Here is a 71,676-nt window from a genome sequence, read left to right as displayed (position 1 = left end):
CATAAGTATTCAGACACTTTACTCCGTACGTTTTTGACACACTTTTGGCAGCGATTACAGCCTTGAGTCTTCTTGGGTATGATGCTATAAGCTTGGCACACCTGTATTCGGGACGTTTCACCATTCTTCTCTGCAGATTCTGTCAAGCTCTGTCAGGTTGGATGGGGAGCGTTACTGCACAGCTATTGTCAGGTCTCTCCAAAGATGTTAGATCGGGTTCAAGTCCGGGGTCTGGCTGGGCCACTTAAAGACATTCAGAGACTTCGCCCCAGTCTGAGGTCCTAAGCACTCCTGAGCATGTTTTCATCAAGGAACTCTCTGTACTTTAATTAATCTTTCCCTCAATCCTGACTAGACTCCCAGTCCCTGTCGCTGAAAAACATCCCCACAGCATAATGCTGCCACCAACATGCTTCACCGTAGGGACGGTGCCAGGTTTCCTCCAGACGTGATGCTTGGCATTCAGGCCCAAGTGTTCAATCTTGGTTTCATCAGACCAGAGAATATTGTTTCTCATGGTCTGAGAGTCCTTTTGGTGCCTTTTGGCAAACTCCAAGAGGGCTGTCATGTGCCTTTTACTGAGAAGTGACTTCCGTCTGGTCACTCTACCATAAAGGCCTTATTGGTGGAGTGCTGCAGAGATGGTTGTCCTTCTGGAAAGTTCTCCCATCTCTACAGAGGAACTCTGGAGCTCTGTCAGAGTGACCATCGGGCTCTTGGTCACCTCCCTGACCAACTCCCTTCTCCCCCAATTGCTCCATTTGGCCATGTGGCCAGCTCTAAGAAGAGTCTTGGTTGTTCCAAACTTCTTCCATTTAAGAATGATGGAGCCCACTGTGTTCTTGGGGACATTCAATGCTGCAGACATTTTTTGGTACCTTTCCCCAGATCTGGGTCTCGTAGCTCTACGGACAATTCCTTCAACCTAATGGCCTGTTCTTTTCTCTAACATGCACTGTCATGTGTGTGACTTTATATAGACAGGTGTGTGCCTTTCCAAATCATGTCCAATTAATCGAATTTACCACAGGTGGACTCCAATCAAAGTGCAGAAAAAAACTAGAAAATAGGATGCACCTGAGCTCAATTTCGAGTCTCATAGCAAAGGGTCTGAATACGTATGTATGTAAATAAGGTTTTTCACTTCATTTAATACATTTGCAAAAATTTCAAAAAACAGTTTTTGCTTTGTCATTATGAGGTACTGTATGGTGTGTAGATTGATGAGGATTTTTTTTCATACATTTTACAATAAGGCTGTAACATAACAAAATGTGGAAAAAGTCAAGGGTTCTGAATTAGAGGTCGACCGATTATGATTTTTCAACGCCGATACCGATACCGATTATTGGAGGACCGAAAAAAGTCGATACCGATTGATCGGACGATTTTTATATATATATATTTTGCAATAATGACTATTACAACAATACTGAATGAACACTTACTTTAACTTAATATAATACGTCAATAAAATCAATTTAGCCTCAAAGAAATTATGAAACATGTTCAATTTGGTTTAAATAATGCAAAAACAAAGTGTTGGAGAAGAAAGTAAAAGTGCAATATGTGCCAAGTAATAAAGCTAACGTTTAAGTTACTTGCTCAGAACATGAGAACACATGAAAGCTGGTGGTTCCTTTTAACATGAGTCTTCAATATTCCTAGGTAAGAAGTTTTAGGTTGTAGTTATTATGACTATTTCTCTCTATATCATTTTCATTTCATATACCTTTTGACTATTGGATGTTCTAATAGGTACTTTAGTATTGACAGCCTAATCTCGGGAGTTGATAGGCTTGAAGTAATGAACAGCGCAATGCTTGAAGCACAGCGAAGAGCTGCTGGCAAATGCAGAAAAGTGCTGTTTGAATGAATGCTTACGAGCCTGCTGCTGCCTACCACCGCTCAGTCTATCAAATCATAGACATAATTATAATATAATAACACACAGAAATACGAGCCTTAGGTTCAAACTCGGAAACTATAATTTCGAAAACAAAACGTTTATTCTTTCAGTGAATTATGGAACCGTTCCGTATTTTATCCAACGGGTGGCATCCATAAGTCTAAATATTGCTGCAGAACCTTCAATGTTATGTCATAATTATGTAAAATTCTGGCAAATTAATTACGGCCTTTGTTAGGAAGAAATGGTCTTGACAAAGTTCGCAACGAGCCAGGCAGCCCAAACTGCTGCATATACCCCGACTCTGCTTGCACAGAACGCAAGAGAAGTTAGTTAAAATAACATTTACATTTACATTTAAGTCATTTAGCAGACGCTCTTATCCAGAGCGACTTACAAATTGGTGAATTCACCTTCTGACATCCAGTGGAACAGCCACTTTACAATAGTGCATCTAAATCATTAAGGGGGGGTGGTGAGAAGGATTACTTATCCTATCCTAGGTATTCCTTGAAGAGGTGGGGTTTCAGGTGTCTCCGGAAGGTGGTGATTGACTCCGCTGTCCTGGCGTCGTGAGGGAGTTTGTTCCACCATTGGGGGGCCAGAGCAGCGAACAGTTTTGACTGGGCTGAGCGGGAACTGTACTTCCTCAATGGTAGGGAGGCGAGCAGGCCAGAGGTGGATGAACGCAGTGCCCTTGCTTGGGTGTAGGGCCTGATCAGAGCCTGGAGGTACTGCGGTGCCGTTCCCCTCACAGCTCCGTAGGCAAGCACCATGGTCTTGTAGCGGATGCGAGCTTCAACTGGAAGCCAGTGGAGAGAGCGGAGGAGCGGGGTGACGTGAGAGAACTTGGGAAGGTTGAACACCAGACGGGCTGCGGCGTTCTGGATGAGTTGTAGGGGTTTAATGGCACAGGCAGGGAGCCCAGCCAACAGCGAGTTGCAGTAATCCAGACGGGAGATGACAAGTGCCTGGATTAGGACCTGCGCCGCTTCCTGTGTGAGGCAGGGTCGTACTCTGCGGATGTTGTAGAGCATGAACCTACAGGAACGGGCCACCGCCATGATGTTGGTTGAGAACGACAGGGTGTTGTCCAGGATCACGCCAAGGTTCTTAGCGCTCTGGGAGGAGGACACAATGGAGTTGTCAACCGTGATGGCGAGATCATGGAACGGGCAGTCCTTCCCCGGGAGGAAGAGCAGCTCCGTCTTGCCGAGGTTCAGCTTGAGGTGGTGATCCGTCATCCACACTGATATGTCTGCCAGACATGCAGAGATGCGATTCCCCACCTGGTCATCAGAAGGGGGAAAGGAGAAGATTAATTGTGTGTCGTCTGCATAGCAATGATAGGAGAGACCATGTGAGGTTATGACAGAGCCAAGTGACTTGGTGTATAGCGAGAATAGGAGAGGGCCTAGAACAGAGCCCTGGGGGACACCAGTGGTGAGAGCGCGTGGCGAGGAGACAGATTCTCGCCACGCCACCTGGTAGGAGCGACCTGTCAGGTAGGACGCAATCCAAGCGTGGGCCGCGCCGGAGATGCCCAACTCGGAGAGGGTGGAGAGGAGGATCTGATGGTTCACAGTATCGAAGGCAGCCGATAGGTCTAGAAGGATGAGAGCAGAGGAGAGAGAGTTAGCTTTAGCAGTGCGGAGCGCCTCCGTGATACAGAGAAGAGCAGTCTCAGTTGAATGACTAGTCTTGAAACCTGACTGATTTGGATCAAGAAGGTCATTCTGAGAGAGATAGCGGGAGAGCTGGCCAAGGACGGCACGTTCAAGAGTTTTGGAGAGAAAAGAAAGAAGGGATACTGGTCTGTAGTTGTTGACATCGGAGGGATCGAGTGTAGGTTTTTTCAGAAGGGGTGCAACTCTCGCTCTCTTGAAGACGGAAGGGACGTAGCCAGCGGTCAGGGATGAGTTGATGAGCGAGGTGAGGTAAGGGAGAAGGTCCCCGGAAATGGTCTGGAGAAGAGAGGAGGGGATAGGGTCAAGCGGGCAGGTTGTTGGGCGGCCGGCCGTCACAAGAAGCGAGATTTCATCTGGAGAGAGAGGGAGAAAGAGGTCAGAGCACAGGGTAGGGCAGTGTGAGCAGAACCAGCGGTGTCGTTTGACTTAGCAAACGAGGATCGGATGTCGTCGACCTTCTTTTCAAAATGGTTGACGAAGTCATCTGCAGAGAGGGAGGAGGGGGAGGGGGAGGAGGATTCAGGAGGGAGGAGAAGGTGGCAAAGAGCTTCCTAGGGTTAGAGGCAGATGCTTGGAATTTAGAGTGGTAGAAAGTGGCTTTAGCAGCAGAGACAGAGGAGGAAAATGTAGAGAGGAGGGAGTGAAAGGATGCCAGGTCCGCAGGGAGGCGAGTTTTCCTCCATTTCCGCTCGGCTGCCCGGAGCTCTGTTCTGTGAGCTCGCAATGAGTCATCGAGCCACGGAGCGGGAGGGGAGGACCGAGCCGGCCTGGAGGATAGGGGACATAGAGAGTCAAAGGATGCAGAAAGGGAAGAGAGGAGGGTTGAGGAGGCAGACTCAGGAGAAAGGTTGGAGAAGGTATGAGCAGAGGGAAGAGATGATAGGATGGAAGAGGAGAGAGTAGCGGGGGAGAGAGAGCGAAGGTTGGGACGGCGCGATACCATCCGAGTAGGGGCAGTGTGGGAAGTGTTGGATGAGAGCGAGAGGGAAAAGGATACAAGGTAGTGGTCGGAGACTTGGAGGGGAGTTGCAATGAGGTTAGTGGAAGAACAGCATCTAGTAAAGATGAGGTCGAGCGTATTGCCTGCCTTGTGAGTAGGGGGAAGGTGAGAGGGTGAGGTCAAAAGAGGAGAGGAGTGGAAAGAAGGAGGCAGAGAGGAATGAGTCAAAGGTAGACGTGGGGAGGTTAAAGTCGCCCAGGACTGTGAGAGGTGAGCCGTCCTCAGGAAAGGAGCTTATCAAGGCATCAAGCTCATTGATGAACTCTCCGAGGAACCTGGAGGGCGATAAATGATAAGGATGTTAAGCTTGAAAGGGCTGGTAACTGTGACAGCATGGAATTCAAAGGAGGCGATAGATAGATGGGTAAGGGGAGAGAGAGAGAATGACCACTTGGGAGAGATGAGGTTCCCGGTGCCACCACCCCGCTGACCAGAAGCTCTCGGGGTGTGCGAGAACACGTGGGCGGACGAAGAGAGAGCAGTAGGAGTAGCAGTGTTATCTGTGGTGATCCATGTTTCCGTCAGTGCCAGGAAGTCGAGGGACTGGAGGGAGGCATAGGCTGAGATGAACTCTGCCTTGTTGGCCGCAGATCGGCAGTTCCAGAGGCTACCGGAGACCAGGAACTCCACGTGGGTCGTGCGCACTGGGACCACCAGATTAGGGTGGCCGCGGCCACGCGGTGTGGAGCGTTTGTATGGTCTGTGCAGAGAGGAGAGAACAGGGATAGATAGACACATAGTTGACAGGGTACAGAAGAGGCTACGCTAATGCAAAGGAGATTGGAATGACAAGTGGACTACACGTCTCGAATGTTCAGAAAGTTAAGCTTACGTAGCAGGAATCTTATTGACTAAAATGATTGAAATGATACAGTACTGCTGGAGTAGGCTAGCTGGTAGTGGCTGCGATGTAGCTAACCTAGAAAATCGCTCTAGGCTAAACAATTGTCTTAGATACAAAGACGGCTATGTAGCTAGCTAGCTACGATCAAACAAAACAAACCGTTGTACTGTAATAGTTACTACAGTGCTGCTATTCGGGGCTAGCTGGCTAGCTACGTTAATAGAACTACAATAGCTGGCCAGCTAACCTAGAAAATCGCTCTAGGCTACACAATTGTCTTAGATACAAAGACGGCTATGTAGCTGGCTAGCTACGATCAAACAAATCAAACCGTTGTACTGTAATGAAGTGAAATGAAAAATGTGATACTACCTGTGGAGCGACGCGGAATGTTGACCGGGTAGTTGGAGTTCAATTCGGTAGAGGTTGGCTAGCTGTTGGCTAGCTAGCTAGCAGCATTTCCTACGTTAAGGACGACAAATAGCTGGCTAGCTAACCTCGGTAAATTAAGATAATCACTCTAAGTCTACACACTCTAAACTGCACAATTATCTTGGATACGAAGACAGCGAAGACAACTATGTAGCTATCTGACACTACGCTAATCGAGTCGTTCAGTTGAGTGTAATAGTTTCTATAAATTCATGTTAGCAGGCAATATTAACTAAATATGCAGGTTTAAAAATATATACTTGTGTATTGATTTTAAGAAAGGCATTGATGTTTATGTTTAGGTACACATAGGTGCAACAACAATGCTTTTTTCGCGAATGCGCTTGTTAAGTCACCCATTTGGCGAAGAAGGCTGTGATTCAATGATAAATTAACAGGCTCCGCATCGATTATGTGCAATGCAGGACAAGCTAGATAAACTAGTAGTATCATCAACCATGTGTAGTTAACTAGTGATTATGTTAAGATTGATTGTTTTTAATGAGATAAGTTTAATGCAAGCTAGCACCTTACCTTGGCTACTTGCTGCACTCGCATAACAGCTAGTCAGCCTGCCACGCAGTCTCCTTGTGGGGTGCAATGCAATCGGCCATAATCGGTGTCCAAAAATGCCGATTACCGATTGTTATGAAAACTTGAAATCGACCCTAATTAATCAGCCATTCCGATTATCGGTCGACCTCTAGTCTGAATACTTTCCCAATGCACTGTATATCCAACCTCTCTCTGTTCTATCGTTCATTGGGTAATCTATTAGACCTTGACCTCTTGAACTGACCATTGATATTGCCTACTCTGCTGTCACAAACTCCCCTCAAGAACTGACATAAAAAACATTTAACAAGAACTTTTCCCACTAGCACTGACTTTGCTGATAAATACTTTGGTGGGGGAAAATGTACTTGATACGATTGTGTTGTGATCTCTTTCCAAGCTATTTTAAGATGAATGCACTAATTGTATGTCGCTCTGGATATATGACTAAAACGTAAATAGAAACACTTGAAAACAATGCTTGGTATTAGTATTAATGTAGAGGAGCTGAATAATAAGGCCAAGTTTCCAGCAATAATCATACTCCTCTACCTTCCTACTGCTTTGACCTTTCCAGCAATAATCCTACTCCTCAGCCTTCCTGTTGCATCTACCTTTCAGACAATAATCCTACTCCTCAACCTTCCTGTTGCATCTACCTTTAAGAGAATAATCCTACTCAACCTTCCTGTTACATCTACCTTTCAGACAATAATCCTACTCCTCAGCCTTCCTGTTGCATCTACCTTTCAGACAATAATCCTACTCCTCAACCTTCCTGGTGCATCTACCTTTCAGACAATAATCCTACTCCTCAACCTTCCTGTTGCATCTACCTTTCAGACAATAATCCTACTCCTCAACCTTCCTGGTGCATCTACCTTTCAGACAATAATCCTACTCCTCAACCTTCCTGTTGCATCTACCTTTAAGAGAATAATCCTACTCCTCTACCTTCCTGGTGCATCTACCTTTCAGACAATAATCCTACTCCTCAACCTTCCTGTTGCATCTACCTTTAAGAGAATAATCCTACTCCTCTACCTTCCTGTTGCATCTATCTCTCCAATGCCCATCTCCAAGTTCTACAACTGATGTGTCGACTCAATCCAAACATTAGCTATCTCTCAACATTATTAGCATTTTGATGATTTCAGGATTTGGTGTGGTCGGAGAATAGTATCTTATAAAATGTACAGATCCGGCCACGCAATCCTTGTCATGCATTATTGCTGTATTCATCCAATCTGAACATATATTCTAGATTAAACTAATACCTTGAAACAAATGGTTTCAAAGATTAAACTAATAGTTTCACCAGAATAACCATAATTTGGAATAAATGATAACAATAAGTGACAACTGGTAATTCTATTCACATCTGATACCTTTTCAATTAGATTAGTTATTAGTACACAACACACTGACTGGACAATTATATGTAGCTACTGTGCTGTTATGTAATTGCATTACCCACCACCAACAAAACAATAACAACATCATCGCAAATCACAGACTTTGCTTTATTAGATTCAGATGCTCATTGATTGGAGAACAAGAAAATTACATATAAATACTTTACTATATAAAAAAGAGCATAAAGTATGAGACACCCATAGGGCAATGGGTGTCTCAGGGGAGGTAGGAGCTCTGGGGTTTATTCAGTAAAACTTTCCAAATGTTGCAGATATAAATAGAATGAATAGAGGTGACACAATTCCCTATTTTATCTGACAGACAATCATATATGTTACATCCTCCTGAACAGGCCCGAGTCGTAGGGGACCCCGGAGGTTGAGCTGAGTGTTATGAGGGTTGGGGGTATGGTTACTTTGCGGGTGTGGTCAATGGGCGTGGCTTAGGCTGAGGTATCAAAAAGCCTCTCGATCATCTCCTCTACCTGCTCTGGACGATACTTGTGGTATTTCTCAGGATTTTTGGTGAACGAAATGTTGGCGTATCTGTGAAGGAATTCAACATTCATGAGTAACAATGTTTCGTGTAAACTTACAGCCGTCTTTCTTAACTGAGCTGCGGAGAGAAAGGAAACCCTTTTAGCGGGGTTCTGACTAACAGAAGACGAACCCAGAAAATAAATACAATTCCCTACAAGTTACAATGGTTACCATCCTTTACAATATGTGAGATAGAGGAGGAATAACACAGATGTCACAGTAGTGGTGGTGCTTAAGACTCACCTCTGTAGGAAGGCCCTGTAGGCCTCGGATACCACTCTCCTCTGGGCGTGGCGGATGGCGTCTCTCTGCTCCTTGTCTGGGATGGCCCACACCTTCTGGATCTTACACAGCTCCTCCAGACCGTCGTTGAATCCCTACAGGGAGCAAGGGATCAGTCCATAAGGATACGTTTAAACCATACGTTCATGGAGCTTGAGATTAAATTGAAGGCATTTTAACTGATATGTTGGCACATTTAAAAAGTATCCAATTCATCACTCTTGAATCCTCAGTATATCCTTGGTAGAGATTGAATGTGTTTTGTGTAACCTGTATGCTGTTGGTTATCTTACCTTAAACTTGTCTTTGATCACCTGACGCTCTTTGTCTTTCAGCTGGTGAGAGGGAACATATGAAAGGCCATTTACTTCACATGTACAGATAAAATAGCAAATGTGCACAGCAAGCTAAGCATCGCAAACAAGGCTGTAGGCTTTGTATATACACCGAGTGTACATCCTTCCTTGCATTGAGTTGTCTTCAAAACAGCCTCAATTCGTCGGGGCATGGATTCTACAAGGTGTTGAAAGCATTCCACAGGAATGCTGGCCCATGTTGACTCTAATGCTTCCCAGAGATGTGTCAAGTTGGCTGGATGTCCTTTGGGTGGTGGACCATTCTTGATACACATGAGAAACTGTTGAGCGTGGAAAAACCCAGCAGAGTTGCAGTTCTTGAAACAAACCGGTGTGCCTGGCAGCTACTACCATACCCCTCTGACTGGCACACATACACAATCCATGTCTCAATTGTTTTAAGGCTTATAAATCCTTCTTTAACCTCTATCCTCCCCTTCATCTACACTGATCGAAGTGGATTTAACAAGTGACATCAATAAGAGCAATCATAGCTTTCACCTGGATTCAATCTATCATGGAAAGAGCAGCTGTTCATGTTTTGTACACTCAGTGTACATACGCATATCAAGTAAACATCACACCTTGGTTCCTGGTTGGAAGGCAGGCATGTTCCGGTCCGTAATATGCTCTGTGACCTTGTACCAGCTAAAGGAAAGCAAGACAAACAACAGAATAGTATGTTATGTAAGATCACAGGAGATAGTTTACATAGTGCAGGTACTAGCTAGTGATTCAGGAACATGCTGTAGCTCCATCTAAATGAGAGTGTACCCAGATGCCCTTCAGCCCATTATGTATTTACCTGCGCTGGTATATCTGTTTCTGCTGTTCTATCAACTCTCTGTATGAACTCTCAGCCTTCTTCTGAGTCACTGTCACTAACTGGATCAGCTCAGACCTGAGGGAGGGACCGACACACGGACACACACAGGGTAATATGGTTAAAATAACATGTGACTTTGACTAAGTATATTCTTGCTTTATGGTATATCAATTCTCTGCCTGAGCATCTGTATTATAAAAGGTGTTTGGCTCCGTGGCAATGCGTTTGTTGATTAGTGTTTACTGTAGGCATATATATATATATATATATGTTTGAGTAGCTGATATCAATAGGGTTACTAGTAGTTTCGAAAGATATCAATGGAAATGGTTTGTGTGTGAGGTCGTGCAGGCACGTTGGTGGGATAATAAGGGGATATCGGGGCCTACTTCTCCAGGGACTTGAGGATGTAGTTGTAGTTGTTGTGGAGGAAGATGGCACTCAGAGCACAGTCCTCGTACACCTTGGATTTACTGAGAAGATTCAGCTGCAAGTTCCCCAACACTTTACCTGAGAGAGAGAAGCAAACCAGATTCAGAATCAGAGCCAAGGACATTCGTAAACTGTGCTTGGTTGGTTCCAACTGTATGCACATTTGAATCATCTAGTTATATAAAATATATAGGATCAACTTTATTGTCATTGAGGGGACGTTTGTGTTGGAGAAAAGTTATATAATGTGACCAAAACAATTCAAAGGTCTGTCCTTTATATAGCTACTGTACAAATGGATTACATACTGCGTGTATCTTTACTTAAAGGTAGACTCAGCGAGATGACGTAGATGCAATGTAAACAGCAGGAATTCATTTCTGCAACAACTAAGAGCGTTGAAGGGTGAAGGTTAAACTTCTCCCCTGTTTTGGTCCTGTACCAACCACCCTGAAACAGCGTGAAGCGAACCTTTGCACATGCGCAGATACTCTGTGTGACAGCAAAATCTTGCATTGCGTTAATCGCAATATCAGCAGTGCTGCTCGTGGCAACATTAAAACGCCAAGTCTACCTTTAATTAAGCTCTTGATTTTCTTTATAGCATGCAACGTTTTAACATACACATCTTCACTTCCTAAACTTACATATGTAGGTGCTGAGAAGTCTCCTACTGAACTCAGAGCTGCTGGCTGACGAACTGGTCTCTGCAGATTGTAAAACAGTGTTAACATATCTATAACCGCTGAGTTACATAATCCACTGTGTCACTGCTAATCCCTCAACTGGGATATAATATCATATCATCTTTCTGTTAATCTCCCATGATCTCTTTTGGGATTTGAATTATGGTCATTTTTATTCCTGTTCGAATAGCTTAATTAATTAGAGGCGAAAGCTTATTTACAATTTAAATGTAAAATATATGGGAGACTGTGACTGGCTGGAAAAACGCAATTTCCATAATACTGTAAGCACCTCAGTAGCATGATCCATGTTCCACAGTCTTTACAATCATATAAGGATGCAATACTACTACCCATACATACTATCGATGTATTTCTGTTAATGGGTTTTGTGTAACATTACTCATCCATTAACTAAATCCTAAACAACGTGTTGATAAAAACTTGAGACCATTCATAAAGTCAAACGTATTAATGGCTCTGTCCTTCCCTACTCCTCTGGTAGTGAAGCACCTGTCTTGTGTTGGCTTACCTCGGGGGTCTAAAGGGATATTGTACGTGTCCCCCAGTACTTTAGGGCAGAGGCAAGGCAAAAAAGAGAGAGACAGAAAAGATGAGAGAAGCAAAGTGCAAAAGGTTAGAAAAGATATGTTAGTGCAGAGTAAGCAAAGTACTGTTAACAGCCAGACAGCGATAGGTAGAGAGTGTGGTGGTTTATGGGTAAGGGGCATGGGGTGAGTGTATAGGGTCACGGTACTGGGATGCAGGAGGGACTAACCCGAACAGTGGGACCCCCTTTTCATCCTTATTGCTAGTATGATTGGTCTTGTTATGACGGTCCATATCTAACCCTCTCAAAGGGTTCAAATGCTGATATGTGTGGTCATTGATGTTAGAAATGGTCACCCAGATAGTCCCTAAAAAGGGAACAGCCTGTCCATAGTACAGTATATGGAGTGTCTAGGGGCTCTCTCTAGAGGCAGAGAAAGGCAGTGCAGCAGCGATGGTGAGGAAGAGGTGAAGAAGAGACGAGTTCAAGTCAGCAACACATTAGAGGAAGTTATAGACACAGACAGAGGAAGAAGGGCCAGAAAGAACTCTGGAGGAGAGAAATGCTGATGTGACGTAACTGGAGATAAGGAGGACGTTTAGTTTCTATTACAAACATCAGTTGGTGGATACATGGGACTTCTCAGACAAAGATGGGATGGTCTTCTACTACCGTTTCAGAACAGACAAACAATGGACAGATAAAAGCTGGTGGACACTAACAGCAGACCCGGAGTCCGTCCCAAATGGCACCCTATTCCCTATATAGTGCGCTACTTTTGAACAGAGCCACATGGGCCCTGGTCAAAAGCAGTGGACCTTATAGGGAATAGGATGCCTGGACAGGACAGTCCACTCAGCCCTCCCTACCTTGAGAGGCCAGCATAGCTCCGGCTGTCTCCTGGAAGTCCAGCAGCTGCTGAAGGAACAGGATGGCCTGGGGAAGAGAGAGAGAGAGACCAGGTTGAGGAATAATGTAAGGGATGACGGTATGTGAGATGGAGAGGCTAACAGCAACATATGCCACTATATAAACTCCAGACTATGTCAAGAGGGAGGGTGCTGGTTTACATTGCTGGTGAGCTCATGGACAGTTCCATCCTTAGGCATGTTGTACTCCTTGTCAGGGTCATTCTGTCATAGAAAAGAGAGACACAAATCTGTCTTCAATATTTTTTCTCTCTTACAAGAACACTAGGAGATGCTGGTCCTAATAAAATGTCCATACATATTATACTGTAAATAGTTTAGGAATAGTTTGTTAATGGGTTCAAGCTGTGTATAGCATGGTTGAAAGAGCTAAGGAGTGATCAGTTGAGGGTAGTTGCTCTTACCTTGATGCTGTCTGCAAACTCCTCCAGAGCTTTGGCTCCGATAGTCTCCATGGACGTGATGAGGGTAGGCAGCTTGTTCTTGGTACTGGCAGCTGTGCCCTGTAGATACATACCATGAAGGGAAAAGGGAAATTAGATCATAATACAATTTAATTCAAAAAGCTTTTTGTTGTCCAACGTAAAATTAGCTTTGGCATTACATTTCAGATTGTTTATTGTTAATTCATACATCTGCTTATGTGTGGCTTGTAGGTTACATTACCTGGAGCGTGGAGTCAAAGTCTGGCTTGGTCTGTTTAAGGTGCCTGAGGATGGGGAAGATGGTGAGGACAGCAGAGTAGTCGTGTCTCATGATGGCCCGCCGTGCTGCCGCCACTATGTTGTCTCCCTCCAGCATCAGGTTGTCCAGGGCTTCCTAAGACAAAGGAGATCAGACAGAGAAACAGGAGGAGTCAGCTTCACTGTAAATTATATCAGAGAGCCAATATCAGAGCCGGTACTTCACGCCTCTGTCAACATTCCTATGTTACTACTTTTTATTACTTATTTTTTTACTATTTTGATAACATGTATTGTACTGTTGAGGGGAGCGTGCAAGTAAGTATTTCACCGTTCCATTTACACCCTGTATCCTGTGCATAAGGCCAATAAACGTTGATTTGACAACATTCTCTTTGAAAACAATCCTGTTATTTGCACAGACACAGTAAACTCAGGAGACCATAGATCATGTTATATTAGTCTTCTTCTGGGTAAGAAATGCCTACTGTTCGCCTGTCTTTGGTTGAGACCTGACCATACAATGAGCTATGATATTACTGTCCTCATCTGACATGAAAAAAAGAGGCAACCAAAACGATAAAGGCCTGTGGCTTGCCTGTCTAAGGCCTGACCTGTATAAGGGAGTCTTAAAGGCCTGTGGCTTGCCTGTCTAAGGCCTGACCTGTATGAGGGAGTCATAAAGGCCTGTGGCTTGCCTGTCTAAGGCCTGACCTGTATGAGGGAGTCATAAAGGCCTGTGGCTTGCCTGTCTAAGGCCTGACCTGTATGAGGGAGTCATAAAGGCCTGATCTGTATGAGGGAGTCATAAAGGCCTGATCTGTATGAGGGAGTCATAAAGGCCTGTGGCTTGCATGTCTAAGGCCTGACCTGTATGAGGGAGTCATAAAGGCCTGTGGCTTGCCTGTCTAAGGCCTGACCTATATGAGGGAGTCATAAAGGCCTGTGGCTTGCCTGTCTGAGGCCTAACCTGTATGAGGGAGTCATAAAGGCCTGTGGCTTGCCTGTCTAAGGCCTGACCTGTATGAGGGAGTCATAAAGGCCTGTGGCTTGCCTGTCTAAGGCCTGACCTGTATGAGGGAGTCATAAAGGCCTGTTGCTTGCCTGTCTATGGCCTGACCTGTATGAGGGAGTCATAAAGGCCTGACCTGTATGAGGGAGTCATAAAGGCCTGTGGCTTGCCTGTCTAAGGCCTGACCTGTATGAGGGAGTCATAAAGGCCTGTGGCTTGCCTGTCTAAGGCCTGACCTGTATGAGGGAGTCATAAAGGCCTGTGGCTTGCCTGTCTATGGCCTGACCTGTATGAGGGAGTCATAAAGGCCTGACCTGTATGAGGGAGTCATAAAGGTCTGTTGCTTGCCTGTCTGAGGCCTGACCTGTATGAGGGAGTCATAAAGGCCTGTTGCTTGCCTGTCTAAGGCCTGACCTGTATGAGGGCGTCATAAAGGCCTGTTGCTTGCCTGTCTGAGGCTTGACCTGTATGAGGGAGTCATAAAGGCCTGTGGCTTGCCTGTCTAAGGCCTGACCTGTATGAGGGAGTCATAAAGGCCTGTGGCTTGCCTGTCTGAGGCCTGACCAATATGAGGGAGTCATAAAGGTCTGTGGCTTGCCTGTCTAAGGCCTGACCTGTATGAGGGAGTCATAAAGGCCTGTGGCTTGCCTGTGAGGCCTGACCTGTATGAGGGAGTCATAAAGGCCTGTTGCTTGCCTGTCTAAGGCCTGACCTGTATGAGGGAGTCATAAAGGCCTGACCTGTATGAGGGAGTCATAAAGGCCTGACCTGTATGAGGGAGTCATAAAGGCCTGTGGCTTGCCTGTCTAAGGCCTGACCTGTATGAGGGAGTCATAAAGGCCTGTTGCTTGCCTGTCTAAGGCCTGACCTGTATGAGGGAGTCATAAAGGCCTGACCTGTATGAGGGAGTCATAAAGGTCTGTTGCTTGCCTGTCTAAGGCCTGACCTGTATGAGGGCGTCATAAAGGCCTGTTGCTTGCCTGTCTGAGGCTTGACCTGTATGAGGGAGTCATAAAGGCCTGTGGCTTGCCTGTCTAAGGCCTGACCTGTATGAGGGAGTCATAAAGGCCTGTGGCTTGCCTGTGAGGCCTGACCTGTATGAGGGAGTCATAAAGGCCTGTTGCTTGCCTGTCTAAGGCCTGACCTGTATGAGGGAGTCATAAAGGCCTGACCTGTATGAGGGAGTCATAAAGGCCTGTGGCTTGCCTGTCTAAGGCCTGACCTGTATGAGGGAGTCATAAAGGCCTGACCTGTATGAGGGAGTCATAAAGGCCTGTTGCTTGCCTGTCTAAGGCCTGACCTGTATGAGGGAGTCATAAAGGCCTGACCTGTATGAGGGAGTCATAAAGGTCTGTTGCTTGCCTGTCTGAGGCCTGACCTGTATGAGGGAGTCATAAAGGCCTGTTGCTTGCCTGTCTAAGGCCTGACCTGTATGAGGGCGTCATAAAGGCCTGTTGCTTGCCTGTGAGGCCTGACCTGTATGAGGGAGTCATAAAGGCATGTTGCTTGCCTGTCTAAGGCCTGACCTGTATGAGGGAGTCATAAAGGCCTGACCTGTATGAGGGAGTCATAAAGGCCTGTGGCTTGCCTGTCTAAGGCCTGACCTGTATGAGGGAGTCATAAAGGCCTGACCTGTATGAGGGAGTCATAAAGGCCTGTTGCTTGCCTGTCTAAGGCCTGACCTGTATGAGGGAGTCATAAAGGCCTGACCTGTATGAGGGAGTCATAAAGGTCTGTTGCTTGCCTGTCTGAGGCCTGACCTGTATGAGGGAGTCATAAAGGCCTGTTGCTTGCCTGTCTAAGGCCTGACCTGTATGAGGGCGTCATAAAGGCCTGTTGCTTGCCTGTCTGAGGCCTGACCTGTATGAGGGAGTCATAAAGGCCTGTGGCTTGCCTGTCTAAGGCCTGACCTGTATGAGGGAGTCATAAAGGCCTGTGGCTTGCCTGTCTGAGGCCTGACCTATATGAGGGAGTCATAAAGGTCTGTGGCTTGCCTGTCTAAGGCCTGACCTGTATGAGGGAGTCATAAAGGCCTGTGGCTTGCCTGTCTAAGGCCTGACCTATATGAGGGAGTCATAAAGGCCTGTGGCTTGCCTGTCTGAGGCCTGACCTGTATGAGGGAGTCATAAAGGCCTGTGGTTTGCCTGTCTGAGGCCTGACCTGTATGAGAGAGTCATAAAGGCCTGTGGTTTGGCTGACTGAGGCCTGACCTGTATGAGGGAGTCAAAGGTCTTCTTCTGGTGGTGTTCAGGGATGATCTCTGTGAGCAGGACGTATTCACTCTGGGCCAGCTTCACAAAGGCACTGATGCAGTGGATGTAAGAGTCAATCTCTATGTCCAGGACATCATCCTTCCCTGAGGGGCACATGGTGAGGTCAGTTAGGGGACAGGATGGAGATGAGGCTTGGTGGACCAGAGGCATTGGGCAGGTTGCAATAATACCAACAATCCTGACTGAGAATTAAGACTGTTTAGATATGTGTATTTACAGCATGCTTACTTGATGTGCTACTTCCATGAATGGTGTTTTTTCCCCCAAGGGAGATAAATATTGGGCATGTATTTGTTCAAAATTATATTCATTGTATTTCAAAAGCAAAATGGAGAATGCCAGTAGGGGAGAATTTACTTCACATTGATATAATGACATTACCTGACCAGTATATAAGCTGAAAGGAACCACTGACTACTATTTGAAGAGGTTTTTTAAATAATATAGCTAACTTTTTAACTGTCAGCACATATCCACTGGCTTCCATAGCTGTCAATGCATGTGTGCTGAACCTGGTATCACATCCCATGGGCTTGAATACTGGTGGGTGTCTTGTTCCCCATATGGACATTTTGGAGCAAACTTCCCCCTTACTCACCTGCTGCTGCCCCATGCTTGTCGGTCAGGGCGTCTGACTGGTGTTTGACCCGCTGGTCATGATCGTGACCTGATGGGTGGGGGAGGGGGGGTATAGTCATGGAACCAGGCTCACTCCTGGGGCCTATAGGCCAAGTGGTAAGCCTGGGACTCGCCTAGAAACATATACTGACCACCAAGCACCCAGCGGGGAAAGCAGAGAACACCCTTGTTGGGGGGCAGGGGGAGGTCAGGGGGACCAGTGGGTTTGTGAGTTTGTTTGACCTGTGTCTGAGATAGTTAGTGGATGTTATAGCTTTTACAGGAACCAGATTTACATGACTTTGAAAGCCAGAAGTCACACCAGTTTAGACCTGCTGCAGTTCTAACACGTGTTGCAAGTAAACTTCTATTACCAAATACTACATTTCAATGTGGTATATTTCAGGCTAGCTAAAAAGGAGTTATAACATTCACCTTACACTGAAGATGAAACATTTGAATTACAACTATATTTTGTATTCATTAAACAACATAGCTTTTAAATTATTTGCAGTGTCTAACAGCCAGTGACTCTGTAGAGGTTCCTGTGTGTCTGTTGTTTAACAAAAACAACAAGTTAACCTGGACAAGAGCAACAGACCAGTAACCCCAGTACACTGGCATAGTGATAGAAAGAGAAAGACACCGAAGAGAAGACAACAAAGCCAGGGTGCGTTACCTTCCAAAGGAGTGAGGTTAGAGCCCCCCTTTTTCCCATCCAGACCATGCTGAGAGTACTGTTTGAGAAGGTTCTGAGCCTTGCGAATGGTCCCTGCTCCCACAGAGTGACACACAGACACAATCCAGGGGTCCACAGAGAAGAAAAGAAGATAGAGAAACGAAGTAGGAACGGGGAAGAGAGATGAGAGGAAGAGAGCTAGGAAGTGTGATGAAGATACACCAACACCACATCCCTTCACCACCACCAATCATGAGTGAGAAGAGATGGGGGGCAATGGGAACCGTGGCCTAGCACCGCTACTACACAACACAGAAATACAACTACAAGGTAGAACTACAGCACAGCTAGATAAACACACTATGACGGGGTGCGCCGAAGCACACTCCACCAGCAAGGTAACAAAAAGAAAATGTAAAGGTTAGGTTCATTATACAAACACAAAGAAAACAGCCATCAGAATTAACAATACATTCATTTCAGCATTGTTATTATGGACATTCACTCACACTACTACTGTTATAACATTAACGTAGCATTGGTAGGTAAAATTGTTACATGGTTATATGTTTTACATCTTATAGACGTATAGATTCATACAAAAGCCTGAGTTAATGCAAACAAATAGAGAGCAAGTAAAACAGTAAACGATTACGACTTGGGTTTGTGTGTTAGTAAGCAATTGATGCATTATTAGTAATATCAATGAAGTGGGAGACAGAATAGAAATAATGATGCAGAAATAGATCTACGTAGAAATGTCTGAAACAATCCTTATTCCTCAACCTATGAGTTGCCTATGATGTTTTCAATTCTAGCAACGTAAGCTATTACTGAGCAATTTTTTTGACCAATTATACTAGAATTGAATATAAGCCATGAACCAAATGCATTGTTATAGCATAGGAGCATTTAGTTATCGGATGTTGCAGGGCATGTGGTTAAATTACTTCGAAATCAAGCGGTATAAATATGTTCATGTTCTGCAATTGGCTGATTTTGATGGAGAAAATGTTAGCTTTCAGGTCAGTCAATATAAACCATCTATAAACTACCTTAAAGTACTTTATAACTTTTTATATTGGTTGCAGAGCAGTCACAATACAGACAAAACCCCAAACACTCCTGGCAAACACCAAAGAAACCACAAAACTGGGAGGTCAAAATAAAGACATGCAAGATGCTTCTGTCAAGTCTGCCTCTTCCTCCTGTATCCAACTACATCAAGAAACCCCACTGGAGGTGACCAACTAACCTAAGTGACAAAAGCAACAAACTATCAATCACGCTGAATAGGGGAGTGATAGCATAACTGTTTCCACGTCAGATGGCATGATTCTACTTCACGGTGTTCTGGTCACTGACTACAGCACCCTCGTTTGTGGTGAAAAGTGGCGTCCAGTTAACAGAAGCAAGAGATGGTAACGAGACGATAGAGACACACTAAAGCTTTTCTCTTTACCTGGGATGTAGACTGTCATCACCATCATCACAATACACATGAGGATTATAAAACAAGAGGAAAGCAGAGGGGTTAGTCGGGGTCATGACAAGGAGAGAGAAGGCAAAATCACAGGAACATATAGTCTACGTCCCAAATGGCACCCTATTCCTTACATACAGTAGCGCACTACTTTTGACCAGGGACCTATGGACCCTGGTCAAAAGTAGTGTACTAAATAGGGAATAGGGTTCCATTTGGGATGTAATCATAGAAGGGGTGGTGAGGCACACTGTCGTCCATTAATAAGGCTGATGATGCTCGAGCTCGGTAGTCGTGACAACAACGATGAATCATGCTCTCAGTGATTTGGAGGACACTTGAAACAGAATAGAATTACGCAAGAGGGGGAACTACAACCAATCATCTGATTCAGAATGTTCAGACCAGAGGGACATTCTTAAGTGTGTGAGCTGTCTGAAATTGTATTACAGTGTATAATAAGATTATTTTGATATCTACACTGAGTGTACAAACATTAGGAACACATTCCTAATATTGAGTTGCACCTTCTTTTGCCCTCAGAAGAGCCTCAATTCGTTGTGGCATGGACTCTACAATGTGTCAAAACCGTTCCACAGGGATGCACAGGGATGTTGACTCCAATGCTTCCCACAGTTGTGTCAAGTTGGGTAGATGACCTTTGGTTGGTAGACCATTCTTTATATACACGGGAAACTGTTAAAGAAGAGAAAAACCCAGCAATGCTGCAGTTCTTGACACACTCAAACCGGTGTGCCTGGAACCTACTTCCATACACTGTTCAAAAGGCACTTTAATCTTTTGTCTTGCCCATTCACCCTCTGAATGGCACACACACATTCCATGTCTCAATTGTCTCAAGGTTTAAAACTCCTTATTTCACCTGTCTCCCCTCCCCCATCTACACTTACTACGATGGACGTAACTTCTTCGATATAGGGGGCGCTCTTTTCATTTTTGAATAAAAAAACGTTCCCGTTTTAAACAAGATATTTTGGCACGAAAAGATGCTCGACTATGCATATAATTGACAGCTTTGGAAAGAAAACACTCTTGACGTTTCCAAAACTGCAAAGATATTGTCTGTGAGTGCCACAGAACTAATGCTACAAGCGAAACCAAGATGAAATTTCATACAGGAAGTGCCCCAGATTTTGAATGCGCTGTGTTCCAATGTCTCCTTATATGGCTGTGAATGCGCCAGGAATGAGCCTACACTTTCTGTCGTTTCCCCAAGGTGTCTGCAGCATTGTGACGTATTTGTAGGCATATCATTGGAAGATTGACCATAAGAGACTACATTTACCAGGTGTCCTCTTTGTGTCCTCCATCTAAATTATTGCGCAATCTCCAGCTGCGTGCACTTTTCCATTTGGTTCAGAGGAGAAAGGCAACTGCCACGAATGATTTATCATCAAATAGATATGTGAAAACACCTTGAGGATTGATTCTAAACAACGTTTGCCATGTTTCTGTCGATATTATGGAGTTAATTTGGAAAAAAATTTGGCGTTGTAATGACTGAATTTTCAGGGGGTTTTCTTAGCCAAACGTGATGAAAAAAACGGAGCGATTTCTCCTACACAAATAATCTTTTTGGAAAAACTGAACATTTTCTATCTAACTGAGAGTCTCCTCATTGAAAACATCCGAAGTTCTTCAAAGGTAAATGATTTTATTTGAATGCTTTTCTTGTTTTTGTGAAAATGTTGCCTGCTGAATGCTAGGCTAATGCTATGCTAGCTATCAATACCTCTTACACAAATGCTTGTGTAGCGATGGTTGAAAAGCATATTTTGAAAATCTGAGATGACAGTGTTGATAACAAAAGGCTAAGCTTGTGAGTGAATATATTTCTTTCATTTCATTTGCGATTTTCATGAATAGTTAACGTTGCATTATGCTAATGAGCTTGAGGCTATGATTACGCTCCCGGATACGGGATTGCTCGACGCTAGAGGTTAACAGGTGACATCAATAAGGGACAATAGCTTTCACCTGGATTCACCTGGTCAGTCTGTCATGGAAAGAGCAGTTGTTCATAATGTTTTGTACACTCAGAGTGTATATTCCTGTTTGTGGTGACTGTGATGAAGTAATGCATTCTGTGAACTTGTGGTAGATATGAACCTGTTTGTGGTGGGTATGATTTTAGCATACGGATGAGAGTGATAGTGACACTATAGCTATAGTTGAATCATCATGGAGGCACAGCAGAGTGTAATGTTACCGGGCCGCAGCAGGGCACTGACCTGGTCTCTTGGGTGCCTTCTTAGTGGGAGTGTCCTTGCGTTTGGTCTGAACGGCTGGTGAGTAGAGGATGCCAGAAGAGGCAGAACTCTTCCGGAAGTGGTCTTTCAAACCCTTGATGGAGCGGTCCAACTGATTGGAGCGGATCTGGAAGTAAACGTTCATAAAGTCTGCAGAGCAGAGAGGAGATGTGGTCAAGAGGAGAGGACAACTATCATACATAAATATGGTTATGAAATCTACATCTGTGTTAAGAGCAGGTTTTGAGTACAACTGTTGAACATAATCATGAAGTCTGCAGAGGTAGAGAAGAAGTGGTCAAAACTGGACGATAACCACCATAAAACCCAAAATTATGGAATTGACAAGGGTGTGGTAGGTTCTGAGTACACCAAAGCAAGGAAAAGGTTTTCAACTTATCATGTAGTGTGCTGAACGGGATCCTTGGGACGTCCTAACTCTGACCTCACCCAATTGAAGTTGAAAACGGTTAGGGTTAAGTTAGCGGTATGGTTAGGTTTATGGTAGGGATGTCCCAAGGATCCCGGATAGCACTAACCATGAGAGAAGGGGCAGCTAGTTTGTTTCTGCCACTTACGGTTCCTGAGGGTGAGATGGGTTGATGCTGTTAGGGATCTCATCTGACCCTATCCACCGTCCTGCTACTGCTCTTCCTGCTGGCTGACTGAATCCTCATCCTCCTCATTGACACTGGCTTCATCTGAGTGACCTGTACTGCAATCTCCTATTGCCCTGTTATGTCTCCTCAACACGTAATCCACATAACATCTATATAATAGTATTAAGTCTGCACGTAATGGAGCAGGTTGAGAGTTTCAAGTTCCTTGGTCTCCACATCACCAACAAACTGACATTGTGCAAGCACACCAAGACAGCCCTGAAGAGGGCACGACAAAACCTATTCCCACTCAGGAGACTGAAAAGATTTTTCATGGGTCCCCAGATCCTCAAAAGGATTTATACAGCTGCACCATTGAGAGGATCCTGATTGGTTGCATCACTGCCTGGTATGGCAAATGCTCAGCCTCCGACCGCAAGGCACTACAGAGCATAAGGCCCAGTACATCACTGGGGCCAAGCTTCCTGCCACCCAGGACCTCTATACCAGGCGGTGTCAGAGGAAGGCCCTAGAAATTGTCAAAGACTCCAGCCACCCTAGTCATAGCCTGTTCTCTCTGCTACTGCACGGCAAGCGGTAACGGAGCACCAAGTCTTGGTCCAAGAGGCTTCTAAACAGCTTCTACCCCAAAGCCAGAAGACTCCTGAATAATCAAATGGCTACCCAGACTATTTACACCCCCCCCCCCCCCCCCCACATGTACACATCTGGTACACATCTGTACCGGTACCCCCTGTATATAGCCTCACTATTGTTATTTTACTGCTGCTCTTTAATTATTTGTTACTTTAATTTATTTTTTTTATTTTTTTATTTTTCTTAAAACTGCATTACGGGTTTAGGGCTTGTAAGTAAGCATTTCACTGTAAGGTCACCAGTTGTATTCGGCGCATGTGGCCAATAACATTTTATTTGATTTATGTACTATAAAATAGAATCAGCATCCTTTGAAAAGAAACCAATGACACCTTCAAACATGAAATGGACATCAATGGAAGAGTGAGTGCATTTCATGTACAGTACAAGTACCCTGGTTGAGTCCATACTCCAAGGGACTATGCTAAAGGAGAAATGACTGGGGACAGAGATCAGTGACAATGTATAAAGTGTGGGTGATCTACCCTGGTTGCGTCCGTACTCCACCAGCCAGCCAGAGATACAGATGATATCCTGTAGCACGGCCTCAGGGAGGTGTTCTAGAGTCACCTCCTCCTGAACCTCCAGCTCCTCATCTACAGTGATGGCATCCAGGATCAATATGGGAGGAACAGGCTTACTGTAGCGGGTCAGCAGACCACGGAACTCAGCCTCCAGGAGCTCCTTACCCTTCTCAAATCGTGCTTTCTGTAGATAGCAAAAAGTACAGCGAAGTAAGTATTTAATGTTGAGAATGTATTGTTATTGATAACAGGATGTGAGGAATGAGATTAGAGGGAGTGAGAGAGAGAGCGACAGACAAGGGATGAGAGAGAGGGGGGAATGAAAGAGAGAAAGAGGGAGAGCAAGAAAACAAGAGCGGGTGAGAGAGACCGATATTTGAGTACTGTACCACTGTATTGAGCTCAGGGCTATCTGGGTTGTTGTCCTGAAAGTACTCAACAGCTTTCTGGATCTTGGCAATGCAGGCCAGGTACTCATCTAGTCTACCCGTTGGCCTGGAACATAGAAACATAGTACCAGGTATCAGCTTTGGTCTGTTATCCCAAGCTAAGACATTTTGCCTGGACTGTTAGCTAGTAGTTAAAAGCTAGTAGTTAACAGCACTGCTTACAGTACTCTCTACTGTAAGCAATAGGACAGTGCTGAATAAAATATGATGACTGTCATATCATGGAAGATTAAATCCAAGGATAACAGGATAATAGTTAAGTAGAGCGCGATAATGCAAAAATAGCCTTACGCCGACTTTTGGGTCAAAACGTTACACTCAATAAAACTGCGTGAACATTTTATTTATTTTAATTAACAGCGTGCAGCTGTCTATCTAAATAGATGCCAGTCTCTCTGTCTGTCTTCCCTGTCTGACTCTCACCCCTCTCTGATGATCTTGTCGGTGTCCTTGGCTACATGGTAATAACTGATGACATGGTCCATGCAGGACAGGGTCTTATCCACATTCTCCTGAAGCCTCTGTAGGTTCTCTGTCTGCTTGTGTACTGGGATGATGGAGTTCTCCAGCTGCATCAGACGACTCTCAAACGATGACAAGATGGACACCTGCATGGGAGCAGTGGTGGGTTGCAGAAAGAGTCAGCAGTAAAATAACAGTTTATGTGGAATTACTAGGCCCAGGTTTCAAGTGTACAGTACAGATTATGAGAATGTCAAAAAATAGTTGTCTGGAAAGGAACCATTGACTTTTGTATTCACCAACTATATGAAATATATTTCTATGAGTATTGAGTGGGAAAAGAGTGTCAACCTGCAACATACCATCCCTTTAGTCAGCTGATCACTCTTCTCCATATTCTCTCGGATGAAGGACAAGGTTTCCTGTTCCTGTTACTCATAGAGGGAATGAACGAATTATGACAACAGCGGCACGAGATGCAGGATAGTGACAGGGATGTCTACAATACAGCCTAGCTTGGTTCTGTTGGAACATCTGCTTATCAACCATTCCTTGTATAACGTTAAAGGTCTGAGAACGCTGATCAAGGAAAAACTCCTCTGTGTGGCTGTGTTACGACAGGTCAAGTCGGGTATGACTGTGCAGTGTGCACTTGTAAACCCATTTGAACAAATTACACGTATAACATGCATAGAGAGGACAACATGTAGTAGCCAAAGTCAAATATCGCTTTGCTAGTAAATAATGCTAGCTATCTAACGTTAGCTAGCTAGAGATTTCTCCCATTTCCTTCCCTTCCCATTTCCTGAAACGGACCTGCTTTAGTTTCTCCTCTATCTCCCTCTTCCTCGCGGACGCATCCTCGGTCGGAATCATCCTGGGTGTTTTTGGCAAACGTAGATACAGAAGAAAGGCCACCAATATTGAAAATATAATAGCAAAAGCTATTCAACAAAATAATAACAATGACCCCCAAATTCTCATCAGCTGGGGCGGGGCAATCAAAACGAGTTCGCTTCCGTATCCGTCTTCTTCAAATCAGTCATGAACAGTGGCCATCTTTGTTGTGGCAGAAAACGTCGCAATAATGTTCCACAAGGTGACGCTGTCGATCCTAATATTTATTGCGCACTGAATCTAACATGACCAACGCACCACTGACGTAAGTAGGCCTATGCGTTACTTTAAAATACTGATTCAATTATGCCACATCATTTAATTGAATGAAAATACCTTCCCATCAAGTTCCCATGAGTAAAACTATGAAACAGAGGGGTGTAATCAAATCAAATTTTATTTATCATGTCCGCCGAATACAACAGGTGTAAACCTTACCCATGAAATGTTTACTTACAAGCCCTTAACCAACAATGCAGTTAAGAAAAATAGTCGAGAAAATATTTACTAAATAAAATAAAATAAATAAAAAATTAAATAATAAGTAACACAATAAAATAACAATAATACAGGTGGTACCGAGTCAATGTGCAGGGCACAAGTTAGTCGAGGTCATTTGAATTTGTAGCTAGGGGTAGTAAGTGACTATACATATATAATAAACATTGAGTAGCATCAGTGTAAAAACAAAGGGTTCCTGTGTGTACTCTTTGACCACACACATCAAATTAAAATGAAAGATTGTAGATTCCTAAAAGTTTAGTAATGCACAAAAACTCAAAAACAACCGCAAAAATATGCCTCACTTTTTTTTTACATAAATATACTATTTACACATGAATGTGATCTTCTATATTGCTTTACAACCATCAGTTATATACAGGCAACATGTTTGTATAATACAAGTCAGAAACAACATTTCACTGTATTGTATAAAGTCTAGGGATAATATGCAAAACAACAAATAAAAACAGATAAGGCTTTGAGTCAGTATAGCTACAGTAGAAAAGCACAGACTTATCTAGAAATGATCATTTTTCTCACTTTAAATGGTATCATAATGTGAAAACTCTTCAAAGGTAAGCAATGTCACAAAATGTTTCTATTTTGCATTAGTTTCTAGTAAAACTCTAGGTATGCTGTAGCATTCAAAATAATGCAAACATAAGTAAAAATATGAGAGCAGTCACCCTTCTCTATGACTCTTCTTGTTTAGTCATTGCCTGTCAGAGAGAAAACACACAAAACAAAAACACAACATTAGATACGTACACAAAATCCTGATTTAAATAAATACAGACAGTTCTTGTCCATTTCAGTAAGGCCGACACGTTGCATCCCAATTCTCCAACCGTCTCCCGAAGTATGTCAGGGAGCCTTCAAGTGCACAGTTCTGGAAATGGATGGAGAATCAGGACTTTTATTTATTTATTTATTTTATTTCACCTTTATATAACCAGGTAAGCTAGTTGAGAACAAGTTCTCATTTGCAACTATGACCTGGCCAAGATAAAGGAAAGCAGTTCGACACATTCAACAACACAGAGTTACACATGGAATAAACAAACATACAATCAATAATACCGTAGAAAAATATATATACAGCATGTGCAAATGAGGTAGGAGAAGTGAGGTAAGGCAATAAGTAGGCCATGGTGGCGAAGTAATTACAATATAGCAATTAAACACTGGAATGGTAGGATGTGCAGAAGATGAATGTGCAAGTAGAGATACTGGGGTGCAAAGGAGCAAGATAAATAAATAAATACTGTATGGGGATGAGGTAGATTGGATGGGCTAATTTACAGATGAGCTATGTACAGCTGCAGTGATCTGTGAGCTGCTCTAACAGCTGGTGGTTAAAGCTAGTGAGGGAGGTAAGAGTCTCCAGCTTTAGGGATTTTTGCAGTTTGTTTCAGTCATTGGCAGCAGAGAACTGTAAGGAGAGGAGGTAGCCAAAGGAAGAATTGGCTTTGGGGGTGACCACCTGCTGGAGCGCGTGCTACGGGTGGGTGATGCTATGGTGACCAGTGAGCTGAGATAAGGCGGGGCTTTACCTAGCAGAGACTTGTAGATGACCTGGAGCCAGTGGGTTTGACAACGAGTATGAAGCGAGGGCCAGCCAATGAGAGCGTACAGGTCACAGTTGTGGGTAGTATATGGGGCCTTGGTGACAAAACCAATGCCCCATATACTATTTGTTGAGTAGAGTGTTGGAGGCTGTTTTGTAAATGACATCGCCAAAGTCGAGGATCGGTAGGATGGTCAGTTTTACGAGGGTATGTTTGGCAGCATGAGTGAAGGATGCTTTGTTGTGAAATAGGAAGACGATTCTAGATTTAATTTTGGATTGGAGATGTTTAATGTGAGTCTGGAAGGAGAGTTTACAGTCTAACCAGACACCTAGGTATTTGTAGTTGGCCACATATTCTAAGTCAGAACTGTCCAGAGTAGTCATGCTGGACGGGCGGGCAGGTGCGGGCAGTGATCGGTAGAAGAACATGCATTTAGTTTTACTTGCATTTAAGAGCAGTTGGAGGCCACAGAAGGAGCGTTGTATGGCATTGAAGCTCATCTGGAGGTTAGTTAACACAGTGTCCAAAGAAGGGCCAGAGATATACAAAATGTTGTCGTCTGCGTAGAGGTGAATCAAAGAATCACCAGCAGCAAGAACAACATCATTGATGTATACAGAGAAGAGAGTCGGCCCTAGAATTGAACCCTGTGGCACCCCCATAGAGACTGCCAGAGGTCCGGACAACAGGTCCTCCGATTTGACATACTAAACTCTATCAGAGAAGTAGTTGGTGAACCGGGCAAGGCAGTCATTTCAGAAACCAAGGCTGTTGAGTCTGCCAATAAGAATGTTGTGATTCGAGAGTCGAAAGCCTTAGCCAGGTCGATGAATACGGGTGCAGTAATGTCTCTTATCGATGTCGGTTATGATATCGTTTAGGACCTTGAACGTGGCTCAGGTGCACCCATGACCAGCTCTGAAACCAGATTGCATCGCGGAGAAGGTTCCGAAATGGTCGGATATCTGTTTGTTAACTTGGCTTTCGAAGACCTTAGAAAGGCAGGGTAGAATAGATATAGGTCTGTAGCAGTTTGGGTCTAGAGTGTCTCCCCCTTGAAGAGGGGGATGACCCTGGTAGCTTTCCAATCTATGGGAATCTCAGATGATACGAAAAAGAGTTTGAACAGGCTAGTAATAGGGGTTGCAACAATTTCGGCAGATATTTTTATAATTTCTGCTTGAAAAAGCTAGCCTTAGCTTTCCTAACTGCCTGTGTATATTTGTTCCTAACTCCCCTGAAAAGTTGCATATCACGGGGGCTGTTCGATGATAATGCAGAACACCACAGGATGTTTTTGTGCTGGTCAAGGGCAGTCAGGTCTGGAGAGAACCCAGGACTATATCTGTTCCTGGTTCTCCATTTTTGGAATGGAGCACGTTTATTTAAGATGGTGAGGAAGGCACTTTTAAAGAACAACCAGGCATCTTCTACTGACGGGATGAGGTCAATATCCTTCCAGGATACCCGGGCCAGGTCGATTAGAAAGACCTGCTCGCTGAAGTGTTTTAGGGAGCGTTTGACAGTGATGAGGGGTGGTCGTTTGGCCGCAGACCCATTACGGATGCAGGCAATGAGGCAGTGATCGCTGAGATCTTGGTTGAAAACAGCAGAGGTGTATTTGGAGGGCAAGTTCGTAAGGATGATATCTATGAGGGTGCCCCATGTTAACGGATTTTGGGTTGTACCTGGTGGATTCATTGATAATTTGTGTGAGATCAAGCTTAGATTGTAGGATGGCCAGGGTGTTAAGCATGTCACAGTTGTCAGACTATGCATTCAAAAAGTTACCCGTCCAAAATAGTTAGTAGCCATGTTCTTCAAACTGGTCCTACCACCCACTTTACAGCGAACATATCCGTACAGGTTAGCCCCCTGTAGCACCACGCCAATGATGACCATGGCCTGGGTGGAGGAGAGAGGTGCGAGATTATAAGAACTGGTCATTTATGGCTGACATCAGAGCAATATCCTCATAGTGAGAGAACACTGGCAAGGCTAAAAAATAACTAGCCCACTTCATTTTGAAAGAGACGATAGTGCTGATGAGTAATGTGAGCAGTATGTCTGACAATGAAGCAATCTCCACAAATTGAAAGAGCACTGGCAAAGCTAAGAACTAACACTTAACTCAGCTGTGTTGACACCCATGTGATAATCACTTTAAAATATAATGGACTAGATTTGACTAACCAGCCATTTGATCTTGAAGGAGAAGAGTGTGCTGAAGACAAAGTAGACCCAGATGACTGGACACATGACCAGGCCCAACCAGAAGATCCTCGACTTGGATCTGACACCAGTTGCTTCGAATTCCCCCAAGGACATTCTCACATCTGTGGATGCCAACTAGCTTGTTGACCAAGTAAGTATTTGGCAATACAAAGTGCTGGTTAAATTCTAGGATTGAGGGTTATAATGCTTTGAGTGTATCCAAAGAAAGTACACCTCAGGATTGGGGGAGACCACATGTATATACAGTAATAGGCTTTGTTATGACATCACAATCCAGAGTCGATACAGGTTCTATGGAACTAGGTTTTACCCCTACAGAAGAAGGTAATTCAGTGGAGGGCAGTTAGTTACAATCTGCCCCTGAAAAGATTGGGATGTGTGTGACCTACCTTTCTGGACTCAAACAACCCAGTGGCTTTTTCTATCGTCCATCCACCTTGTTCCACCACCTCAGGCCCACTATCAACCACCCAGTGATGTTCTGAAATATGGTAGAGGAGTCAATACATCATTAGGCTACTTAGTTAAACAAAAGAGACAGAGGGTTGACAATATTTACACATGTTATATTGATATTTTATTGGTCTTCTATTGCAGTTCTATTGGAGTTATATTACTATTCTATTCTATTAGTATTCTATTACTATTCTATTGCTGTTTTGTTCTACAGTATTACTGTTTAGGGCCTACCTTAACGGTCCAGAAGTCAGCTGACAGGAAGAGGATGACGGTGACCATGCAGACAATGAAGCTACTGCTGAGGAGCTCACAGAGTAGGTACATCAAGATAGCACTCTGAGCACCCTGAGGAACAGGTGGAAGGAGGAGGCCATTGGATGCCTGTAAAATATGATATGAATGGGACTGTGGCTTGGATTCAGGGCTGAAAGCCATTGTGTTATACTGTTTTCTGGCTGAGCCACTGAGTGCAATGCTGAATCAAATTTCTTGATTATAGTCGTCTTTGATTACCCTACTCTGCATCAAACAGGGAGACGTCATCATCATCATCGTTGTCATCCTACAAACATAGGGAAGAAAACATTAATGGAAACATTCAGAAAACATGTAATGCATGTACATGTACTTACCTAGAGAGCCTGTGCTGTTACTAATTACTACAGGTGATCATCTGTACTTGCACTTGACCCATCCAACTTTTGTAAAAAAAAAGAAGAAAAAGTTTACTTTTTCTCCCCAATTGGTAGTTACATTCCTGTCCCATTGCTGCAACTCCCATACAGACTCAGGGGAGGCAAAGGTCAAGAGCCATGCATCCCCTGAAACACAACCCAGCCAAGCCACACTGCTTCTTGACACAACGCCCACTCAACCCAGAAGCCAGTCACACCAATGTGTCAGAGGAAACAACAGACACCTGGCGACTGTCTCAGCGTGCATTGTGTCCGGCACGCCACAGGAGTCACCAGTGCACAATGAAACTGGAACGTCCCTGCCGGTCAAACCCTCCCCTAACCGATGCTGGGACAATTGTGGACGATGCTGGGACAAAAGTGTGCGCTACCCCATGGATCTCCCAGGCACGGCCAGCTGCAACAGAGACTGGACTTGAACAAGATTCTCTAGTGGCACAGCAATACAGTGCCTTAGACCACTGTGCCATTCGGGAGGCTAGACATCCAACTTACCTAGCTACCTACCAGTGTGCCTAGCCACTAACCTCTTTAGCTAGATATTTATGTTTTAGTGTTAATGATTTGTTAGATGACTATTGGCATAAAATAACACGTTTGTTAAATAGGCCTAACATCTAAACAAAACCTTCTTCTTTAAGTTTTATTGGTGAATCACAACCAACTGACAGGTGCATACACAGCCACAAACTCTACTGGAGTGTGAGGCAGGTCACGACCTATGGTACCAGTCAACGATTTGTACACACCTTCTCATTCAAGGGTTTTTCTTTGTAAATAACACATATGGAATAATGTAGTAACCAAAAAAATGTTAAACAAATCCAAATATATTTTATATTTTAGAATCTTCAAAGTAGCCACTGTTTGCCTTGAAGACAGCTTTGCAAACTCTTGGCATTCTCTCCACCAGCTTCACCTGGAATGCTTTTCCAACAGATTTTCAGCATGCTGACAGGGAAGGACATTCAGCAAGCACAACACTTACACAAATGACTGATGATTGGCAAAGATAAATTAATGATAAAAAGATTGTGGGGGCTGTTGTGTTAGACTTCATTGTGGATTTTTTATTTTATTTTATTTATTTTTTTAATGAATTTTACCCCCTTTACTCCCCAATTTCGTGGTATCCAATTGTTTGTAGTTACTATCTTGTCTCATCGCTACAACTCCCGTACGGGCTCGGGAGAGACGAAGGACGAAAGCCATGCGTCCTCCGAAACACAACCCAACCAAGCCACACTGCTTCTTAACACAGCGCGCATCCAACCCGGAAGCTAGCCACACTAATGTGTCGGAGGAAACATAGTGCAACGACCTGGTTAGCGCACACTGCGCCCGGCACGCCATGGGAGTTGCTAGTGTGCGATGAGACAAGGATATCCCTACCGGCCAAACGCTCCCTAACCCGGACGACGCTAGGCCAATTGTGCGTCGCCCCATTGACCTCCCGGTCGCGGCCGGCTGCGACAGAGCCTGGGCGCGAACCCAGAGTCTCTGGTGGCACAGCTACTCATTGTGGATTTTGACATTATCAATCATAGTCTGTTGCTGGAAAAATGTCTGTTGCTGGAAAAATGTATGTGCTTTACACCCCCTGCTATATTGTGGGTAAAGAGCAAACTGTGGACCCTGTGCAACTGGGTCCTGGACTTCCTGACGGACTGCCCCCAGGTGGTGAAGGTAGGAAACAACACCTCCACTTTGCTGATCCCCAAGACAGGGGCCCCACAAGAGTGCGTTCTCAGCACCCTCCTGTGCTCCCTGTTCACTAATGACTGTGTGGCCACACACGCCTCCAACTCAATCATCAAGTTTGCAGACGACACAACAATAGTAGGACTGATTACCAACAATGACGAGACAGCCTACAGGGAGGAAGTGAAGGCCCTGGGAGTGTGGTGCCAGAGAAATAACCTCTCATTCAACATCAACAAAACAAAGGAGTTGATTGCGGACTTCAGAAAACAGCAGCGGGAGCAACCCCCTATCCACATCGATGGGGCCGCAGTGGAGAAGGTTGAAAGCTTCAAGTTCCTCGGTGTACACATCACTGACAAACTGAAATGTCCACCCACACAGACAGAGTGGTGAAGAATGTACACCAGTACCTCTTCAACCTCAGGAAGCTGAAGAAATTTGGATTGGCACCTACAAACTTTTGCAGATGCACAATTGAGAGCATCCTGTCGAGCTGTATCACTGCCTGGTATGGCAACTGCACCGCCCGCAACCACAGGGCTCTCCAGAGGGTGGTGCGGTCTGCCCAACACATCACTGGGGGCAAACTACCTGCCCTCACGGACACCTACAGCCCCAGATGTCACAGGAAGGCCAAAAGATCATCAAGGACAACAACCACCCAAGCCACTGCCTGTTCACCCTGCTATCATCCAGAAGAAGGTGAGGTAAGTACAGGTGCATCAAAGCTGGGACCAAGAGTCTGAAAAACAGCTTCTATCTCAAGGCCACCAGACTGTTAAATAGCCATCACTAGCACCTTAAAGGCTGCTACCCTATATACATACCCCTGCAATCACTGGACACTTTAATAATGTTACATATATTTCACTACTCTTCTGATATGTATATACTGTATTCTATTATATTCTACTGTATCTTAGTCTATGCTGCTCTGATATTGCTCATCCATATATTTATATATTCTAAATTCCATTCTTTTACTTAGATTTGTGTCTATTATGAAATTGTATGATATAACGTGTTAGATATTACTGCACTGTTGGAGCAAGAAACACAAGCATTTCGCTACACCCGCAATAACATCTGCTACAGTGGCTTGCGAAATTGTTCACCCGCTTGGCATTTTTCCTATTTTCTTGCACTTCAACCTGGAATCAAAATGCTTTGGGGGGGTTTGTATCGTTTAACTTACACAACCTACCACTTTGAAAAAGCAAAATATTTTTTTATTGTGAAACAAACAATAAATGAGACAAAAAAAATGAAAACTTGAGCATGCATAACTACTCCCCCCCCAAAAAAAGTCTATACTTTGTAGGGCCTCCTTTTGTCTCTTGGGGTATATCTCCATAAGCTTGGCACATCTAGCCACTGGTGGTGTACAGCAAACTTTAAGTCATACCACAGATTCTCAATTGGATTGAGGTCTGGGCTTTGACTAGGCCATTCCAAGACATTTAAATATTCCCCCTTAAACCATCCGAGTGTTGCTTTAGCAGTATGCTTAAGGTCATTGTCCTGCTGGAAGGTGAACCTCTGTCCCAGTCTCAAATCTCTGGAAGACTGAAACAGGTTTCCCTCAAGAATTTCCCTGTATTTTGCGCCATCCATCATTCCTTCAATTCTGACCAGTGATGAGAGGTGTTGGGTTTGCGCTAGACATGGTGTTTTCCTTGATGGTTAAAAAGTTCAATTTTAGTCTCATCTGACCACAATACCTTCTTTCATATGTTTTGGGAGTCTCCCACATGCCTTATGGTGAACAACAAACATGTTTTTATCTTTAAGCGATGGGTTTTGTCTGGCCACTCTTCTGTAAAGCCCAGCTCTGTGGAGTGTATGGCTTAAAGTGGTACTATGGACAGATACTCCAATCTCCGCTGTGGAGATTTGCAGCACATTCAGGGTTATCTTTGGTCTCTTTGTTGCCTCTCTGATTAATGCCCTTCTTGCCTGGTCCGTGAGTTTTGGTGGGCGACCCTCTCTTGGCAGCTTTGTTGTGGTGCCATATTCTTTCCATTTGTTAATAATGGATTTAATGGTGCTCTGTGGGCTGTTAAAAGTTTCTGATATTTTTTTATAACCCAACCTTGATCTGTACTTCTCCCCAACTTTGTCCCTGACCTGTTTGAAGAGCTCCTTGGTTTTCGGGGTGCCGCTTGCTTGGTGGTGTCCCTTGCTTAGTGGTGTTGCAGACTCTGGGGCCTTTCAGAACAAGTGTACAGTTGAAGTCGGAAGTTTACATACACCTTAGCCAAATATATTTAAACTCAGTTTTTCACAATTCCTGTCATTTAATCCCAGTAAAAATTCCCTGTTGTAGGACAGTTAGGATCACCACTTTATTTTAAGAATGTGAAATGTTAGTAGAGAGAATTACTTATTTCAGCATTTATTTATTTCATCACATTCCCAGTGGGTCAGAAGTGTACATACACTCAATTAGTATTTGGTAGCATTGCCTTTAAATTGTTTAACTTGGGTCAAACATTTAAGGTAGCCTTCCACAAGCTTCCCACAATAAGTTGGGTGAATTATGGCCCATTCCTCCTGACAGGGCTGGTGTAACTGAGTCAGGTTTGTAGGCCTTCTTGCTCACACACTTTTTCAGTACTGCCCACAGATTTTCTATAGGATTGAGGTCAGGGCTTTGTGATGGCCACTCCAATACCTTGATTTTATTGTCCTTAAGCCACTTTGCCACAACCTTGGAAGTATGCTTGGGGTCATTGTCCATTTGGAAGACCCATTTGCAACTAAGCTTTGCAACTAAGACTGATGTCTTGAGATGTTGCTTCAATATATCCACATAATTTTCCTTCCTCATGATGCCATCGATTTTGTGAAGTGCACCAATCCCTCCTGCAGCAAAGCATCCCCACACCATGAGGCTGCCACCCCCTTGCTTCAACGTTGGGATGGTGTTCTTCGACTTGCAAGCATCCCTATTTGTGCTTTAAACATAATGATGGTCATTATGGCCAAACAGTTCTATTTTTGTTTCATCAGACTAGAGGACATTTCTCCAAAAAGTACGATCTTTGTCCCCATGTGCAGTTGTAAAATGTAGCCTGGCTTTTTTATGGCGGTATTGGAGCAGTGGCAGGTTATGTCGCTATAGGACCTTTGTCCCCATGTGCAGTTGTAAAATGTAGTCTGGCTTTTTTATGGCGGTATTGGAGCAGTGGCAGGTTATGTCGCTATAGGACTTGTTTAACTGTGGATATAGATACTTTTGTACATGTTTCCTCCAGCATCTTCACAAGGTCCTTTGCTGTTGTTCTGGGAGTGATTTGCACTTTTCGCACCAAAGTAAGGTCATTTCCAGGAGACAGAACGCGTCTCCTTCCTGAGCGGTATGACGACTGCGTAGTCCCATGGTGTGTATACTTGTCTAATATTGTTTGTACAGATGAACTTGGTACCTCCAAGCATTTGGAAATTCCTCCCAAGGATGAACCAGACTTGTGGAGGCCTACAATATTTTTTCTGACGTCTTGGCTGATTTCTTTTGATTTTCCCGTGATGTCAAGCAAAGAGGCACTGATTTTGAAGGTAGGGCTTGAAATACATCCACAGGTACACCTCCAAATGACTCAAATTACGTCAATTAGCCTATCAAAAGCTTTTAAAGCCTTGACATCATTTTCGGGAATTTCCCAAGCTGTTTTAAAAGCCACAGTCAACTTAGTTTATGTAAACGTCTGACCCACTGACATTGTGATATTGTGAATTATATGTGAAATAATCTGCCTGTAAACAATTGTTGTAAAAAATGTCTTGTGTTTTGCACAAAGTAGATGTCCTAACCGACTTGCCAAAACTATAGTTTTTAACAAGACATTTGTGGAGTGGTTGAAAAACGAGTTTCAATGACTCCAACCTAAGTGTATGTAAACCTCCGACTTCAACTGTATAAATACTGAGATCATGTGACAGATCATGTGACACTTAGATTGCACACAGGTGGACTTTATTTAACTAATTATTTGACTTCTGAAGGTAATCGGTTGCACCATATCTTAGGGTGAATAGCAAAGGGGTGAATACATATGCACGCAGCACTTTTTCTTTTTTTCTTTTTAATACATTTTTTTTAAGTTATTTTTTTATTTTACTCTACCAATTTTGACTATTTTGTGTATGTTCATTATATAAAACCCAAATAAAAATGAATTTAAATTACAGGGTGTAATGCAACAAAATAGGAAAAACACCAAGGGGAATGAATTATTAGATTATTTTGCAAGGCACTGTAAACATGTGTATGTGACCAACAACATTTGATTTGATTTGAAGACACCTTTTATTTGTATACAGTGGTATCTGTCAAACACAGTACATTGCAAAGTCACATTACATAGTGAACAGCAAAAGCAGTCCCAAAGTTTACCAAAAAAGTCCACCATTTAAACAGAGTCATGGTATCACAACTCCTTAGCATTATATTTAAACAAAAAAATAAAAAGTCACTCATATTAGAAGTAACCTACACATTGCCAATATTTTCAAGATTACCCATGCATAATAACACAGCAAGAATAAGAAAAAACAATATATATATATATAAAGTGGGGTCCAAAATTGACACCCTTGATAAAGATGAGCAAGAATGACTATAAAATAAATAATTCAAATACTGAACTATACTGTATGCTCCCCCCCAAAATCATACCCTCAAGACATAACCTCTGTTATTCTTAGTGGTGAGAGGTTAGCATGTCTTGGTGGTACAATCTTTGGACCTCTGTAACTTTCTCACTCATCATTATTCACAATTCATTCAGGAATATCCATAATCATGGTAGCATCCACATGTTTAATTCTTATTTATAAGAAAAGTGACAAAATAATGGGCACAAAATAATCTGAAACACAATCCAAATGAACTGCAAATGCATCCAACAAGTTTGTAGAGTCACAAGCTTGATGTAGTTTGTCATTGTGTGATAGGAATATGGCATGAAATACTCTACTTTTGACAACTTTATTTCTGAGAATCTTTAAGGGTGTCAATTTTTTTGAGAGGAGAATATATTACTTGTTAAACAAAATCTCATTCTCTAACCAATTGAATTAGTAGAAAATTATACAATTCCCCCAAAAATGTAGCGTACAATATAGCTCAGTATTTGAATAAATTAATTTATAGAGTAATTATTGCTCATCTTTATCAAGGGTGTCAATAATTTCAGACCACACTGTGTGTATATATATATATATATATATATACACAGTACCAGTCAAAAATTCAGACACACCTACTCATTCAAGTGTTTTTCTTTATTTGACTATTTTCTACATTGTCTTGAAGGAGTTCCTGCATATGCTGAGCGCTCGTTCACTACTTTTCCTTCACTCTGCCGTCCAACTCACCCCAAACCCTCTCAGTTGGGTTGAGGTTGGGTGATTGTGGGGGCCAGGTCATCCGATGCAGCACTCCTTCACTCTCCACTTGGTCAAATAGCCCTTACACAGCCTGGAAGTGTGTTGGATCATTGTCCTGTTGAAAAACAAATGATAGTCCCACTAAGTGCAAACCAGATGGTGTGACGTATCGCTGCAGAATGCTGTGGAGGCCCTGCTGGTTAAGTGTGCCTTGAATTCTAAATGAATCACTGACAGTGTCACCAGCAAAGCACCCCCACACCACCAGTCCAACATTTGGACACACCTTGTTATGAACTTGAGTGAAGACCCAAAAGCGGTTTTAACAGAAAACAGAGTTCTTTAATGAAAATACAGGAATGGCATAAATCCTTTTCCAACGTTGTCAGCAGAACAAAAAGAACGTTAGTATAGTGCAGGATGCTCCTGCCAGGCAGACTCCGACAGGACAGGACAAGGTGGAAGCAAACGAGACGACAGCTTGCTTCTGGCATCAAAAAACACAAACAAGAATCAGACACTGAAAGTAGCAGGAACAGAGAAAGAAATAGAGACCTAATCAGAGGGGGAAGAGAGAACAGGTGGGGAAAGAGAGAATGAGCTAGTTAGGGGAAATGTAGAACAGCTGAGGAATGAGAGACAGAGAAGGTAACCTAAAAAGACCAGCAGAGAGAGAGAATGAAGAGAAAGGACAGGAACAGACATAACAAGACATGACAGTACCCCCCACTCACCGAGCGCCTCCTGGCGCACTCGAGGAGGAAACCTGGCGGCAACGGAGGAAATCATCGATCAGCGAACGGTCCAGCACGTCCCGAGAGGGAACCCAACTCCTCTCCTCAGGACCGTACCCCTCCCAATCCACTAGGTACTGATGACCACGGCCCCGAGGGCGCATGTCCAAAATCTTACGAACCCTGTAGATGGGTGCGCCCTCGACAAGGATGGGGGGGGAGGGACGAACGGGGGCGCGAAGAACGGGCTTAACACAGGAGACATGGAAGACCGGGTGAACGCGACGAAGATAGCGCGGAGAAGAAGTCGCACTGCGACAGGATTAATGACCTGGGAAATACGGAACGGACCAATGAACCGCGGGGCCAACTTGCGAGAAGCTGTCTTAAGGGGAAGGTTCTGAGTGGAGAGCCATACTCTCTGACCGCAACAATATCTAGGACTCTTGGTCCTACGCTATTAGCGGCCCTCACAGTCTGCGCCCTATTACGGCAAAGTGCCGACCTGACCCCCTTCCAGGTGCGCTCGCAACGCTGGACAAAAGCCTGAGCGGAGGGGACGCAGGACTCGGCGAGCTGAGATGAGAACAGCGGAGGCTGGTACCCGAGGCTACACTGAAAAGGGGATAGACCGGTAGCAGACGAGGGAAGCGAGTTGTGGGCGTACTCTGCCCAGGGGAGCTGTTCTGACCAAGACGCAGGGTTACGAAAAGAAAGACTGCGTAAAATGCGACCAACAGTCTGATTGGCCCGTTCGGCTTGACCGTTAGACTGGGGATGAAAGCCGGACGAGAGACTGACGGAAGCCCCAATCAAACGGCAAAACTCCCTCCAAAATTGAGACGTGAACTGCGGACCTCTGTCGGAAACGACGTCAGACGGAAGGCCATGAATTCGGAAAACATTCTCGATAATGATCTGAGCCGTCTCCTTAGCAGAAGGGAGCTTATCGAGAGGAATGAAATGAGCCGCCTTAGAGAATCTATCGACAACCGTAAGAATAACTGTCTTCCCCGCTGATGAAGGCAGTCCGGTGATAAAATCTAAAGCGATGTGAGACCACGGTCGAGAGGGAATGGGAAGCGGTCTGAGACGGCCGGCAGGAGGAGAGTTCCCAGATTTAGTCTGCGCGCAGACCGAACAAGCGGCGACAAATCGACGCGTCACGTTCCCGAGTGGGCCACCAGAAACGCTGGCGAATGGAAGCGAGCGTACCCCGAACGCCGGGGTGGCCGGCTAACTTGGCAGAGTGGGCCCACTGAAGAACGGCCGGACGAGTAGGAACGGGAACGAACAGAAGGTTCCTAGGACAAGCTCGCGGCGACGGAGTGTGAGCGAGTGCTTGCTTTACCTGCCTCTCAATTCCCCAGACAGTCAACCCGACAACACGCCCGTCAGGGAGAATCCCCTCGGGGTCGGTGGAGACCTCAGAAGAACTGAAGAGACGAGATAAAGCATCAGGCTTGGTGTTTTTGAGCCCGGACGATAAGAAATAACAAACTCGAAACGAGCGAAAAACAGAGCCCAACGAGCCTGACGCGCATTAAGTCGTTTGGCTGAACGGATGTACTCAAGGTTCCTATGGTCAGTCCAAACGACAAAAGGAACGGTCGCCCCCTCCAACCACTGTCGCCATTCGCCTAGGGCTAAGCGGATGGCGAGCAGTTCGCGATTACCAACATCATAGTTACGTTCTGACGGCGATAAGCGATGAGAGAAAAACGCGCAAGGATGGACCTTGCCGTCAGAGAGAGAGCGCTGAGAAAGTATGGCTCCCACGCCCACCTCTGACGCGTCAACCTCAACAACAAACTGTCTAGAGATGTCAGGTGTAACAAGAATAGTTGCGGATGTAAAACGATTCTTAAGAAGATCAAAAGCTCCCTGGGCGGAAACGGACCACTTAAAGCACGTCTTAACAGAAGTAAGGGCTGTGAGAGGAGCTGCCACCTGACCGAAATTACGGATGAAACGACGGTAGAAATTAGCGAAGCCCAGAAAGCGCTGCAGCTCGACGCGTGACTTAGGAACGGGCCAATCAATGACAGCCTGGACCTTAGCGGGATCCATCTTAATGCCCTCAGCGGAAATAACGGAACCGAGAAAAGGGACAGAGGCGGCATGAAAAGTGCACTTCTCAGCCTTCACATAAAGACAGTTCTCCAAAAGGCGCTGGAGGACGCGTCGCACGTGCTGAACATGAATCGAGAGAGACGGTGAAAAAATCAGGATATCGTCCATGTAAACGAAAACAAAAATGTTCAGCATGTCTCTCAGGACGTCGTTAACTAGTGCCTGAAAGACAGCTGGAGCGTTAACGAGGCCGAAAGGAAGAACCCGGTATTCAAAGTGCCCTAACGGAGTGTTAAACGCCGTCTTCCACTCGTCCCCCTCCCTGATGCGCACGAGATGGTAGGCGTTACGAAGGTCCAATTTGGTGAAAAACCTGGCTCCCTGCAGGATCTCGAAGGCTGAAGACATAAGAGGAAGCGGATAACGATTCTTAACTGTTATGTCATTCAGCCCTCGATAATCCACGCATGGGCGCAGGGACCCGTCCTTCTTCTGAACAAAAAAAAACCCCGCTCCGGCGGGGGAGGAGGAGGAGACTATGGTACCGGCGTCGAGCGAAACCGACAAATAATCCTCGAGAGCCTTATGTTCGGGAGCCGACAGAGAGTATAATCTACCCCGGGGGGAGTAGTTCCCGGAAGGAGATCAATACTACAGTCATACGACCGGTGTGGAGGGAGAGAAGTGGCCTTGGAACGACTGAACACCGTGCGCAGATCGTGATACTCCTCCGGCACCCCTGTCAAATCGCCAGGCTCCTCCTGTGAAGAAGAGACAGAGGAAACAGGAGGGATAGCAGACATTAAACAGGTTACATGACAAGAAACATTCCAGGATAGGATAGTATTACTAGACCAATTAATAGAAGGGTTATGGCGCACTAGCCAGGGATGACCCAAAACAACAGGTGTAAAAGGTGAACGAAAAATTAAAAAAGAAATGGTTTCGCTATGATTACCAGAGACAGTGAGGGTTAAAGGCAGCGTCTCACGCTGAATCTTGGGGAGAGAACTACCATCTAAAGCGAACAAGGCCCTGGGCTCCCCTAACTGTCTGAGAGGAATGTCATGTTCCCGAGCCCAGGTCTCGTCCATAAAACAGCCCTCCGCCCCAGAGTCTATCAAGGCACTGCAGGAAGCAGATGAACCGGGCCAGCGGAGATGGACCGGAAAGGTAGTGCGTGATCCAGAAGGAGAGGCCTGAGTAGTTGCGCTCACCAGTAGCCCTCCTCTTACTGATGAGCTCTGGCTTTTACTGGACATGAGGTGACAAAATGACCAGCGGAGCCGCAGTAGAGACAGAGGCGATTGGTGATTCTCCGTTCCCTCTCCTTGGCCGAGATGCGAATACCCCCAGCTGCATAGGCTCAGCATCCGAGCCGGCGGAGGAGGGTGGCAGTGATGCGGCAGGTGGCAGTGATGTGGAGAGGGGAGCAACGGAGAACGTGAGCTCCTTTCCACGAGCTCGGCGACGAAGATCAAACCGTCGCTCTATGCGAATAGCGAGAGCTATTAAGGAGTCCAGACTGGAAGGAACCTCCCGGGAGAGGATCTCATCCTTAACCTCGACGTGGAGACCCTCCAGAAAACGAGCGAGCAAAGCCGGCTCGTTCCAGTCACTAGAGGCAGCGAGAGTGCGAAACTCAATAGAATAATCCGTTATGGATCTATTCCCCTGACATAGGGAAGACAGGGCCCTGGAAGCCTCCTCGCCAAAAACAGAACGGTCAAAAACCCGTATCATCTCCTCCTTAAAGTCCTGATACTGGTTAATACACTCAGCCCTCGCCTCCCAGACTGCCGTGCCCCACTCACGCGCCCGTCCGGTAAGGAGAGAAATGACGTAGGCGATGCGGGCTGCGCTCCTGGAGTAAGTGTTGGGCTGGAGAGAGAACACCACATCACACTGAGTGAGGAATGAGCGGCACTCAGTGGGCTCCCCAGAGTAACACGGCGGGTTGTTGATCCTGGGCTCCGGAGACTCGGAAACCCTGGAAGTGGGCGGTGGATCGAGGTGGAGTTGGTGAACCCGTCTTGTGAGGTCGGAGACTTGGACGGCCAGGGTCTCAACGGCATGTTGAGCAGCAGACAATTCCTCCTCGTGTCTGCCTAGCATCGCTCCCTGGATCTCGACGGCGGAGTGAAAAGGGTCCGGAGCCGCTGGGTCCATTCTTGGTCTGATTCTTCTGTTATGAACTTGAGTGAAGACCCAAAAGCGGTTTTAACAGAAAACAGAGTTCTTTAATGAAAATACAGGAATGGCATAAATCCTTTTCCAACGTTGTCAGCGGAACAAAAAGAACGTTAGTATAGTGCAGGATGCTCCTGCCAGGCAGACTCCGACAGGACAGGACAAGGTGGAAGCAAACGAGACGACAGCTTGCTTCTGGCATCAAAAAACACAAACAAGAATCAGACACTGAAAGTAGCAGGAACAGAGAAAGAAATAGAGACCTAATCAGAGGGGGAAGAGAGAACAGGTGGGGAAAGAGAGAATGAGCTAGTTAGGGGAAATGTAGAACAGCTGAGGAATGAGAGACAGAGAAGGTAACCTAAAAAGACCAGCAGAGAGAGAGAATGAAGAGAAAGGACAGGAACAGACATAACAAGACATGACACACCTACTCATTCCACAGTTGACAGTGCATGTCAGAACAAAACCAAGCAATGAGGTCAAAGGAATTGTCTGTAGAGATTCGAGACAGGATTGTGTCAAGGCACATATCTGGGGAAGGGTACCAAAACATTTCTGCAGCATTGAAGGTCCCCAAGAACACAGTGGCCTCCACCATTCTTAAATGAAAGAACATTTGAACCACCAAGACTCTTCCCAGAGCTGGCTGCCCGGCCAAACTAAGCAAATGGAGGAGAAGGGTCTTGGTCAGGGAGAAGAGGAGAGCAAGAACCCAATGGTCACTCTGTAAGAGCTCCAGAGTTCCTCTTTGGAAATGGGAGGAACTTCCAGAAGGACAACCATCTCTGCAGCACTCCACCAATCAGGTCTTTATGGTAGAGTGGCCAGACGGAAGCCACTCCTCAGTAAAAGGCACATGACAGCCCACTTGGAGTTTGCTAAAAGGCACCTAAAGGAATCTGACCATAAGAAACAAGATTCTCTGGTCTGATGAAACCAAGATTGAACTTGTTGACCTGAATGTCAAGCGTCATGTCTGGAAAAAAACTAGCACCATTCTTATAGTGAAACATGGGGGTGGCAGCAACATCCTGTGGGGATGTTTTTCAGCGGCATGGACTGGGAGAATAGTCAGGATCGAGGGAAAGATGGACGGAACAAAGTACAGAGAGATCCTTGATGAAAACCTGCTCCAGAGCGCTCAGGACATCAGACTGAGGCGACAGTCCACCTTCCAACAGTACAATGACCTTAAGCATACAACCAAGACAAAGCAGAAGTGGCTCGTGGCAATTCTCTGAATATCCTTGAGTGGCCCAGCTAGAGCCCAGACTTGAACCCAATCAAACATCTCTAGAGAGACCTGAAAATAGCTGTGATACGATGCTTCCCATCCAACCTGACAGAGCTTGAGAGGATCTGCACAGAAGAATGGGAGAAACTCCCCAAATACAGGTATGCCAAGCTTGTAGCGTCATACCCAGGAAGACTTGAGGCTGTAATTGCTGCCAAAGGTGCTTCAACAAAGTACAGAGTAAAGAATCTCAATATTTTTATAAATGTGATATTTCTGTTTTAAATGTTTAATGCATTTGCAAAAATGTGTAAAAACGTGTTCTTGCTTTATCATTGTAGGGTATTGTGTGTACTTTCCAAATGCACTGTGTATATACAGTTGAAGTCGGACGTTTACATACACTTGGGTTGGAGTCAGTAAAACTCGTTTTCAACCACTCCACAAATTTCTTGTTTACAAACTATAGTTTTGGTAAGTCGTTTAGGACATCTACTTTGTGCATGACACAAGTCATTTTTCCAACAATTGTTTACAGACAGATTATTTCACATATAATTCACTGTATCACAAATCCAGTGGGTAAGAGGTTTACGTACGTTAAGTTGACTGTGCCTTTAAACAGCTTGGAAAATTCCAGAAAATGATGGCATGACTTTAGAACCTTTTGATAGGCTAATTGACATCATTTGAGTTAATTGGAGGTGTACCTGTGGATGTATTTCAGTGCCTCTTTGCTTGACATCATAGGAATATCAAAAGAGATCAGCCAATACCTCAGAAAAAAAATTCTGACATCCACAAGTCTGGTTCATCCTCAGGAGGAATTTCCCAACGCCTGAAGGTACCACATTCATCTGTACAAACAATAGTACGCAAGTATAAACACCATGGGAACATGCAGCCCTCATACCACTCAGGAAGGAGACGCATTCTGTCTCCTAGAGATGAACGTACTTTGGCGCAAAAAGTGCAAATCAATCCTAGAACAACAGCAAAGGACCTTGTGAAGATGCTGGAGGAAACAGATACAAAAGTATCTATATCCACAGTAAAACGAGTCCTATATCGACATAACCTGAAAGGCCGTCCAACAAGGAAGAAGCCACTGCTCCAAAACCGCCATAAAAAAAGCCAGACTAGAGTTTGCAACTGCACATGGGGACAAAGATCATAGTTTTCGGAGAAATGTCCTCTGGTCTGATGAAACAAAAATAGAACTGTTTGGCCATAATGATCATCATTATGTTTGGAGGAAAAAGGGGGAGGCTTGCAAGTCGAAGAACACCATCCCAATCGTGATGCACGGGGGTGGCAGCATCATGTTGTGTGGGTGCTTTGCTGCAGGAGGGACTGGTGCACTTCACAAAATAGATGGCATCATGAGGGAGGACAATGATGGAGATATATTGAAGCAATATCTCAAGACATCAGTCAGGAAGTTAAAGCTTGGAGTGGCCATCACAAAGTCCTGACCTCAATTCTATAGAACATTTGTGGGCAGAACTGAATGAAACGTGTGCAAGCAAGGGGGTCTACATACCTGACTCAGTTACACCAGCTCTGTCAGGGGTAATGGGCCAGAATTCATCCAACATATTGTGGGAATTTCGTGGAAGGCTATCCTGAAACGTTTGACCCAAGTTAAACAATTTAAAGGCAATGCTACCAAATACTAATGGAATGCATGTAAACTTCTGACCCACTGGGAATGTGATGATTTTGTATTTTCTACATTGTATAATAATAGTGAGGACATCAAAACTAAATAACACATATGGAATCATGTAGTAACCAAAGAAGTTTTAAACAAATAAAAATATATTTCATATTTTATATTCTTCAATGTAGCCACCCCTTGCCTTTGACAACTCTGCATGCTCTTGGCATTCTCTCAACCAGCTTCACTTGGAATGTTTTTACAACAGTCTTCAAGGAGTTCCCACATATGCTGAGCACTTTGTTGTTCATGTGCCTTGAATTCTAAATGAATTACTGACAGTGTCACAAGCAAATTACCCACAAACCATCACACCTCCTCCGCCATGCTTCGTGGTGGGAACCACACATGCTGAGATCATCCGTTCACCTACTCTGCATCTCACAAAGACACAGCGGTTGGAACTAAAAATAAAAAATGTGTACTCCTCAGACCAAAAGACAGATTTTCATAGGTTTAAAGTCCATTGCTCATGTTTTTTGGCCCAAGCAATTCTCTTTTTCTTATTGGTGACCTTAAGTAGTTGTTTCTTTGCAGTAATTTGACCATGAATGCCTGATTCACGCAGTCTCCTCTGAACAGTTGATGTTGCGATGCGTCTGTTACTTTAACTCTGTGAAGCATTTATTTGGGCTACAATTTCTGAGGCTGGTAACTTTAATGAACTCATCCTCTGCAGCAGAGGTAACTCTGGGTCTTCCTTTCCTGTGGCGGTCCTCATGAGAGCCAGTTTCATCATAGTACTTGATGGTTTTTGCGATTGCACTTGAAGAAACACTCAAAAGTTCATGAAATGTTCTATATTGACTGACCTTCATGTCTTAAAGTATTGATGGACTGTTGTTTCTCTTTGCTTATTTGAGCTGTTCTTGCCATAATATGGACTTGGTCTTTTACCAAATAGGGCTATCTTCTGTATACCACCTCTACCTTGTCACAACACAACTGACTGGCTCAAACGTATTAAGAAGGAAAGCAATTCCACAAATGAATTTATAAAAAGGCACACCTATTAATTTAAATGCATTCCAGGTGACTACCTCATGAAGCTGGTTGAGAGAATGCCAAGAGTGTGCAAAGCTGTCATCAAGGCAGTCACGACTTCCGCCGAAGTCGGCTCCTCTCCTTGTTCTGGCGGCGTTCGGCGATCGACATCACCGGCTTTCTAGCCATCACCACTCCATTTTTCATATATCCATTTGTCTTGTCTTGTTTCCATACACACCTGGTTTTCATTTCCCCAATCAGTCTACTTGTATTTAACCCTCTGTTTCCCCATCATGTTTTGTGTGTAATTGTTTCATGTTATGTGGTGTTAGTTTAAGCGCTTTACTTTTATGTCCTGTTTTTTTGAGCGTGTTTGATTTATGTAGTGCTCTCGTTTTTGGAACTTTAATAAAAGTGCGCCTGTTAATTATACTCTGCTCTCCTGCACCTGACTTTGACTCCAATACACCATTGACAAAGGCAAATGGTATTTAGAAAATCATTTACAAATCTAGTGAGGTTTATTGTCACCTTATTGGGATATACAGTGCATTCGGAAAGTATTCAGACCCCTTAACTTTTTCCACATTTTGTAACGTTACAGCCTTATTCTGAAATGGATTAAATACAAAATTCCCCTCATCAATCTACACACAATACCCCATAATGACAAAGTGGAAAACAGGTTTTGGAAATCTTTGCAAATATATTAAAAATAAAAACAGAAATATTTACATAAGTATATGTACAAGTATGGGGCCGGCTGATGCGCTTCCTTTTCCATTTCTTCTTGCATTCTGAAGCTTTTTAGGGTTGACAGGGGAAATTTACCAGTGACAAATTAATCATTGATCAACAACAGAAGATACTGTGAAACGGCTGGGGGGTGCAACATCAGTGTTTTGGGGTGAGTTAGGAGGAGAGGGGCTTTTCAGTGTGAGCGACTCCCCAGGTCCAACAAGCTCTATCACGTTCTCCTTCTTCGACAGCCAGAAGGCTGGGTAGAGAGGCTCCAGAAAGTCAGCCTTGTATTTGTGAATGATGGTCATGCCGACAGCATTATCCACCCCATAGAAGGCCAGTAGGCCACAGCTGAATTCCACATAAACCAGGGAACGTGTGAACTTCTCCACTTTCAGAGGCGTCTCCACATCACTGTGCCAGGCAGAGAAGCTGCGGCCGTTCCATTGTAGACACCATGAGAAGTCATTCCCGGTAATGCAGCTGTTTTTCTTTGGGCCCTTGCGATCGATGCTCTTGTAGGTGAGTCCGACGTACGTGCCCTCACCGCTCACGTCCACCTCGAAGTAGTGTCGACCATTATAGAAGCTCTCTGTGGCCAGTACCTGGCGCCAGTTCTCAAAGCGCTCAGGGACATCGGGGTACGGGTGTTGCCAGGGTGTGGTGTTGGTCACCTTCCTGTTTTCCTCAGTCAGACGCAGGAACTTATGGGCCGTGTCTGCGTCAAATCTCACAGGCGCGGCATCTGCACAGCGTGAGATAGAATAACAACAACATAACAGTAATGAGAAAGAATAGCAAAACAGGATCAACAACTTAGGCAAGGCTAACTTCACACATCCAAAACAACAATACTGCAATAATACATGAGCGTTCAAGTGATTTGAAGGACTGTTTTGCTTCTGTAAGGACCTGAATGGTGTAGAAGAGACTTACACTTTAGGAAGTCATCCCGCGTCTTTGGGTCTGGCACAGTCATGTTCTGTTTGGCTGCGATTGTTTCATGGACTGTGGTTTTTATCCCCATCTTGTCTGAGGTGTAGAGAGAGAGAAAAATAACATGTTTTAATGTAAAAAATCACATGGCCAACTTCACTTTTTAACTCCCAGGCATGAATTTTCCATTTGAATGTAGCTATTTTTTCTGCAAGGACAAATATGACATTGTGCATGAAAGAACACATAGTCACTGTAATACTAATCTCCTTCAGGCAACATGTTTTGTCCTTGATGTTTCAAATGTGGTGACTCACACAGCTCACAGCTGGGCTTCACTCTAGTGATAGACAGTCCAAGATTAGACGCTCTCAACTGTTTTTATCTTTCTGAGACTTCAGTCAACCTGTTGTTACCAGAACACTACACCTACTGTATGACACACTGTCTGAAGGATTGATCAGGTCTGTAGAGAAGTATGAACACATATGATCTCCCTGGCTATCTGGAGCACAAAGCTGAAGTGTTATTCTTTCTCTTGTAACGCTGTCACTTCCTGTTTACTTACTCCTTTCTGTATGACCAGGGTGAGGGATGCCGTGGTGTGTTGACCACAGGAGGTTTGTGGTACCTTAATTGGGGAGAACGTGCTCGTAGTAATGACTGGTGCAGAATCAGTGGAATAGTAGCAAATACATCAAACACATGGTTTCCAGGTTTTTGATGCCATTCCATTCACTCAGTTCTGGACATTATTATGAGCCGTTCTCCCCTCAGCAGCCTCATGTGGTGCTGACCCTTCCCAGCAAATAAACATAGATCGGGACTTGCTGAGGCTTGCCGCTAGCAGCTATGGCAGTTTTTTCCTTCGCTCGCTAAACGGTGACTGCACTCACTATTTTTGCAGGTCTCTTTGAGTGTCTCTATGTAATTGGACAGCAGCTTCTCACACAGCTCCTGTGTGGAGGTAACAATTACTCTGCTGAAGGAGTTGAGCCGGTCCATAAGGCCGATGTAGAACCCAGGTAGGGTAATGTCAGGGCTGTCCTTCTTCCACTTAGAGTACTCCTGTAAAACACACAACACAGCTTCGTTCACTATTTTGGACCTCGTTGGCAAATAACGATGAACTGTCATTAATGTCGCCATGTCCATACTTGTACATCAAGCTGCCTTGCACTACAGAAACAGGAGATAGGCGCATGCCCCTATGGGCCATTCTGGGTTGTCCAAAGCTTACTTATTTACTTAACGTTAATGGCAGCCTTGAAAAAAGAATGATGAAGCCCGGCTTGGGTCCAACTTTAGGTTAGTTCTACCTTAGTCATGATTCATGATAAAGCTAATACGTAAGATAGCAGCGCTTAAGCAGCACATACAGTGGGGCAAAAAAGTATGTAGTCAGCCACCAATTGTGCAAGTTCTCCCACTTAAAAAGATGAGAGAGGCCTGTAATTTTCATCATAGGTACGCTTCAACTATGACAGACAAAATGAGGAATAAAATCCAGAAAATCACATTGTAGGATTTTTAATGAATTTATTTGAAAATTATGGGGGAAAATAAGTATTTGGTCAATAACAAAAGGTTCTCAATACTTTGTTATATACCCTTTGTTGGCAATGACAGAGGTCAAATGTTTTCTGTAAGTCTTCACAAGGTTTTCACATACTGTTGCTGGTATTTTGGTCCATTCCTCCATGCAGATCTCCTCTAGAGCAGTGATGTTTTGGGGCTGTTGCTGGGCAACACGGACTTTCAACTACCTCCAAAGATCTTCTATGAGGTTGAGATCTGGAGACTGGCTAGGCCACTCCAGGACCTTGAAATGCTTCTTACGAAGCCACTCCTTCATTGCCCAGGCGGTGTGTTTGGGATCATTGTCATGCTGAAAGACCCAGCCACGTTTCATCTTCAATGCCCTTGCTGATGGAAGGAGGTTTTCACTCAAAATCTCACAATACAAGGCCCCATTCATTCTTTCCTTTACACGGATCAGTCGTCCTGGTCCCTTTGCAGAAAAACAGCCCCAAAGCACCCCCATGCTTCACAGTAGGTATGGTGTTCTTTGGATGCAACTCAGAATTCTTTGTCCTCCAAACACGACGAGTTGAGTTTTTACCAAAAAGTTATATTTTGGTTTCATCTGACCATATGACATTCTCCCAATCTTCTTCTGGATCATCCAAATGCTCTCTAGCAAACTTCAGACGGGCCTGGGCATGTACTGGCTTAAGCAGGGGGACACGTCTGGCACTGCAGGATTTGAGTCCCTGGTTGCGTAGTGTGTTACTGATGGTAGGCTTTGTTACTTTGGTCCCAGCTCTCTGCAGGTCATTCACTAGGTCCCCCCGTGTGGTTCTGGGATTTTTGCTCACCGTTCTTGTGATCATTTTGACCCCACGGGGTGAGATCTTGCATGGAGCCCCAGATCAAGGGTGATTATCAGTGTTCTTGTATGTCTTCCATTTCCATTGCTCCCACAGTTGATTTCTTCAAACCAAGCTGCTTACCTATTGCAGATTCAGTATTCCCAGCCTGGTGCAGGTCTGCAATTGTGTTTCTGGTGGCCTTTGACAGCTCTTTGGTCTTGACCATAGTGGAGTTTGGAGTGTGACTGTTTGAGGTTGTGGACAGATGTCTTTTATACTGATAACAAGTTCAAACAGGTGCCATTAATACAGGTAACAAGTCGGGGACAGAGGAGCCTCTTAAAGAAGAAGTTACAGGTTTGTGAGAGCCAGAAATCTTGCTTGTTTGTAGGTGACCAAATACTTATTTTCCACAATAATTTGCAAATAAATTCATAAAAAAAATCCTACAATGTGATTTTCTGGATATTTTTTCTCATTTTGTCTGTCATAGTTGAAGTGTACCTATGATGCAAATTACAGGCCTCTCTCATCTTTTTAAGTGGGAGAACTTGCACAATTGGTGGCTGACTAAATACTTTTTTGCCCACTGTACGACAGTTCAAGTTTGTGAATGACTACTGAGTCATTTGGCATTGTCAACACAACAATCTCAGAATCCACCAGACCAGAGAAAACCACCTTACCTGTAGGAAGTCCACCTGAGTCATGTTTCATGATTAAAGTGAATACGTATGATAGCAGCGCTGTGGCTTGAGTTAAGGTTCATGAATAACACTGCTGAGTCACAGCACTCCATTACCACAACCTTCTCAGTGTTCATGATTAACCCCCAAAGAGCTCTTGGCCCCTGCAAGTAATTGTATGTGCAGCCACTACTTCAAAGCTAACCACCATGAGAACCATGAATGAGTGAATAACACTACCGACTCCCTTGGCACTACCTCTATGTCAGTCTCCACCATAAACCATCATAAATCACCAGGCCATGTGAGAACCACCTTACTTGTAGGAAGTCCACGTCGTTCTTGTTCTTCGAGAGCTTTTTCAACTGCTCTTGTGTCTTCTTCAGCTCAGTGCACTTCTGCTCCAGGTGTACCTTGATCCCCTCAGTCTGTCTGAGAGCCTGCTTGTCCTCTCCTTCCAGGATCTCTGTCACCTTTAAGTTTAGGTTCAGGTTTAGGTTTATTTGAAAATCTTGTTTCATATAAAAAAACATACATAAAATATGATGTCATACTAAAAAGCAGGTAAAAAGAATAGATCAGCCTACATATATGCACATTGCATACAACATAGACATATCACTTAATCAATATACAGGGTTACCTCTCTCTTGGCCCGCTCCACCGCAGCCTGCAGCTCCATAAACTGGCTGTCAATCACCTCACGGACCTCCGTCACTGAATTCTAGATGGGGATATGCCGAAGGTGTTTTTGGGTCAGTTTCACAATTGTGTATGTATTATCAGGTAATTGGACATAGGGGATAAGGTGATGGCTGATTAGTGTTAGATACGTAGATAGAGATAATAGATTCAATCATAGCCATGGGAAGTACGGGCACCCCCTGAAAAATCTGAATAATATATATATGTATATATTGTACCAATCAAAAGTTTGGACACACCTATTCCTTCAAGGGTTTTTCTTTATTTTTATTACTTTTCTGTGTTGTAGAATTTCTGTGCTGTTTCACCCTCTTGCCAAGAGTGGTGGTGTTGGTCCATGACAAGTCCTCAGTGATGTGGACACAGAGGAACTGTGACTCGCTCTACTGCAGTCCCATTGATGGGGTTCGGGGCATGTTCCCTCCTCTGCTTCCTGAAGTCAACAATCAACTCCTTTGTTTAACTGATGTTGAGGGAGAGGTTGATGTCATGACACCACAATGCCAGTTCACTTACCTCCTCCCTATACAGTAGTCTGACTCGTCATTGTTGGTTATCAGGCCTACAACCATGGTGTCATCAGCAAACTTGATGATGGAGTTGGTGTCGTGCAAAGCCATGCAGTCATGGGTGAACAGAGAATACAGCAGAGAACTGAGAACACACCCCTGGGGGGCCCTGTGTTAAGATTCAGTGTGGAGGAGGTGTTCTTGCCAATCCTTACAGCCTGTGGTCTTCCCGTCAGGAAGTCCAGGAACTGGTTGCAGAGGGTGGTGTCCAGACTCAGAGCTCTATGCTTGGTGTCGAGGTTAGAGGGCACAGTGTTGAATTCTGAACTGTAGTCAAGGACCAGTATTCTCACATAGGTATTCCTCTTGTCCAGATGTGTTATGGTCGTGTGAATAGCGATGGAATTGGCATCGTCCGTGAATCTGTTGGAGTGGTATGCAAATTGGAGTGGGTCCAGTGTACCTAGCTTGCTGGCCTTGATGTGGGCCACACAAACCAGTAGATTCCATTTACTACACATGGGTAAACTTGTTGGGGTGGGTGGATCCTATAACTGGGGACTTATAGATCAGAGGTTTCAATAGTGTTTACTGCCTGTGAAGACAGCCTGTGAGAAATTGTGACATGCCTCTGTTTTTGTGTCACTGATTGTGTGGGGGTTACCTGGAATCTGCAAACACGTTGATAAAGCAATGCTACATAGCACTTTGTTGACAAGACAACAGTCAAATCTATCAGCAGGATTGTCAGGGGTCGTCATAGTCTTAGCCTTTGACATCATCCTTTAAACAGGTAACAAGGACACTGCAGCATAGTGTACCTCAAAGGAAACCGTGTTGAGTTGGAGTTGGTTGATGGCATTCTCTGCTGCCGCCACTGTCTTCACCATCTCTGTTTGTTTATCTCGTAATTCCCTCTGGCAGGAAAAGGGAGAGGAAGACAAAGATAGGAAAATTCAGTGACTGCACACATAGCCACAGCAGTGTTATCACCCTGCAAATATGTCCAATTGTTACGTGACTCTTATCAGCACCTCACAATCCTTTCAAGTTGCACCCACCACTCGCCATTATACAATCTATTTGTCATGTTATGTAAATAAGTGGCAAGAGAAATTATGAAGAACGACAACAGCTTTTAATTTCATCTGTTTTCTTTATTTACTTTCAACATCAGAAAACATTCCAAAATGTGTCATTCAAGAGTCTTTACTCATTAGAAGAAGAAAAAATGTAAAACATGGTGAAATATACTTTGTGATGATACTGAAGATTGTACCATGGGCCTCAGACTCGGAGGCCTAACACAGCTTAATATTACTTACTGTGTTTGACCTCTGAGACGCAGAGGCCTATAGTCTGCCCTGTAGATAATCTTGGTATTTTGCAATGAATAAACTACAGACAGGGTCTAGGCTAGGATCATCCAACAAGCAAACAGGCTGTTCTGGTCTTGCATCTTCTGGTGACCTACTGCCTCTTCTAGTGACCTATTGAAAACAGTACAATAATGATATACCAAATTAAGATGTGTGATGTATGCCTTTTGTTTTGATGACAAAACAAAAGTAACCTACACACCTGTGGAAGTTTGTTGCTTTCAGGGTCCAGCCCCAACTGACAGGTTGAATACCATGTGCCTTTGTTGTTGTTTTTTTTAAGGGATAAGGGGCTGAGCTCTAGATGATTCTAACAGGCAATCAGGGCTGTATGTAAATATATAAACGTTTCCACGCCCACACAGTCGGACTGAGAATTTCAGTGGCTCAAGATGGCTCAGGGAAATAAATGATTTTTACAAAAATATAGTGATTTATTAGACATAAAGTGATGATTTTAAAATGAAATTAAAAAGACTGCATTGGAGGCAGTTAAAAAAAATATATATTAAAAAGTTGAATGAAAAAAGTTGAATAGCTTTGTTGCTCTATTTGTGCTAGTAGTTATTGTACTGTGTAGTCTATTCATTACCTCTGTTTCTGTCCATTACAGAACCACCACCATTCTACATCCCCATGCATCCGTTCATGTGTGAATAAAGATTCCCTGACCAACAAAACACGTCAAGCCGGGTCTCTCTCTTTCATGGTTGTTCGAGCTGGATTTGTGACTTTTCTGACACCACTACACTATGGCGGCCCACAGAGACCACACAGGATACTTGCCACACAGCCCATCTGCGGTCCAATGGAGTAAGGCTCTGGGGTATGCAGTGGACTACCACCATTTGGATTATGCCCCCAACCTGGGACGTGTGGGAGCCCCACACCTGACGACAGGATTTATATGGCCCCTCTCCTTTTTATGGCCCCTCTCCAGATTGCAGGACTCAGACGTCGATCGTCTGTTGCAGGAGTTGGGGGCATATGGTGCTTCTTCTCCAAACCGTGGAGACGGGAAGCCATGATGCATTTTCCACCTGCCGTACTCTTGCAGGAGTTCCTGCTACACTACCACCCTGAATTGTTGGACTTGTCACCGTCCCGGAGACACAAGTGGGCGGCCTCAATGTTGGGGGAGCTGGTGACAGCCCGCAAAGAGACTTGCAGCCACCCAGGTTCTGCATTGCAGAGCAGCATGCTCTTCCACCCCTCCCAGCTCTAGAGGTGACCCTGCAGTTCTCCTGCCAGCTTGTAGTCCAGTGGTCACCTGTGCAGGAGCAAGCTCAGCCAGCACCAGTACCAGCTCCTCTACCATGGCCGCTGTTGGCAGCACTTAGGCCAGTCCAGCGACCCCCAGGACTACAGAAAGTTCAGACGCCTGGGCTGGATCATCGGCCCCCGGGACTATAGCCATTCCTTTCGTTCTTGGTGCTTCAGCCAATACTGCAGCCGACGAGAGATATTGCACTCCAACCGCTGCCACAACAAGAAACCTAGCCTGTCCCTGATCTAGGAGCCATCCAGCAGCACCTGACTTGCCTGCTGCAACCTACGATGACCAGCCACACCACTGTCACCAGCTACTGACAGCAAAGCCCCACCAGACCCAGCCACAGCTCTGGGTCCCATTGGGATGTCCAGGATACCCCTGCCCAGCATGCACCACCTGACCCAGTTCCAGTCCTGGTCAGACCGCCGCTTGTCTTTCTGGACGTACCACCACTGAGTCCTCACCCAGCCTTAACCTTGGGTCTACCACCAGGGCCTGCTCCAGACCATCCTTCAGTTCCTGCACCTCCACCGTGCCTGGGTGTGTAACTTCTATGAGGCTGTCTTATAACCAGGGTGGTGTCAGTGGGTCACTGATCAGGAAAACATGCAGAACAGGTCGCTCTCTTTCACCAATCTTAATAATTCAGTTCAATTGATTTATTTGACCAATTTATCGAAACATTTACTATGCTGCTGCGTCACATAAAGAATGTGCTTCCCTCTCTGTTTCTCTACAATCAGATTATGTTATTTTTGAAAGAAATTAAGCTTTTAGACATTAACAAACATGTACCTACAATTGCTTACAGCCATGAGAAGTATTGTGAGCTTTCTAGACAACTTACAGAGGCAATTATTAGGCCATTATGTAACGCCCTGACCTTAGAGAGCCATTTTATTTCTCTATTTGGTTAGGTCAGGGTGTGATGTGGTGGGCATTCTATGTTTTGTTTTCTATGTTTCTTTATTTCTATGTTTTGGCCGGGTATGGTTCTCAATCAGGGACAGCTGTCTATCGTTGTCTCTGATTGGGAATCATACTTAGGTAGCTCTATTTCACTACTTTCAGCGTGGGTAGTTAGCCCTGATAAGCTTCACGGTTGTTTTGTTATTTCTTGTTTTGTTGGTGACATTTTATATAAATAAAAGAAAATGTACGCTCACCACGCTGCACCTTGGTCTCCTTCCAACAACGCCCATAACAGAACTACCCACCACCAAGGGACCAAACAGTGTGGCCAGGAAGAGCAGGGATCCTGAGCCCGGGAGAAGAGAGAATGGAGGACATCTTGGACATGGGAGGAGGTTATGGCAGGGGACAAGACCCTGCCATGGAAACAGGCTGAAGTAGAGAGGGAGGAACGGCAATGGAGCAGGCATGAGAGGCAGCCCTCAAACCAATTTTTTGGGGGGGGACACGGGGAGTTTGGCTGAGTCAGGTTGGAGACCTGAGCCAACTCCCCGCGCTTACCGTGGCGAGCGTCGTACTGGTCAGGCACCGTGTTATGCGGTGGAGCGCACGGTATCTCCAGTGCGCGTTCACTGCCCGGTGCGCTACCGTCCAGCTCCCCTAATCGGCCGGGCTAGAGTGGGCATCCAGCCAGGTCAGGGGGTGCCGGCTCAGCGCATTTGGCCGCCAGTACGTCTCTACGGCCCAGGATATCCTGCGCCGGCTCTGCGCACTGTGTCTCCGGTGTGTCTGCACAGCCCAGTGCGTCCTGTGCCTGTGCCCCGCACGTGCCAAAGTAACCATCCAGCCAGGACGGGTTGTGCAGGCTCTACGCTTGAGACCTCCAGTGCGCCTCCACAGCCCAGTGTATCCTGTGCCCACTCCCAGAACCAAGCCTCCTGTATGTCTTCCCACCCTGGTGAGTACTGTGCCTGCTCCCAGAGCCAGGCCTCCTATGTGTCTCTAAAGCCCAGTGATGATCCATGGCAAGAAGCCTCCAGTGATGATCCATGGCAAGAAGCCTCCAGTGATGATCCATGGCAAGAAGCCTCCAGTGATCATCCATGGCAAGAAGCCTCCAGTGATGATCCATGGCAAGAAGCCTCCAGTGATGATCCATGGCAAGAAGCCTCCAGTGATGATCCATGGCACAAAGCCTCCAAATCCAAATCAAATCCAATTTTATTTGTCACATACACATGGTTAGCAGATGTTAATGCGAGTGTAGCGAAATGCTTGTGCTTCTAGTTCCGACAATGCAGTAATAACCAACAAGTAATCTAACTAACAATTCCTAAACTACTGTCTTATACACAGTGTAAGGGGATAAAGAATATGTACATAAGGATATATGAATGAGTGATGGTACAGAGCAGCATAGGCAAGATACAGTAGATGGTATCGAGTACAGTATATACATATGAGATGAGTATGTAAACAAAGTGGCATAGTTAAAGTGGCTAGTGATACATGTATTACATAAGGATGCAGTCGATGATATAGAGTACAGTATATACGTATGCATATGAGATGAATAATGTAGGGTAAGTAACATTATATAAGGTAGCATTGTTTAAAGTGGCTAGTGATATTGTGGCTAGTGATATATTTACATCATTTCCCATCAATTCCCATTATTAAAGTGGCTGGAGTTGAGTCAGTGTCAGTGTGTTGGCAGCAGCCACTCAATGTTAGTGGTGGCTGTTTAACAGTCTGATGGCCTTGAGATAGAAGCTGTTTTTCAGTCTCTCGGTCCCAGCTTTGAAGCACCTGTACTGACCTCGCTTTCTGGATGATAGCGGGGTGAACAGGCAGTGGCTCGGGTGGTTGATGTCCTTGATGATCTTTATGGCCTTCCTGTAACATCGGGTGGTGTAGGTGTCCTGGAGGGCAGGTAGTTTGCCCCCGGTGATGCGTTGTGCAGACTTCACTACCCTCTGGAGAGCCTTACGGTTGAGGGCGGAGCAGTTGCCGTACCAGGCGGTGATACAGCCCGCCAGGATGCTCTCGATTGTGCATCTGTAGAAGTTTGTGAGTGCTTTTGGTGACAAGCCGAATTTCTTCAGCCTCCTGAGGTTGAAGAGGCGCTGCGGCTCCTTCTTCACGATGCTGTCTGTGTGAGTGGACCAATTCAGTTTGTCTGTGATGTGTATGCCGAGGAACTTAAAACTTGCCACTCTCTCCACTACTGTTCCATCGATGTGGATAGGGGGGTGTTCCCTCTGCTGTTTCCTGAAGTCCACAATCATCTCCTTAGTTTTGTTGACGTTGAGTGTGAGGTTATTTTCCTGACACCACACTCCGAGGGCCCTCACCTCCTCCCTGTAGGCCGCCTCGTCGTTGTTGGTAATCAAGCCTACCACTGTTGTGTCGTCCGCAAACTTGATGATTGAGTTGGAGGCGTGCGTGGCCACGCAGTCGTGGGTGAACAGGGAGTACAGGAGAGGGCTCAGAACGCACCCTTGTGGGGCCCCAGTGTTGAGGATCAGCGGGGAGGAGATGTTGTTACCTACCCTCACCACCTGGGGGCGGCCCGTCAGGAAGTCCAGTACCCAGTTGCACAGGGCGGGGTCGAGACCAAGGGTCTCGAGCTTGATGACGAGCTTGGAGGGTACTATGGTGTTGAATGCCGAGCTGTAGTCGATGAACAGCATTCTCACATAGGTATTCCTCTTGTCCAGATGGGTTAGGGCAGTGTGCAGTGTGGTTGAGATTGCATCGTCTGTGGACCTATTTGGGCGGTAAGCAAATTGGAGTGGGTCTAGGGTGTCAGGTAGGGTGGAGGTGATATGGTCCTTGACTAGTCTCTCAAAGCACTTCATGATGACGGAAGTGAGTGCTACAGGGCGGTAGTCGTTTAGCTCAGTTACCTTAGCTTTCTTGGGAACAGGAACAATGTTGGCCCTCTTGAAGCATGTGGGAACAGCAGACTGGTATAGGGATGGATTGAATATGTCCGTAAACACACCAGCCAGCTGGTCTGCGCATGCACTGAGGGCGCGGCTGGGGATGCCGTCTGGGCCTGCAGCCTTGCGAGGGTTAACACGTTTAAATGTTTTTCTCACCTCGGCTGCAGTGAAGGAGAGACCGCATGTTTCCGTTGCAGGCCGTGTCAGTGGCACTGTATTGTCCTCAAAGTGGGCAAAAAAAGTTATTTAGTCTGCCTGGGAGCAAGACATCCTGGTCCGTGACTGGGCTGGATTTCTTCCTGTAGTCCATGATTGACTGTAGACCCTGCCACATGCCTCATGTGTCTGAGCCGTTGAATTGGGATTCTACTTTGTCTCTGTACTGACGCTTAGCTTGTTTGATAGCCTTACGGAGGGAATAGCTGCACTATTTGTATTCAGTCATGTTACCAGACACCTTGCCCTGATTGAAAGCAGTGGTTCGCGCTTTCAGTTTCACGCGAATGCTGCCATCAATCCACGGTTTCTGGTTAGGGAATGTTTTAATCGTTGCTATGGGAACGACATCTTCAACGCACGTTCTAATGAACTCGCACACTGAATCAGTGTATACGTCAATGTTGTTATCTGACGCAATACGAAACATGTCCCAGTCCACGTGATGGAAGCAGTCTTGGAGTGTGGAGTCAGCTTGGTCGGACCAGCGTTGGACAGACCTCAGCGTGGGAGCTTCTTTTTTTAGTTTTTGTCTGTAGGCAGGTATCAGCAAAATGGAGTCGTGGTCAGCTTTTCCGAAAGGGGGGCGGGGCAGGGCCTTATATGCGTCGCGGAAGTTAGAGTAACAGTGATCCAAGGTTTTTCCACCCCTGGTTGCGCAATCGATATGCTGATAAAATTTAGGGAGTCTTGTTTTCAGATTAGCCTTCTTAAAATCCCCAGCAACAATGAATGCAGCCTCCGGATAAATGGTTTCCAGTTTGCAAAGAGTTAAATAAAGTTCGTTCAGAGCCATCGATGTGTCTGCTTGGGGGGGGATATATACGGCTGTGATTATAATCGAAGAGAATTCTCTTGGTAGATAATGCGGTCTACATTTGAATGTGAGGAATTCTAAATCAGGTGAACAGAAGGATTTGAGTTCCTGTATGTTTCTTTCATCGCACCATGCCTCGTTAGCCATAAGGCATACACCCCCACCCCTCTTCTTACCAGAAAGGTGTTTGTTTCTGTCGGCGCAATGCGTGGAGAAACCCGTTGGCTGCACCGCTTCGGATAGCGTCTCTCCAGTGAGCCATGTTTCCATGAAGCACAGAACGTTACAGTCTCTGATGTCCCTCTGGAATGCTACCCTTGCTCGGATTTCATCAACCTTGTTGTCAAGAGAATGGACATTGGCAAGAAGAATGCTAGGAAGTGGGGCACGATGTGCACGTCTCCGTAGTCTGACCAGAAGAACGCCTCGTTTCCCTCTTTTTTGGAGTCGTTTTTTTGGGTCGCTGCATGCGATCCATTCCGATGTCCTGTTTGTAAGGCAGAACACAGGATCCGCGTCGCGGAAAACATATTCTTGGTCGTACTGATGGTGAGTTGACGCTGATCTTATATACAGTAGTTCTTCTCGACTGTATGTAATGAAACCTAAGATGACCTGCATAGTTTCCTAGGAACGCGAAGCGAGGCGGCCATCTCTGTCGGCGCCGGAACTATAAATCAGAGTACAGTGAGGAGTCATGGCACAAAGCCTCCAACGACGGCCTCCAGTCCGGAGCCTCCAGCGACGTCCTGCAGTCCAGAGCCTCCAGAGACGGCCTCCGGTCCGGGGTCCCCAGCGACAGCCTCCAGTCCGGGGCCATCACCGAGGGTGTCCAGTCCGGGGCCCGCAGCGAGGGTGCCCAATACGGGGCCCGCAGCGAGGGTGCCCAGTCCGGGGCCCGCAGCGAGGGTGTCCAGTCCGGCTGCGAGGGTCCCCACACCAGAGGCGCCACCAAAGCGGGGTGAGCCAGAGGTGGAGCGGGGTCTACGTCCCGCACTAAAGCCACCACCGCGGATAGATGCCCACTCAGACCCTCCCCTATAGGTTCAGGTTTTGCAGCCGGAGTCCGTACCTTTGAGAGTCGTTTTATTTCTCTATCTGGTTAGGTCAGGGTGTGATGTGGGGTGGGCATTCTATGTTTTGTTTTCTATGTTTCTTTATTTCTATCGTTGTTTCTGATTGGGAATCATACTTAGGTAGCCCTTTTAGGTAGCCCTTTTTCCCTCCTTTCAGTGTGGGTAGTTGACTTGTGTTAGTGGCACGTAGCCCTGATAAGCTTCACGGTTGTTTTGTTATTTCTTGTTTTGTTGGCAACATTTTATATAAATAAAAGAAAATGTACACTCACAACGCTGCAGCTTGGTCTCCTTGCAACAACACCTGTGACATATTATCAGACCATAGATGGGCTAAATGCACATTTCAGGTGAGTGTGTTTGTGTCAATGCACATTTTCATGAGACTCACTTCTCGTCCTTCTAGAAACCTGTGCTGCTGTGCTGTAGGCACGGTTGGGTAGGTTACTTTCTAAATGTAATCCGTCACAGTTGCTAGTTACCTGTCCAAAATTGTAATCAGTAACAGAACCTTTGGATTACCCAAACTCAGTAACGTAATGTGATTACCTTCAGTTACTTTTAGGTTACTTTCCCCTTAAGAGGCAGTAAAAGAACACAAAAATACATAATACCAATTAAAATACAATGTTAGAGTTTACATAATTGGCCATTAATGGATGTTGCATTTTACTTTATGGGTTAGTTATGTATGCTTCTTCTAACCAATTGCTTTTTACCATAAAATAATATGATTAGGCTATATCTTTACAATAAAAACCCTTGATCTTCAAGAATAGGACTTGGAAATATGGAAATATAGATTAGCCAAAATTGTTTTCTTAAATTAAACTTTTTTTTTACAGTATGAAGCACAATACCATGGAGGAGTTTAGATAGGAACTCTCTCAAACTTTTATTCCATAGGCTGGGATCCTCACTATGCAGCTGTTGCAAGAGCACACTTTTCACTGGCCACATACACATACACATACAATGATTGATAGGCAGCTCAAGTTTTTCACAAATTATATTGAGCAATAAAAGCCCCACTCGTGATCTTCTTAAATTAAACTTGTTTTTGAGAGTATGAAGCACAACACGGGAGGAGTTTAGAAGGGAACTCCCTCAAACGTTTATTCCATAGGCTGTCATCCACTATGCAGCTGTTGCAAGAGCACATATTTTCACTGGTCGCAAAAACAATGATTGATAGGTAGCTTAAGCTTCTTCAATTTAACCATTATTGGGTTAAAATACACATATACTTTTGTGAACAGCCATCCACAACAACCACACTCCGTAAATCGCAAATAGCTACATGAGAGAGCAGCAGTGTGATTCACATCAATGCGCTATGTAGATATCAATAACACGTTATATCCGTATCACCCGCAAGCTACACCACTGCTGTCGTCCTTACCTCCAAGCTTTTATTTAAGTTGGATAATTGTGGGATGCCGGCAGTAGTCACATTATTAGAAGACATAGCTTGGACTGAAGCCTACAGAAGCATATTCCTGCTCTTCTTTTATTATTTGTATTACTTTTCCCGCCATCCATCAAACGCATTTGGTGTGTCATCATAGTGGTCTCTGACTTGTGGTCAGACTTGCTACTGTGGAACAAACTTAAACTTGCATCACTGAACATAATAAATGGCTCTCTATCCACCGGATGTGTACCTCTCCCATTTCCCATTCCTCTCAATTTCGGGGGGGAAAAGCTGTTGCGCACCAAATTCCTGTCTTCCTGAAGACAAATAATGTATACAAAATGCTTGTCTGGTTTTAGACCACATCATAGCACTGAGACTGCACTCGTGAAGGTGGTAAATTGCATTGTAATGGCATCAGACCAAGGCTCTGCATCTGTCCTCATGCTCTTAGACCTTAGTGCTGCTTTGACACCATCGATCATCATATTCTTTTCGAGAGATTAGAAACCCTAATTGATCTACACCATGGGTTCTTAAACTTTTTCAGCATGTGACCCAAATTAGAAATTCTGTGCTTTCCTGGGACCCAAGTTTAGGAAAATATGCAACTATATGTAAATATCAGTACATTTCATTGCCCTTATGCCTAAAAAAAATGCAATTTAGACAAAAACAAATAACAATGAAATGCCCATAAATATTTGTTTTATTAATAACACTCTTACATACCTGTCTAGGTTGGTACTGTTGCTGTTAAAATACAATAAATTATTTAATTCTAAACTGGAATAAACAGATTGATCACATCACACAGATGTATAACAGAACACACACACAGGCTTTTTGATCCTACAATCCTAAGTAACAGTACATATCAATTATCACATGTACATATTACTGTAGACATTATTGTTAATAGAAAGTCTAGGTTGGAACTGTTGCTGTTAAAATACAACACATATTTTATTCTGAACTGGAATAAAATGATTGATCACATCACACAGATGTAGACCAGAAAACACACACATACACACAGTCCTAACAAGAGGTTTTTGACAGTGCAATAGTCACGCCCTGACCATAGTAAGCTGTTTATTCTCTATGTTGGTTGGGGCGTGATAGTGACGAGGGTGGGTCATCTAGGTTTTTTGTATGTCTATGTTGGCCTGATATGGTTCCCAATTAGAGACAGCTGTTTATCGTTGTCTCTGATTGGGGATCATATTTAGGTCGCCATTACCTCATTTGTGTTTGTGGGATCTTGTGGGATCTTGTGGGATCTTGTCTACGGATAGTTGCCTGTGTGCACCAGTAGCTTCACGGTTTGCGTGTGCTGGTTTGTTTTGCTGAGTTTCGGTATATTAAAAATATGTGGAACTCTACTCACGCTGCGCCTTGGTCTACTCATTATGATGAGCGTGACAGCAATAATAAGGTCATGTTCAGCATTGACACTGTTTCTGTACTTGAGAACCCTGACTGGATCAGAACATTTACTGCTTTCTCAGTCAGGCAGGAGACCACGTCCTGCTGTAGATGAGCGAACCAGAGCTGTGAGAGTTTGCCTCAAAAAGCATCTTGCTTCAATCAGTTTATTCCAGTTCAGAATAAGAATTATTACTTGTATTTTAACATCAACAGTTCCAACCTAGACTTGTTTTTAACAATAATTAATACAGTAAAATGTACAGTAGGCCTGGATTTTTCACCTTCATCTGTACTGTTTGCTAGTATTATCAGTAGCTAGCTAGCTTTCTTCGGCTAACATTAGCTATTAGCTGTGTAACTTTACAAGGCCAGGGGATTGTTTGAAAGAGAATCTCACATCTACTACAATAGATAGTACTCCCTTATTTCTGCTCATCATCGCCTGTTATAAAGTGACAACAATGCTTTGCTAGTTCACTTTTCCACTTTCGAAGCACTGTTTCCTGAAGCATTCTGCCCTGTTCTGAAAGAGCTCCCTGGCTTTAACGTCATGTTGTGGATGTTTGGTCAGGACATGTCGTTTTATTAATTATTTAATTTTGAGAGACTCATTGCTAAGTACTTCCCACTCAAAAGACATTGTGGGTGCTCCTTGTTATTTCTCAAAGTGTGTTTGAAAGAGACCAAGTCATCAATGTATTTGCGTTTCATGACGATTGAGCTCAGTCAGAACTTGTCGCTAGCATGAGTCCATTTCATGACAGTGGTGGGTGATGTCGAGTGGGAATGACAAGTCAGTGGCGCATCGTCTGCTGCTGAACAACAGCACTGCAGCGTGTGGATTGCAGAGTGATCTTCAAGAAAAAAGATCTGGGAAAACCACGAAGCACACGGGCTTCACCCTCTATCTCTCCCACTCCCGCAGCTACCAAATTGAGCATTAATTAAATAACTATACATTTACGTTGCGACCCATACTCTAAGGAACGCTGGTCTACATGGACAAGTTCTTGCCTGATTTAGTTCTTATCTGTTGGAAAGATATAAGTTAGTCTCTGTGGATGGTTTGTTCTCTGACAAATCAATTGTAAGTTTCAGCGTTTCTCAAGGTTCCGTTTTTGGACCACTATTGTTTTCACTATGTATTCTGCCTCTTGGTGATGTCATTCGGAAAGACAATGTCAACTTTCACTGCTATGCGGACGACACACAGCTGTACATTTCAATGAAACATGGTGAAGCCCCAAAATTGCCAACCCTGGAAGCCTGTGTTTTAGACACAAGGAAGTGGATGGCGGCAAATGTTTTACTTTTGAACTTGGACAAAACAGATATGATAGTTCCCAAGAAACAAAGATATCTGCAATTGGATCTGACAATTCATCTTGATGGTTGTACAGTCGTCTTAAATAAAACTGAAGTACCTCGGCGTTACTCTGGACCCTGATCTCTATTTTGAGGAACATATCACAAATATTTCAAGGACAGCTTTTTTTCCATCTTCATAATATTGCATAAATCAAACTTTGTCAAAAAATTATGCAGAAAAGCTAATCCATGCTTTGTCACTTATAGATTTGACTACTGCAATGCTCTACTCTCTGGCTACACAGATAAAGCACTAAATAAACTTCCGTTAGTACTAAACACGGCTGCTAGAATCCTGACTTGAACCAAAAAATGTGATCATATTACACCAGTGCTCGCCTCTCTCCTGTTAAGGCTGGGGCTGATTTCAAGGTTATACTGCTAACCTACAAAAAATTACTTGGGCTTGCTCCTACCTATCTCTCTGACTTAGTCCTGACGTACATACCTACACGTACGCTACGGTCACAAGATGCAGGCCTCCTTATTGTCCCTAGAATTTCAAAGCAAACAGCTGTAGGCAGGGCTTTCTCATATAGAGCTCCATTTTTGAGCAAAGATCTGCCTATCCATGTGAGAGACGTAGACTCGGTCTCGACCTTTAAGTCATTACTGAAGACTCATCTCTTCAATAGGTCCTATGATTGAGTGTAGTCTGGCCCAGGGGTGCAAAGGTGAACGGCAAGGCATTGGAGCGACAAACTGCCCTTGCTGTCTCTGCCTGTCCGGCTTCCCTTTCTCCACTGGGAATCTCTGGCTCTGACCCTATTACCGGGGTTGAGACACTGGCTTACTCGTGCTCTTCCATGTCGTCCCTAGGAGGGTTGACACTTGAGTGGGTTGAGTTACATACGGGATCTTCCTGTCCAGTTTTGAGCCCCCTCATGTGGTGGAAGAGATCTAGCTTGTCTCGGACATGCTGTTTTTGACTCCCTATCTCTGTTCCTCACCTGCTCTCTCGACCTCTGAATGCCCGGCCATGAAAAGCCAACTGGCATTTATTCCTGAGGTACTGACATGATACACCCTGTACAACCACTGTGATTATTATTTGACCCTGCTGGTCGTCAATGAATGTTCTTCAAGATGTTCAAACGATCTGGCCTTAAATGGCCATGTACTCTTATCTCCACCCAGCACAGCCAGAAGAGGACAAGGCCACCCCTTCGGAGCCTGTTTTTTTTCCTAGGTTCCTGCAATTCGAGTTTTTCCTAGCCACCATGCTTCTACATCTGCATTGCTTGCTGTTTGGGGTTTTAGGTTGGGTTTCTGTATAGCACTTTGTGACATCTGCTAATGTAAATAGGGCTTTATAAATACATTTAATTCATAAAACAGTGAAAGTAATCCTAGAAGTAAACGTCTATTTTTCAAAAGTATCTAATCTGAGTGAAATATTTTTGCTGGTATAGGTATGTCTATTGGTATATTATCCTCCTCCCTTACCCAATATTTTAGTTCTCAATGTTTATGATTTTATTGGCAAAGCAGAATAAAAAAATCTAAATATGAGGTAAACTCCCAGCCCCAAGTCCAATGGTTATATCCTCTGGCGTGTTGATGTTCATGTGTTGATGTTCTCCATGTCCATAGCCAGAATGATTTTGCAGTGCATGGTGATGAAACAGGTTTCCTGTTATATTCATCAGAGGTGTAGGGAGGGTGAAGACTGTGAATCCAAAAAATAGTAATAATACAGACAATTAACAAAACTTGCACATGGTGGTTTTTGTGGTGAATGTGAATGAAAAAAACTATTTTGATAATGGTTTTCATACACATACCATGTCCATAATGTAGATGCCTATGGGATATTAATTGAAGAGGTAAGGGAGGAGGATGGTAAATGTGATCTGCATAACATACCAATTGACATACCTTTGCATGCCGCCTCATAAGTATACCTGCAGACACAGGCACAAAAGTGTGCAGTTCATCTGCACGCAATACAGCTAGCCTCCAACATATTCTTATAGCCTATATATTCTGACCTCTTTGTTGATTGATATCCATTGAATTGTGTCCATTTTCTGTTTTAGAAAGATTGGCACACATATGAAAAGATAAATGGTATCATCATAAACATGATCAATTTAGATCATACAAGGGACAAACCTTACCTTAAATTGAGAAGATTTAAAGTGGCTGAGGTAACTTAAGTGCCTCAGTTAAATGCCTGCATCTGCTGTCCTTTCAAATCAAAATGTTTCAGTTGGGCAGTTACATTCCTGCAAGAACCCCCACCAACTAAGGAGGTTCCTCGATGAACCCCCACCTCCTATGTGGTTCTTGGAAGAACCTTTTGTGGGCCATTTACAGTGTCAAGAATCCTAAGGTTCTTCAAAGAACTTTGAGTATCTTAGTTGAATCCTTGTCGAAACCTACATTTTTATAGCTAGTTTTTTTTGTAATCCTTTACTCCCCAACCTTGGCTGTGGATGAGATGTGTTATCATTATGAGCACCCTAAAGGCAACACTTTGAAAACCTCCCAGTCAGCCCAGTGTGTGACTTTCAATGTTGCATTTCCACATTCTAGCATGGTGCCAGATCTGATTGTGCTGTCTTGACAACTACCAATGGTTCTTGCCAAGGATGGAGTTAGCAAAACAGCACAAACAGATCTGGGACCAGGTTACTCAACATCTGCACTTGTGTCTTTCCCTCTCCCTCAGTAGATTCCTGTTCAGGTCTGAACATGCTCTCATTGCTCTGAAAAGACCCATACCTTGTTCTAAAGACAGGAACAGAAAAGCCACTCCTCCTCTTTGGTTTTAAACCATTTGTAGATGTGTAAATTTGAATTAAGTCAAAGACGGGGCCATCATTCAGTCCAGAATGTCGACACCTTCTCCTGAAGGGAATTCTATTGTCCTATATAGTCTCATAATTTGGCACAGAGACTCATATCTCACGTCACAAAACATTACTTACAGCTATTCATCTGTGTCTTATGTTGCGAGACAACAGTTAGAACCCTTGAAGGGAAACTGAGTCCAAAATCATGTGTCTCAAATGTTACCGAAATATCTTGTTTTGATGTTCCCTGAGCCAGCATTAAACAGTAACTCAACAAAGATAATTAGATACATCTAGATAAATGGCACAAACTGTTGTATAATGTTATGGGTCAGCACAGCCAGACGACTCTGCCTCCTGTTCAATCCCACCCTTATTCCATTCTGTAATTCCTCAAAGTGGTATTTGCTCAGGATGACACAAGAAGAACATGAGGAATGAGCTGTTGACGAAGAGGAGCTTTCCCTCCTCAGTCATACTTTGAGTTTAGTTCAGAATATGAGCTTATTGCAGCTACATTGCATGTAAATTACCAAGGATTCAGCTAGAAATTGAGTTGTTGCATGACTATTGTCAAATATTGACTTCTTGGATTGTCATACATTCCTATGTTTACTTAAGGAATGGCATTATTCCAAGTTTTGCAACAACTCACTGTGCAAATAACAGGTGTGAGCTACACTGTAAAGCCCAACGTGCTGTCCTTACTCAGAACTTTTGAGGAAATCCATTGCACATACTATGCATTATCTGAGTACAGTTAAAGTGATTTTGTATTTTTACTCAGAGTTACTGTTTTGATTTGAATTTAGGTAACGCACCCACTTGCAGGTAGGGTTGCAAAATTCCCAGGTTTTCCAGAAATCCTGGTTGGAAATTTGCTGGAAAAGGAAGCAGAAAATATTGGAATTTTGTGAAAGTCACAGGAATTTTGTAACCCTACTTCCTTCCATGCCTGATGTGGCCTGAGGTATGAACTGGGGTACAATTATGCACTTATAACTAAAGGGTACCACTACAGTGACGACCAACCAGTGCTCCCTCACATTGGCTAACCGGACTATCTGCATTGTGTCCCGCCACCCACCACCCGCTGTTCATCATATATGCATAGTCACTTTAACCATATCTACATTTACATACTACCTCAATCAGCCTGACTAATCGGTGTCTGTATGTAGCCTCGCTACTTTTATAGCCTCGCTACTTTTATAGCCTGTCTTTTTACTGTTACATTTCTTTACCTACCTATTGTTCACCTAATACCTTTTTTGCACTATTGGTTAGAGCCTGTAAGTAAGCATTTCACTGTAAGGTCTACACCTGTTGTATTCGGCACAAGTGACAAACTTTGATTTGAAGTGTTTGTACCCCTTTAGCAACAAATCTAAACCTTTTTGCCTGAGAGTGTAATATAATGGCCTGAAACACATGATTTACAGGCCACATCAGGCCTGCAAGTCACATTATGCTAGCTTGCAAGGTGATGTGTTAAGACCTACAACCAGTCAGACACTACTATAGCCTAGCTGTTGTCAAATGTGTGAAGGCTCTAGTTGATACAAGTTCATTATTACTTTAAATAAGAGCAGCTGCCTTTGATGCAAGCCAAATTCATTATGGCATAAGACTTGGGTAAGAACATGTGGACTGATGAAGGACATCTTTATATACTTTTTATGGACAAATTATGAACTTTGCCATATCATTAAATATACTAATACAAGCTCAGTGCAGGCTACCATGACAATAGCCAATGTATTACTACATGTGCTCATGCTGGTGAAATGTTCCTGGATGTTTTAGACTTCCACACCTGTTGTAAGGCTTTAGATGAGTTTGTGAACAAAACATCCTGTTTAGAGAGGAGTTTTTATTCCACTCTAAACTGAGAATAAGAGAGAGGGTGAAAGATTGCATGCAGAAGACAAATTGCAATACCTCTATGGTTCTGCGCGCCTCTAACACAGGAACAGTGTTATGTCCCCTATGGTTTTCTGTCACACAGTCCTGACAGACACACACAGAATCAGAACAGCAGAACAGCTCCAGGGACCATTTGTGAATCTCACAGGTCCGTCTCTCGATGTCCCTCAGCGGCTCCACCAGACGGTGGTTCTGGAACTTGGGGTTCTCCAAGTGGGGCCTGAGGTGGGCCTCGCAGTAGGACACAAGGCAGGTGTGGCACGACTTTAGGGCCATGCACGGGCTCGTCTCCATACATGAGTCACACACAACATCATCGAGTCCCAACGACTCTACTTTCACCTCTTCCTTGACCTCTTCTTCCTTTGCGTTCTCTTCTTTTGCTTTCTGTTCCTTTGATTTCTTGTTCACCACATCCTCGTTCACTTCCTCTGCAGGCTGTGGAGGGTCACTCTCTTCCTCTGTTTTTTTAGGGTCCTCTGCTTCCTTCAGATCTTCCTTTATTATTGTTTCCTCTGCGGTCTTTGAATCCTGGGCTTCTATGTCCTTTTCATATTTTTCTTTGGTTTTGATCACCGGTGGAGACTCAGCCACCATTCCATTCAATGTTCCATTCTGTTCCACAGGTGCAGTTTCAGGCTTGCCAGAGCTCTGTAGACACTCAGGACAGCCTTTACCTTTCTTCCCCAAGCAGGAGGCACAGACTGAGTGGCCACAGGTAGCGAGCTCATCCTTATTGAGAGCACTGGAACACATAGTGCAGCAGAGTTTCTGGTCTGGTTTGGATTTTGACTCGTTTTCTGTGTCTGCCATGTCTCTCTACAGTAGTTTCCTCAGATCTCTTACTATGTCTGAGATGAACTTCCTCAGCCGCTCCTATTCCGTTCTGCATCTGCCTCTGGCAAAGCCGATTCAGTTTCTTCCTGGATCCCTCTGGAGTCTCCCAAGCCACACCTCAACTATGTGAATTCTATAGTAAGTAGGGTAGTATTCTATAGTAAACTGATGTATTTTTTTCATGCGGGAGCCCTCCCCTTTTACTTCCTTGTGTGTCAGATCAGAGAAAAAGAAGCAACATGGGTGGAACTCATGTTACAGATTGTACACAGAGGTGTAGTACTGCTCTCGTCTGTGTGTAATGGTTTTAATGCTGGAGTTGATCATGACTTGATAATTGACGATAACACTATCAGATGATTATACAAAGGTGTCTATCAAGCCTTTAATAATTATTTGATTCCCCATATTTTCTGATAAGAAAAACTAGGGTGTCCTACAAGAGGAATAGGCTTGTCCTTCATATTTCCAAGCAGTTGGTCAATTTCAAAATTCTGAAATGCAGGGAAGTTCAATTCAAAGGCAAGTATTGATTGAATCTTTGAGATTTAATAGAGGCCAGGGCCCGTATCCACAAAGTGTCTCAGTAGAAAAATTGGTTGTAAGTGCTGAGAATAGAGACAATTTACTCCTACTCTTATATGCAAAAAATAAAAGCTATGCTGCACGAAGCCTCTTTAGTCATAAGCGTCACACCTTGTCGGCAGATATTATGGAGACCTCAAGGCCTGTCCTAAGCAGTTACCAGCAGCTGTCTTGACAATAGAAAAAGGCAGCGAGTC

General features: G+C 44.5%; 2 protein-coding genes and 1 pseudogene across 14 annotated transcripts; all 3 read right to left on the bottom strand.

Moving 5' to 3' along the window:
- Positions 1–7,930: 7,930 nt before the first annotated feature.
- Positions 7,931–25,155, bottom strand: exoc7 (exocyst complex component 7). 12 transcript variants are annotated; one of them, XM_064933683.1, is made up of 22 exons: positions 24,970–25,155; positions 24,516–24,581; positions 24,115–24,299; positions 23,632–23,737; positions 23,204–23,426; positions 21,445–21,612; positions 19,172–19,183; positions 17,710–17,802; positions 17,011–17,079; positions 16,350–16,495; positions 13,111–13,263; positions 12,849–12,947; positions 12,586–12,648; positions 12,385–12,451; positions 11,498–11,536; positions 10,927–10,986; positions 10,237–10,357; positions 9,827–9,922; positions 9,606–9,669; positions 8,959–9,000; positions 8,627–8,760; positions 7,931–8,389 (listed from the first exon to the last, which is right to left on the bottom strand). In XM_064933683.1, the coding sequence occupies exons 1-22, from the start codon at positions 25,027–25,029 to the stop codon at positions 8,287–8,289; spliced, it is 2,169 nt and encodes a 722-aa protein (XP_064789755.1). In that variant the 5' UTR covers positions 25,030–25,155; the 3' UTR covers positions 7,931–8,286. The 12 variants fall into 12 exon arrangements, with proteins under 12 accessions (XP_064789755.1, XP_064789746.1, XP_064789756.1 ...); XM_064933674.1 differs by lacking the exon at positions 11,498–11,536; XM_064933684.1 differs by lacking the exon at positions 19,172–19,183.
- Positions 25,156–26,246: 1,091 nt separating this feature from the next.
- LOC135511371 (Golgi apparatus membrane protein TVP23 homolog B-like) lies at positions 26,247–32,328 on the bottom strand (annotated as a pseudogene).
- A 4,186-nt stretch (positions 32,329–36,514) lies between these two features.
- On the bottom strand, positions 36,515–71,011 carry LOC135512061 (tripartite motif-containing protein 16-like protein). Of its 2 annotated transcripts, XR_010451362.1 has the most exons (8): positions 70,073–71,011; positions 53,321–53,416; positions 51,929–52,009; positions 51,606–51,758; positions 49,124–49,295; positions 48,228–48,323; positions 43,037–48,036; positions 36,515–37,895 (listed from the first exon to the last, which is right to left on the bottom strand). XR_010451362.1 is itself a non-coding variant. In XM_064933673.1 (7 exons), exons 1-7 carry the CDS (start codon positions 70,868–70,870, stop codon positions 47,396–47,398), a joined length of 2,037 nt encoding a protein of 678 aa, XP_064789745.1. In that variant the 5' UTR covers positions 70,871–71,011; the 3' UTR covers positions 42,543–47,395. The 2 variants fall into 2 exon arrangements, 1 of the variants encoding a protein (XP_064789745.1); XM_064933673.1 differs by lacking the exon at positions 36,515–37,895 and having other exon boundaries at positions 42,543–48,036.
- Positions 71,012–71,676: the final 665 nt, after the last annotated feature.

This window comes from Oncorhynchus masou, chromosome 24 (assembly GCF_036934945.1).
Source record: "Oncorhynchus masou masou isolate Uvic2021 chromosome 24, UVic_Omas_1.1, whole genome shotgun sequence".
Lineage (NCBI taxonomy): Eukaryota > Metazoa > Chordata > Actinopteri > Salmoniformes > Salmonidae > Oncorhynchus > Oncorhynchus masou.
This window is presented reverse-complemented; position numbering and strand designations above follow the sequence as displayed.

Excerpts from the sequence above, each read along its gene's own strand:
- exoc7 (XM_064933683.1), bottom strand. The coding sequence starts at position 25,029 with ATGATTCCGACCGAGGATGCGTCCGCGAGGAAGAGGGAGATAGAGGAG. Across the intron at positions 12,452-12,585 it reads TCCATGAGCTCACCAGCAAT|GCCATCCTGTTCCTTCAGCA; the intron begins GTAAACCAGCAC and ends TCTCTTCCCCAG. Across the intron at positions 8,761-8,958 it reads TGATCAAAGACAAGTTTAAG|GGATTCAACGACGGTCTGGA; the intron begins GTAAGATAACCA and ends TGCTCCCTGTAG.
- LOC135512061 (XM_064933673.1), bottom strand. The coding sequence starts at position 70,870 with ATGGCAGACACAGAAAACGAGTCAAAATCCAAACCAGACCAGAAACTC. Across the intron at positions 52,010-53,320 it reads TCAACACGGTTTCCTTTGAG|AATTCAGTGACGGAGGTCCG; the intron begins GTACACTATGCT and ends ATCCCCATCTAG. Across the intron at positions 51,759-51,928 it reads TGGAGCGGGCCAAGAGAGAG|GTGACAGAGATCCTGGAAGG; the intron begins GTAACCCTGTAT and ends CTAAACTTAAAG.